The 60,948-nt window shown below is 47.9% G+C and overlaps 1 protein-coding gene across 1 annotated transcript; it reads left to right on the top strand.

Moving 5' to 3' along the window:
* The first annotated feature begins 13,327 nt into the window (after window positions 1–13,327).
* Window positions 13,328–37,806, top strand: LOC146181654 (uncharacterized). The gene is made up of 7 exons (XM_084575824.1): window positions 13,328–13,352; window positions 14,376–14,598; window positions 22,483–22,537; window positions 27,993–28,123; window positions 29,241–29,799; window positions 31,934–32,168; window positions 36,735–37,806. The coding sequence occupies exons 1-7, from the start codon at window positions 13,328–13,330 to the stop codon at window positions 37,445–37,447; spliced, it is 1,941 nt and encodes a 646-aa protein (XP_084431950.1). The 3' UTR covers window positions 37,448–37,806.
* Window positions 37,807–60,948: the final 23,142 nt, after the last annotated feature.

The raw sequence follows: 60,948 nt of genomic DNA, 5'->3' as shown, positions 1-60,948 counted from the left end.
CCAGAGCCTAAGAGAAAAGAATGGGAGAACAACCAGCAGAACAAGTGGCCTACGTAGATGCTGCATGTGGACGGCAAGGAGCAGCCGTATCCGCAGTAGTCGACGGAACAGGAGCACCTGTAATATCGGCTTCAAGCCGCGCGAGAAACGCCAACGCGGCGGAGGAATTGGCAGTAGCGCTCGCTTGTGTCGGTACCAAGGCTAAATTCATACTCTGCGATAGCAAAAATGCGGTCAGAAATTTTGGGAAGGGAAGAATATCAGAAGAAGCTAAACGAGTCCTCGAATCGAGGCCGCTTGAGCGCAACGTGGAAATTATATGGATACCAGCACATGAATCCATCGCAGGGAATGAGGCTGCTCGCGAGTTTGCCCGAGCTCTCTATCACCGGGCGGCTGCCGAGCAGCCCTCTTGCATGGATGTAAAAGATAGCCTAATCTCGTATAAAGAGGTTACAGAGCACTATAAACTAAGCAGAAGGGTCTATCCGCCGCCAGACAGACCGTTCCCTCGGAAACGGGGAGGCAATTGCATGGAGGAGGCTACAAGGGGGCAATCATATTAGTCCCTTTTGGGTATATGCAACAATTTCAAAAGATGAAAAGGATCTACATTGCATAACATGTGGGAGATGGGGCACTCTAGATCATACTATTTGGGAATGTAACAACAGCCCAGGAGCTAAAGAAAATAAATATAGAGACGCCTGGGAGACCCTGCTGCGAAGCGAGGACCCCGCTCAGCAGCAGCAAGCCATCCGCCTGGCGGCTGAGGCCGTGAAGCAACAATGTATATTCACCAGACCTTAGTTCGCGAGGCTCCTGAGTAAGGCTCCATCAGGCCTGCGTGCCGGGGAGTCCGAAACGGAGCTGCTTCTCGGTGGAAATAAAGGTTTTTTTTTTCAGTTTTTCATACAAGTAGGGGCGAAATTTTGCTATTGCCCAGAGAATAGCGAGACACTCTTTCTCGGTGACGGAATAGTTTGCTTCAGCTTTTGTTAGGGTCCGACTTGCGTAAGCGACAACGTACTCATCAAAGCCAGACTTCCGCTGAGCGAGTACTGCGCCGAGGCCGACGCCGCTGGCATCAGTGAGGATTTCCGTGGGAGAACGGTCGAAATGACGCAGGATTGGCGGAGTCGTCAGAAGGTGACGGAGTGTCGCGAAGGCATCATCACAGTGCGGAGACCAGGCTGAAAGATCGTGGCTGGACAGAAGCTTGGTGAGAGGGTTGATGATTGTGGCGAAATTGCGAACGAAGCGGCGGAAGTACGAGCAGAGGCCGACGAAGCTGCGGAGTTCTTTCACATTAGTTGGTTTGGGAAATTCTGCCACGGCGCGTAATTTTGCCGGATCGGGAAGAACGCCATCATTGGAGACGACATGTCCGAGTATGTTTAGCTGCCATGCTCCGAAACGGCACTTCTTTAAATTTAATTGGAGGCCAGCGTCGGTCAGGCATCGCAGAACTGTCTCAAGGCGCTGGAGGTGAGATGGAAAATCTGGGGAAAAGATGACAACGTCGTCAAGGTAACAAAGGCTAGTGTGCCATTTGAGCCCTCTGAGTAGGTTTTCCATCATGCGTTCGAATGTGGCAGGGGCATTGCACAGTCCGAATGGCATGACATTAAACTCATAGAGCCCATCGGGTGTGAGGAAAGCGGTTTTTGGGCGATCGGCCTCTGCCATCGGCGCCTGCCAGTAGCTGGAACGCAGGTCTATTGAAGAACTCAGCTCCCTGCAGGCAGTCAAGGGCGTCGTCGATACGAGGTAGAGGATAAACATCCTTGCGCGTGATCTTGTTCAGTCGGCGGTAATCTATACGGAATCGAATGGAACCGTCTTTTTTCTTGACCAGGACGACCGGAGGCGCTCAAGGGCTGTGCGACGGTTGGATTACGTTGCGCTGGAGCATGTCGGTTACCTGTTCGTCAATAATGCGGCGCTCGGCGGCTGAAACACGGTACGGGCGCTGGCGCAAAGGGGAATGGGTGCCGGTATCAATACGGTGAGTAGCGGTAGTTGTGCGCCCCAACGAATGTTGCTGAGAGTCGAACGAAGCCTCGAAACGTTGTAGGATGGCGACAAGCTGGGCTCGTTGTAAGGGCGTCAGGCCAGCGTCGATGGACCGGTGGAAAACTTCGAGAGATGATGGAGTGGCGACAGGAATAGGTGTTATGGTGCTGATGTGAAGGCTGGCGATGGTATCGCCAAAGGGATAGGTGGGCGTGGAATCGAGCAAAGCAACACTACCCAGTGACTGGTCACGAAGCAAAGTGGTAGAGCAGGGGCACGGGTTACAAACAAAAATAGCACTTGAGTTGCGAAAAATTGTCAGCACAGCATAGGGCAGCAACACGGATTTTTGGTCAGCGCATCGCAACGAAGGTGTGTAGATAACAGTGGCGTCGGAAAGAGCAGCACAATAGAGAGGCACAAGCACTGAGGAGAAAGGCGGAACGTCGGTGTCCTCTGCGACGTGCACGGTAGCTGCAGCAGCAGCGGGTGTGTCGAAAAAAGTGTCACTGAGGGGTGATAACTCAAGTTGAGCACGGGCGCAGTCTATTATGGCGTTATGATTGGAGAGGAAGTCCCAACCAATGATAACGTCGTGTGATGAGCGGGCGAGGACGGGGAATTCTATTGTGTATTGAACGTCGTCGATAACAAGGCGGGCGGTGCAGGCGGCTAATGGTCGAATGTCCTGAGCGCTGGCTGTGCGAAGAGAAATTGCAGGAAGCGGCGTCATCACCTTTTTGAGTTTGCGACAGAGGGCGTAATTAAGAACAGAAACGGCTGCGCCAGTGTCTACAAGTGCTTCAACAGGAACTCCCTCGATGAATATGGTAATAATGTTGGCTGGTACGTGAACAGGTCTTGAGTTGGTCCTTGATGGCGCAGTTCTTGCCTCCGGAACTGCGGCCGTTAGTTTTCCGTGTTAACGGCTGGTTGGCGGCGGAGCATCGGAGAACGGGAACGACGGCCAGGAGAAGGCGAGCGGTGGGAGCGGTGATCGTAAGAGGACTGCGGAAGAGGCTCAGGGAACACAGGCGAAGGGGACGGAGGAAGATTGTACATTGGCTCACGTGTATAGTCGTAGGGACGAGGGCAACGATTGCGGCACAAACGAGCCACATGGCCGGCGACTCCACAGGCGTAGCAGATAGGTCGGTTGTTTTGTGTGCGCCAGGGGTTGGAAGGGCGTGGCTGTGGTTGACGGCGGAGAACTGGACGATAAGGTGGGATTGTAGGTTGCTCATTTTGCTGGCGTTCCTGAGGCTCGTATAGGAGGGGAGGCCGGCTGTACGCAGGGGCGACAGGGGGTGGTGGCCGCACCAAAACATCAGCGTACGTGAGAGGAGCCGCCACCAACGGCTGCTGATGAGGTGAAGGCAGAACCTCAGCGACCTGCTCTTGTATGACACGCTGAAGAGTGGGAGTGAGCGGCGGCGCAGGCGCAGGTGCTGGCGGGCAAGTGAAGGTGGACAAGGAAAGCTGGCGTGCGACTTCCTCGCGAACGAATTGTTGAATGTGCTGAATTAGCGACTGCTGGTCCTGGGCACCGTCCCCGGAGAGAGCCAAGCTGGAAAGAGTGGCCTGCTGAAGGCCAGCACGTCGTGTGGAAAGCCGCCTCTTGCGCAGCTCATCGAAGCTTTGGCAGAAGATTATAACGTCGGAAACAGTTTGGGGTTTTTTGGTGACAAGCATCTGGAAGGCGTCATCGTCAATGCCTTCCATAATGTGTCCGATCTTCTCGGCGTCGCTCATGGTAGGGTTTACGCGCTTACAGAGGTCTACGACATCTTCTATGAAACTGGTGAAGTTTTCGCCGGTTTGTTGTGCCCGACTTCGCGAGCGTTGCTCGGCGCGAAGCTTACGTATAGCGGGACGGCCCAAAAATTCGGTCAGGCTGGTCTTGAGAGCCGTCCAGGTAGAAATGTCACTCTCATGGTTGCCAAACCATAGATTGGCAACGTCGCTCAAATAGAAAATGACGTTTGTGAGCTTCACGGTGTCGTCCCACTTGTTGTACGCACTTACGCGTTCATACGACGCCAACCAGTCTTCTACATCCGTGTCATCGGTGCCGCTGAAGATGACTGGGTCGCGCTGACGCGCTGCACCGGGACAGATGACAGGCGATGGGGTTGGCGGTTGGCTGGCGGTCTCAGGCATCGCGGAAGTGGTAGGCAAAGCTCGGATGCGAAACTCCAGGTTGAGGGGATTGCTGGCACCTCCACCACTTGTTGTAGAAGACCTTGACCTGGGCGATACGTCGTCAACAGTCAATAGAACGTTCTGCGGTCAGTCGTGAAACCTGTCAGCACACGTACGAGCGTCGAAGCGAGCTTCGTTTTTTTTTTCCTTCCTGCCCGTCACGCGCATTGAATATGCTTGTCGTCGTTCTCTTCAGCAATAGGCGCTGAACATATCAGAGCCCAATGCCTGTTTTACAATATATAATATAAAGAAGGCAACAGTCGGCGAGGCCAAGGAAAGCATTGGGGATTATACCTTGGTCTCGCCGACTGCTGGCTTCTTTCCTTCATGTATTATAACGAGCACCATCTTTCCCCCTTCATTTCATCATCATCATCATCATCATCATCATCACCATCATCATCATCATCATCATCATCATCATCATCATCATCATCATCATCATCAGCCTGACTATACCCACTGCAGCGCGAAGGCCTCTCCCATATTTCTCCACTTAATCCGGTTCTGTGCTAGCTGCATTCACTTGACCCCTGCGAACTTCTTAATCTCATCCGCCCAACTAACTTTCTGTCGCCCCCTGCTACGCTTTCCTTCCCTTGGAATCCAGTTTGTTACCCTCAGCGACCATCGGTTATCCTCTCTTCGCACTACATGTCCTGCCCATGTCCATTTCTTCTTCTTAATTTTCACTAGAATGTCGGTAACGAGTTATTTCTCTGACCCACTCTGCACGCTTTCTATCTCTTAATGTTACCCCTACCATTTTTCGTTCCATAGCCCTCTGGGTTGCCCTCAACTTAAGTAGAACTCTCTTGGTTAGCCTCCACGTTTCAGCCCCATAGGTGAGTACAGGCAAGATGCAACTGTTGTATACTTTCCTCTTGAGCGATACCAGTAAGCTGCTAGTCATAATCTGCGAGTGCTTGCCAAATGCGCTCCATCCCAATCTTCTTATTTCCTTTTCATGGTCCGGATCTGCGGTTACTACCTCTCCTAAGTAAATATTCGCCTACTACTTTCAGTATTTCGCTACCCAATGTAAACTGCTGTTCCTTCCCGAGGCTGTTGAACATTACCTTAGTCTTCTGCATATTGATTTTCAATCCTATCTTTCTACTTTTCCTGTCTAAGTCATAAATCATTATTTTTGTTCATCTCCCGAGTTGCTTAGCAAAGCAATGTGATCAGCAAATTGCAGATTACTGAGGTATTATTCTCCATCTACCCTTATCCCTAACTGCTCCCATTCCAAGTCTCTGAATACTTCCTCTAAGCAAGCTGTGAATAGTACTGGGGAGAGTGTGTCTCCTTGCCTAACAGCATTCTCTATGGGAATTTTGTTACTTTCTTTATGCAGACCTATGGTTGCTGTGCAGCCACTGTATATATCTTCCAGCACTTTCACGTTCGGCTCGTCTACCCCCTGACTTCGCAATGCCTGCATCACCGCCGAGGTTTCAACTGAGTCAAATGCTTTTTCGTAATCAATGAATGCTATGTATAAGGGCTGGTTATATTCCGAGCATTTTTCTATCACCGGATCTTGGTATGGATATGATCGATAGTAGAGTACCGTTTCCGAAACCCTTCTTGACCTCTCATGATAAGCTCCACAAAACCCCTTCATTTATCTGCCTCTATATATATATATATATATATATATATATATATATATATATATATATATATATATATATATATATATATATATATATTACACGAGTGGATGCTGCATGCACGGGTGATGAAGCCACTGCAGCTGTGGTGGATTTCTCCTCAACCCCTCTATCACATTACCTCTCCGCCCAAACACCTCTCCAGAAGCTGCAGAGGACGCTGCCCTTGCATTCGCCATAACCTGTACAGAAGCCCACGCCCAGTACATTCTAAAAGATTCAAAAACAGCTATTGTAAATTTTGTACAAGGCCGAGTCCATGTCCCTGCCTTTAGTATACTGGACTCGCCCGATGCACACTCGCCCCGCCATGTGGAGCTGATATGGGTACCTACGCACTCCTGAAAACCCTGAAACGAGGCCGCCAACCTTTTAGTTCGAGGTTCTTTAATAAACCAAGCTCAGGTGGCCTCTAATCCGGGATTTAAGAAGTGCATGCACTCGTTCAGCGAGCTTACGCAGGCCTACAGAGCCGCGTGTCAGCTCTACCCACCACCCCTCCCCTCCTTAGACAATACACACACAACACTATGGCGCAGATTACAAACATACACTCTTTCTTCACCCCTTACCCTTTCCCACTACCATCCCTCCTTCCACACTTCTGCTTGTACCCTTTGCCTCTTCCCTCCACATCCTCTCCCTCTGCCTGGCGGACCCTCCCCCGCGGAGCCTAGAACACTTGAAGACCTGGGAGGACTGGGAGACCCTGCTGTATTCGGAGGATACGGCCATGCGGACCACCGCCACCGGCCGGGCTGCCTGTGTTATGATCCTGAGGGACACAAACACTTGAATTTCAGTGGGGTCGTAAGGTAACCCAGGAGCCAGCTCGCCCTGAATTCCTACGTGCAATGATTTTTTGTCTCTCTGTACGCCCAAGCGAAAGCCGCGAAATAGAGTAACTTGCGAAAAAAACAAGTATTGGTCAACTTTAGTACACCTGATTGAGTGAAGTGCTGATTCAGCTAACGTGAAATTTGCTTTGCATTCACATTTTTGAAAAGGAACGTAACACATTTCTTGCATATTTAGAATCCTGCGCGGGCAAACAGTTTCGGAAATATTTATCCTAATTTTGTCCTGCGTAGGCAACACAGCATGAGTAGAGCGAAAAATCACCCTATTGGAAGCACACGAAGACAAAATAAAGGATCTGCAAAATTTTCATAAGGTTTCCTGCAATATATTGCAGGCGAAATAAAAAGCAACGCAACTACTGCGGCAGCATTGCACATATAAAAAGAATACAAAACTGAATAAAACCAAGAAAAAACTGAGAAAGCACCAAATTAAACGGAACTGTGAAATATTTCAAACGCGTTGGTCGCTGCTAGGTGGCCGTACGTTGTGATCATATTTAACGTTAACAACGTAATCATAATAAAAATAGCGTAAGTTTTCTTAGCAACGTAACGTATTGGAAAATACATAGTTTTTATTATTCCTCTTCTAGTCTGCCAAATATAATATTGTCACGCCACTGATGTTGAAGGATTGTGCTGGTGTGGCAGGAGAAGCGGAAGAAGCGTTGGTGTCTAGTGGCTAGTAGGCTTATATATATATATATATATATATATATATATATATATATATATATATATATATATATATATATATATATATATATATATATATATATGAATGAGAGAAGCCAACAGTCGGCGAGGCCAAGGAAAGCATTGGGGATTGTACTTTGTCTTATTTATTTATTTTTTTTTTTCATTTTTACTTCGATAATCACATAAATTAGTAATGTAATCTGTTCAGGGGAAATATAATTAAACACAAAGTAGAAGAAAAAACAACGTGCCGATGGTGGGATCCGAACCCACGACCTCCGAATATCGCGTCCGGTGCTCTTCCAACTGAGCTACATCGGCCGCTGTCCCCCCTGCTACTTTCTTGGGTATTTATGTTGTCTGTATACGAACCTTGAGAGTGTTCACCAGCGCCACCCTCAGCCATAGCGGCGGACGTGGGACGTCCTTTGTTACCGCCAACGTCACGTAGAACGTGATCAAGAGCGAGGGCGAAAGCTGTGCTAGAACCCTCTTACGCTACCTATGGCTTCAAGACTGCCAGAACCGAGACCCCCGTAAGCTACAAGCAGATCAATCAAGGGGAAATGAGGGTGCTCGTTATAATACAAGAAGGAAAGAAGCCAACAGTCGGCGATGCCAAGGAAAGCGTTGGGGATGGTACTTTTTTTTTTTAATGTTTACTTGGATAATCACAGAAATTAGTAATGTAATCTTTTTTTAGTGGAAAGATAATTAGACACAAAGTAGAAGAAAAAACAACGTGCCGATGGTGGGATCCGAACCCACGACCTCCGAATATCGCGTCCGGTGCTGTTGGAAGAGCACCGGACGCGATATTCGGAGGTCGTGGGTTCGGATCCCACCATCGGCACGTTGTTTTTTTTTTTCTTCTACTTTGTGTTTAATTATATTTCCCCTGAACAGATTACATTACTAATTTATGTGATTATCGAAGTAAAAATTAAAAAAAAAATAAGACAAAGTACAATCCCCAATGCTTTCCTTGGCCTCGCCGACTGTTGGCTTCTCTCATTCATGTATTATAACGAGCACCCTCATTTCCCCTTCATTTATCTACTTATATATATATATATATATATATATATATATATATATATATATATATATATATATTGATACTGTGACATGATATCGTGGTCTCGGCGGAAAAGAAGACGGCAGTCTCAGCACGCCTGCTAAGCATGCGCAGTTGATTCTTCGTGGCAGCAGGCCTGGATGCCTGTGGTCCGCTGTCCCGTTCTCACCTGGCTCAGCGAGTCCTGTCAAATATATTTGGGGAGACCCGACAACGAGTGCGTCTGTGGCTTATCTCTAGAACTTTGGTGGCCCGCTGTGCCAAGCGGGAACAGGACAGCGAACCGACGGGTCCTGCTGCTTATATATATATATATATATATATATATATATATATATATATATATATACAGTTTAACGCCTTTATAACGAAGAGCTTGGGACCTGTAAAGTCCTTGTTTGTACACGTCACTTCGTTGTAAATGTCGCAGATCATATCGCATGCAATAGAGCAATTTATGCATGGTCAGAACAGCCAAAGCTTTATTTAACATAATTAAATTGTTACCGTCCGAAGATTGTCATTTCCTAGGCTCACAAATTGGAACGGGGCAAAGCCCGCCCCTGCAGCCATTGGCTTCTTCGCCATGTTGGTGCTTGTTGCTCACTGAGGTCGTCACTATTGCCTTCCACGTGTACAGCAACCGCAGTTTACTACGGCTGACTGCAGCTTGCTACTTCGCGCAACATCCGGAAGAGAGCGCGAGGACCATGGTGCTTTTTGATGGCAGGCTAGTCTTGCGCCGTTCGTCAAACATTTCCATACCTCTGCCCTCTGCGCACTACTTAGCGTTGGTCTGCGATACCATGGCTACTGCAGAGTTCAGAATTTCTGAAGTGGTCTTTACAGTGGTGTTCCCTATGAGCTCCGTAACTCAATGGCGGCTACGGAGGCCAATGACCGCGCCGCTACATATGCTCGTTGTAAAGAAACGAATCAGCCATGGTGGACGCTGAAATTGCTTCGTTGTATAGTCAAATTTGTTGTACTGTATGGTTTTCATTGTAGAGTATGAAAGATAGGAATGCGGCCGGTACCTACAAAATCCTTTGTTACAAAGGTCATTTCATTGTACAGGCATTCGACTGTAAACACACACACACGCACACGCACGCACACACACACACACACACACACGCACACACACACACGCACACGCACGCACACACACACACACGCACGCACACGCACACACACACACACACACACGCACGCACGCACGCACACACACACACACACACACACACACACACACACACACACACACACACACACACACACACACACACACACACACACACACACACACACACACACACACACACACACACACACACACACACACACACACACACACACACACACACACACACACACACACACACACACACACACACACACACACACACACACACACACACACACACACACACACACACACACACACACACACACACACACACACACACACACACACACACACACACACACACACACACACACACACACACACACACACACACACACACACACACACACACACACACACACACACACACACACACACACACACACACACACACACACACACACACACACACACACACACACACACACACACACACACACACACACACACACACACACACACACACACACACACACACACACACACACACACACACACACACACACACACACACACACACACACACACACACACACACACACACACACACACACACACACACACACACACACACACACTGTTATTTAAAGCCTTCTTAGATTATTTTGTACTCTTGCTTTTGCACATCGTGTGTTGCCTTAATCCTGGTGTTACTTATTATTAAAGCAAGCTTAAAGTTTCGGAACTTTATGTTACTCTCTCACCAGCAAAAATAGTATACATATTGGAAGTACATAATGGAAGTACATTACAGTATACATAATGGAAGTACATGACATTATTGACTGCGTAATGCACGCATAGTATTCAGTTTTAAAAATTAACCGGTCTGCCATTAGTAGCGTGATATAAATTAGTTGAGGCCGAAGTCAAATTTTAGAAGAGCATTCCTTGTTCGGACGCACATGAACTGAATATTCACGGTGACATGAGGAGAAAGCTTAACGTAAGGTGCCCATGTTCAGTGCGATATTTGTGAAGGCTGAAGGCAGGTGACGGGAATTACCAGAGCCCCCCCTCTACGGCGCCCCTCCCGTATTCAACGCTTCTGTTATTTTTATTTCTTTTTATGGATGGTGGCCGCAGTGAGTGTTGAAAAATGCCTATTGCTCTTATTTGGTGCATGTGCATTGGTTGAGTTCAGATTACATCTTACTTACAGTGGTACTCTTCCAATCCTGGCCTTAAGTAATGTTTAGTCCTTTTGAGAGAAAGATTCTCTTCGTCTTCTAAACAGGGTAGCATCTTTATAACTTTCTTTCGAGGCGTGACAACTTTTGTTGGTTATGTGGCAATAAAATAATTGTCACTTTTCCGATCCTTCTCTAAATGTCGATAACGGAATATAAACATTATGCGGCGGTGTATAAAACCAGTGGACCTAGTCACACGTGGCGACAAAAGTTATCGGACTACTGTATGATTTTTCAACTTTTAGTATATACTGAACAGGAAAGAAAACTCAGTATTAAAAAGTGAATAAAACAAAAACACCCCAACGACTTTTCTTTCTGAACCCGTTTGAATCTGCTCAGACAGGGCAAACCCGTTCGAACCAGAACAGAATGTGTCTCCGGAGCCGAACCCGAACCCGAGAAACACAACACACCAGCGTTGTGTTGTGTGTCTCGCTCTGTGTCTGCGTCTTTGCGCTGGTTTCAGTCTTACCAATATGTACCAACTGATCCAGCTCTCCACTCTACAGAACCCGAAAGGCTTGAACCTGACCCCGACTCGAACGCGAAAAATATCCGGTTCGACACCCTGCAGGCAGAGCCATCAAGCGGTTCGATCCGAACTCTGCCGCTGTCGCCGCCAGAGGAGTGCGACGATGTCGCCACGCAGTGCGAAGTGAATCTGCCAGAGGTGAGTGTGACGTCAGCCTTATTAGAATAATGATAATAATAAAAATAATAATATTGTTGTTATACGTGCTCAGATGTACTCTACGTGTAGCCTTTCTCTGCATATACAGAACGAGGAGTTTGGTTCGGAGGCCGGCAGGGGGAGTTCTAAAAATGAATTCGACTGAGGATTGCTGCTCTGAAGAGCGTTTTAGTGGCTTGAGGAAGTGTTATTGATAGATGTCTGAAGTGTGCTTTATGGGCTAGGCTGTCAGCTGCCTCGCTGCCTATGATGTGAGGACACCCAATGGAAACGTATAAAAACGCCTCTCGCCTTGAGAGTATGCAGAGAGCTAAAGGACAAGTCATCAAAAGAAAACTCGCGTTCTAACCTTTGAGAGGTGGACTTAGAATACGTCAGCATCACTGCAGGTTGAGGCGCACAAATTAATGCGTTCTTATTGCGAGAATTCGCAGTATATGTTGAATCTGATTGTTTTGTACCAATAACATTCTTAGCATTACGAAATGCCGCGAATTGCCCTAATTGCCTTGATGTGGTAGGTCAGTGCTGAGGGCGCTCGAATACCAAGCCAAGAAACCCGGACTTCTACCCGACTGAGGTAGCTGCGTTTCAGTAGAAGGGGATATGAGACGCGCGTCTTTTCTGCGATGCCAGTGCACATGAAAAGGTCAATTTGAGAAATTGCACTGTACAGTATGAAAGAGACAGACGAGGAACCAAGACAACCCCCCCCCCCCCTTTCACAGCCCTCATAATTGTTTTGCTTCGCCATCAGTAACCTGAGGGGTTAAAATTATCCGCGCTCTTCAACTATGGCGCTCTACTATAGGAAAGTAAACTCTATAGCGTAGACCCTGCCATGCTTCAATGTTATGCTCGCCTTTACTAAATCGCCTGTGAATTGCTATGAAGCATTACAAATATCGGTATTTATTCCTACGAACGCAATTCTTGCTGGCAGCTCCGCCTAATTGCGCACTGACAATACCAAAACATTCGATCGTACTAGGTTTATTTCGTTCAATGAAATCTCGATTGTAAACCCTAGCTCAAACAGCAGCCGAGTTTACAACAAATGAGTCCTCAAAGGCGCAATGATAATGTGCCCACGTAGCATGGCAAAGGTATGAATCTGCAATGTATGCTTATCGGCCTTGCTGGGCTTCTTGGGGCTTGGCGACAAACGCCGGCCGCTCCTATAATTGATGACATGTTATATTCAAAACTACTCGGTCCGTCATCAATGCCCTATTGCTGTGAACTTGCGTCAATCTCGCATCCCCTTGGCGATAAGCTGCTTCACCAGTCTTTCATTTCTCGGCCTTGGCCTATTCAGACAGTAAAATGTTCTCCTGGGTTCAAAAGAAGGAAGCTAGGCATCAGAGCAGGACTTCGCTATTTTTTATGTAGGACACGGAAGAAGTTATGGACGAGCGGGCAACCCAGTATGTAGAGAGCATCGAACCCGACCTCAGCACGGTGGTACGGGGGAATGACCAGGCTCCTCCCCTGCCAAGCTTTGAGCGCCAACACTGTGTCGGGAATGGTGAACCTTCCAAAAGGCGGCGAGGTGAGAGAAAAACTTCTAAGCTTCTCGTAGGCGCGATCGATTAAGACAATCTGCCGACATTGGATAATTTAGTACGTTCTGCGCGATGGAAACAGGAATGAAAGCCACTTGAAGTAAACTCGATCGCCCATGATTATATTGATTTTTCCTAAACCGGAAATGCGCCTCCTGTGTCGCGCGCAACGTTTGCCGCAGTTGTTCAAGCGGATAGACGGTTTATGTACGCGCACATGCAGTATTCTTCTGTGAACATGGGAACTCGAAACACAACCTTGTCATCGCTATTTGGTGTCTTCCACAGTCTTTAGTAAAGTAAACGAAAAAGAACAGCTTACGCTGATAACTGCACTTAACTGCTCCATTTATTTTCTTTACTCCCAACCGTTCTTTATTGCTCACCTACTCGCACAAATATTATTTGTTTGAATAGTTAACGCCCTGCGCATGCTGTTATTATTTTAGTTTCGATGTTTAGGCATTGGTATTGACTGTTTTGCGTTCTCAACTTGGTGTTCGAGCAAATCTCGGTGACCAGAATATCAGCAGCCCGTTTCTCTGCATCCATAAAGAAATAACCGCATTAGGAAAAAAAGGTTTTTGTTGTTAGGGGCAAATTGGCTTATTCTTCTACGTTGATAGCAGTCACTCGTCACAGCGACAAAGTAGTAGAGCTCTGGACCGCAGCGCCGCAGAACTCTGTTTACCAGCTTGTTCGGCGGGTGCTTCGATAAAAAGGATACACAAAACGAACCCACGTACTGCTCGTTATCATCAGGGGCGTATTCAGAAACCTTTGCGGTCTGAAACAAATAAAATACATGCATTAGGCCCCCTCCCCTTTGTACGCAATATGTTGCTCCCGATGGCGTTAAGCGTTCAATGTTTAAAGTGATTACAAATTATAGAGCATAATTCGCATATCAATATCGTCGTTACACATGGTTTGTGCGCTTGCTGTATTCGAACAGGCTAGACTAAGGAGTTCTGTATCTGTTTTCGCACTGTATCTGTGATGCTTGTTAGAGTTTATGTCGTGCCGCCTCATTTGTGTATTGTCACGCAATGGGGCAGATTATGGTATCATGGTGGGATAGCTTGGTTGACAAAAGGCGCGCATCACAAGTAGATTGTGTGCTACTAGCATCTAAAGAACATGCGAGGGCCTTGAAATAAACTCACCACCCCATCTCCTGGCGTGACCGTACAGCTTGTTCAGCACCAGACCGGCGTTGCAGCTCCACCCGGAACATAGCCAGCCCAGATGACACGTGCATCGTCACCGAGCTTCTCCCGGGTCGCCTGGGCAAGCTGCTCCCTCTTGGCACGCGCGTCAGGAGGCCCGCGGGAAAACTTGTGCAGCTGGTCGCGCACGTCATCCACGAAAGCCCGAACAAGGCACTGCGCGTACAGCACGTGTACACGGCGCTCCAGTGAGTCCCTTCGTCGCTTTCCTTGCGGTACAAAACGATATACGTCTTGTAAAAAGCCTGTCCTTTGGCCATAGATTGTGGTAATGGTACTCGTAATCAAGTAACAATCTGCTGTGTACCTACATGGCACAGGACGCCATCATAACGAGCCACCTTGATCACTGATGCATGCCTGTATTTAGCGCGGTGTTCTACCCCTGGGCAGGGTCTTGAAGCAAGATCTTCACTATGTAAATACCGGTCGTCATGTGGGCCTTCGATTGACGACCTTCAAGGACAAGGAGGACGAACAGAATGCTGTAGAACGCTCGCTGAATGTCACGTTTAACTACGCTTAACCTCGGCTAATTTTAATATTCATGGCCATATATAAAAGGAAAAAGAAGTCATTCAGGGCTTGTCAGTGAATTTGGTGCAGAAGAGCGTCGGCCAAGTCCTCGAGGCGTTTAAATGGGCTGCATGTGTTAATTTTGCGTAGTGCACCGGACATTGAGATATGTTGATGGAGGTGTTAGAATAAGTATCGACGCTCTGCAGTGTTAGTTAATGTATATAGGTTTAGTGACACTGTTTCAGGCTTTAGTCTGTCATTCTCCTTCACGCATTTGAGTGGCACACAGCCATGCTGTAAGCAAGAGACCCTCTTGCAGCTCTCATGCACTAGAAGGAAAGCTCAACATATAAATGCGGAAAATAACTCTGGGCGAGCAAGCTGCCGGGGTTGTTGGGGATGCATAATTTAAAAACACCAGCATAAAACATGCCGTAACACAAAAAGAAATGGCCTTTGTGTCCTATTTCTTTTTGTCTCTTGTCGGTATTGTGCGCTGACTTTATGACACAGTAATTTAACTCATTGCTCTTTGGCTGAGACAGTCATACGTCATAGAGGAGGCATGACCATCAAGGACCGGTGGCAGAACATCGATGCTGGTTATATACCATTTAGTTATGAGCTCCCAGGGGTTTCCGGATGTTTTAAAGAGCTCTGGCGCCGTTCGAAGAAATTAAGCTCGGGTAACCTTATATGGTGTGTTTCAGCAGAGGACAGTTGATTAGGAAACAAAATGACTTTTCACATAGTCGAGTCGAACTTTTTAAACAAGTTGGTTGTGAATCGGACATGTTAGCTCGAAGACATCAAGTATCATTTGTCTCACTAGTCAAGAGGAAAACAGACAATGAAATGGAATTCCCATGCAAACAATTCGCCGCACAGTGTTACTGTCTCAGACCGATGTGATCCTGTCGGTCTAGGAGAACAGAAATAACTAGCAGTAAATCAAAAAGTAGACTACGATGCCACAACTGTGCAAACATAAAATCAACACAACAACAATGGCTCTATCCGCAACACACTCTAAACATTTGAAAAATTTGGTTGGCCCGTAAACACTCTCAGGTATTTCACAGTTGACATTGAAAAGAGTGAAAAAGGAATAATACGTGATTCTATTTATCATGAGCAGTTCCTTTTGGCCCTGGTAAGTTTTGTTCTGCGTAATGTTGCTTTACAGAAGGGTTGCAGCGACCATACTTAAGTGTCTTTCTTCTGCCACTATTGGAAAAACTTTATTCAGATAATTGATATACATGCTTGGCAGACAATGATGCCGTAGCTGTGCCTTTATGAATTCATTATATTGTTACGTACTCAGTACGTGAGGGGGGCGCTTATTGGTAGTCTAAAGCGATGCGAGTCACGCAAGGAACACCAGCACACACCACTGTGTCTTCCGTTTCTTCTTCTTCTCTCCAGCCTCTTCTTTCTTTCTTGATGCCCCGAAGCACGTGACACTTCCCCCCTCGCAGACGAAGCCCCAGGACAAGCAGTTCAAGGAAGGTGCCGGGGATGGAACCTTTTTAGCCGAGCCACATGCACCACCTGGGTCCGGCGTGAGCATCGGCCACTTTCGGTGCGGCGTGAAATTACATATTTCACATCACTCAGGCGCTCCAAAACGACAAAAGGGCCGCTATAACGAAACAGCAGCTTCTGGGCTAGCTTGCGCAGCGGCGTCAACAGCAACACTAAATCACCGGGCACATAAGAGACATGTGGACGTCGGTTGTCATAACGCTCCTTCGAACGTTTCTGTGAGTCTAGGATGCGGAGGCGGGCAACGCGGCGAGCTTCTTCGGCTCGACATAAAGTAGTGGCGATAGAAGGCTCGTTGTGGAGGGAGATAGGAAGGATGGTATCAAGACAACTGCGGGGAACTCGAGCATACAGGAGGTAAAACGGACTGTAGCCAGTCGTCTCATGCTGTGCAGTGTTATATGCGAATGTAATAAAAGGGAGGATTTCATCCCAGTTCTTGTGATCAGAGTCCACGTACATCGCCAACATAGTGGTCAGAGTGCGGTTGGTCCGTTCAACAAGTCCATTCGATTGCGGGTGATACGGCGTTGTATGACGGTAATCGCAGGTGCATAGACGAAGGAGTTCTTCGATAACTTCAGCAGTAAATTGGCGCCCACGGTCACTGATCAGAACTCGAGGAGGGCCATGGCGCAGGACGAGAAATCGCAGAAGAAATAGGGATACTTCGTAAGCAGTGGCTGAGGGTATTGCGGCTGTTTGTGAATATCAAGTGAGATGGTCAACACATACCACTATCCACCGGTTACCGTTGGAAGATCGCGGAAAAGGACCCAAGAGGTCGATGCCCAACTGCTCGAAGGGTGTGGTCGGAGGCGCAATGAGGTGCAGCGGTCCAGGTGGACGGGAAGTAGGGAGCTTGTACTGCTGGCACTTGACGCAACTGGCTACATAGCGCTGAATGACTTGACGCATTTTCGGCCAGTAAAAGCGTTCCTGTGTTCAATGAAATGTCCGGGCGACACCCAAGTGGCCCGACATGGTATCCTCGTGCATCATTTCAAGAACGGGAATGCGGTGGTTTTCCGGCACGACGAGGAGAAAGCGTGCACCTCCGGGGTTGAAATTCTTCTTGTAAAGTAGGCCGGCACGAACGCAGAAACGCGCATCTCTTGAATCATGAGCGGCAGAGAAGAGCGGGGCCAAAGTCCGATCGTTGCGTTGTTCTGCCTGGAACAGTTGAGGGTCAGGAAACGTTGCCGAGATAGGCGCCAGGTAGTCATCAAAGTTGTCATCATCACTACCAGTTGATGAAAGCGGCAAGCGTGACAGACAGTCAGCGTCAGCATGTTGGCGGCCGCTTTTGTATGCCACAGTGAAGTTAAACTCTTGCAACCGCAATGCCCATTGAGCGAGCCGGCCGCAAGGGTCACGAAGATTTACGAGCCAACAGAGCGAATGGTGGTCAGTGACGATGGTAAAAACATTGCGATATAGGTAGGAACGGAATCGCTGCACCACAAAAACCACTGCGAGGCACTCTTGTTCAGTAACGGTGTAGTTGCGCTCCGTCTTGCTCAACGAACGACTAGCATAAGCTATCACGCGGTGATCGGTGCCATGACGCTGAATGAGCACAGCACCTACGCCCACGCCACTAGCGTCGGTGTGAACTTCGATGGGGGCAGAAGGACAGAAGTGACGTAGGATAGGTCCTGATGTCAGAAGGAATTTGAGGTGGCGGAAGGCAGAGTCGCAGTCAGTAGTCCAATTGAACGGTGCATCTTTGTGCAAAATGCACGTGAGCGGGTATGCGATGTCAGCGAATCTGGGCACAAAACGACGAAAATAGGAACACAGTCCTAAAAAGCTCTGAAGCTGCTTCACTGATTTCGGTGCTGTAAAGCTGGTTACAGCCGCAACCTTTTGAGGATCCGGCCGAACACCATCCTTATCGACCAAGTAACCAAGAACAATTGATTGGCGTTCGCAAAAGTGGCACTTCTTAGAGTTGAGGACGAGGCCTGCTCTCTCAATGCAATCAAGAACGATGGCTAGGCGGCTATTGTGTTCCTGAAAGGTCTTGCCGAAGATCACAACGTCGTCCGAATAGCACAAACAAATTTTCCACTTGAGGCCGCGCAGAACGGTGTCCATGAATCGTTCGAACGTGGCAGGCGCATTGCACAATCCAAAGGGCATTACGTTGAACTCATAGAGACCATCGGGGGTCACAAATGCCGTCTTTTCTTTGTCGCTTGGGTTCATCGGTATCTGCCAGTACCCCGATCTCAAGTCTACCTAGGGGAAGTATGACGCCGAATGAAGACAGTCGATTGCATCGTCAATACGTGGAAGTGGATATACATCTTTTTTGGTGACGGCATTAAGGCGACGATAGTCTACACAGAAACGCGATGTGTTGTCTTTCTTTTTAACGAGAATAACTGGAGCCGCCCAAGGACAGGAAGATTCCTGGATAACGCCATGTTGGAGCATGTCATGAACTTGTTCGTCAATAAGCTGACGTTCGGCCGGAGACACACGATAGGGCTTCTGTCTGCTCGGGGGAGAAATTCCAGTATCAATCGAATGATGGATGCGAGAATTTGGAATCGGTGGCTGATGATCTCTGGCGAAGTCGAAAACCGAAACATGCTTGGAGAGCAGGTCTGCCAAAATTCGGCGCTCCTGTGCTCCCAACGCTGTGTTTATCATTGCCTGGATTCGAGACTGTGCAAAATGAGATGTTTTCTCTTCGGGAGCATGGTTACTTAGTGCCGCCACGTAATTCGACACACCTTCCTCGTAATGAGCGAGCCTCATGCCACGAGGCAACACGGCTGGCTCGTCTGAATAGTTTACAGTCCACACAAGGTGTGGCCTCTGGTGACTGAAACTATGCAACGAGGCACTAAGATACTCTTCTTTGCACAGGCCAGCGTTGTAGGTTCCACTACGGCGTCGGAATCCTCGCACAAATTCGTAGATGAAATAACTTGAATGAATTTTTCGGACATCGCAGGCACAACTGTATCTTAAGACACAGAAAACGCTCCTAAATCGAGCGACGAGGTTTCTACAAGGGCCGACATCAACGCAGCATTAAGCGAGATCTGTCTACTACGGCAGTCTAAGGTTGCACCACACTGTTGCCAAAAAGTCTGTACCTAGAATCACTTCATGCGTGGAACGAGGCAACACTGTGAATTCGGTTCGAAACACTTGGCCCCCAATCACAACTTTCGCATAGCACACACCCAAAGGCACCAATGATTCACCGCCAACACCACGAAATACCACAGCTTGATTCACGCTAAACATCACTTTATGTCCTAATCGATTCTTGAATGCTAAACTCCTAACAGAGACTGTTGCGCCAGTGTCAATTAGTACCATGGTGGGAATGCCGTCAATGGATACTTCGAGTTTGTTCTTTGACATAAACACAGGCAGAGGTATTGGGAACGTTGATTTGCCGGCGACCTCACCCCCATCGGCCGCGTCTTCTAGTTTTCCGAAGGGGAAGAACGACGCCGAGGAGACGGTGATTGTCGCTGTCTTGCATTTAAAGCCGCAGTCCAGGAAGTTGATGGGGTCGCGGGTTCTGCTTGCAGCGCGCAACCGTCATATTGGTGTTCGTCCCGGCACGCAGAGTCCTTGTCACGCAACAATTCTTCCCGCACAATCCGGCGTATCAGATCAGCCATGGACTCCGGAGCACTGACATCAACGCTCGCAACAGATGTGACGTTGGCCAGTCGCCCAAATTTAGGAGTGATACGGCGCAACTTCAAGGTTTCGAAAGTGCGGCAGTGCCTGATGAAGTCAGCTGTAGAGTTCAAATTGTCTTTGCTGATAACAAAATTATAGACATCTACAGCGATGCCTTTAAGCAAGTGCCCCACTTTATCTTCCTCGGACATCCGAGGGTTTACCATTTTGCACAATTTCACAATATCCTCGATATATGCGGTGCATGTCTCGCCAGGTACCTGGGCCCGCTGCATCAACGTTTGTTCTGCGCGTTTCTTCTTCGAGGATCCGTCGCCAGAGCAATCCTTTATTTCTTCTGTGAAACAATCCCAGCTGGTAAGTGAGTCTTCATGATTATCAAACCAAACTAGGGCAGTGGCTTCCAAGAACACTACGTTCGCTAGTTTCACGGTCGCGTCCCAACGATTGTACCGGCTCACCCCCTCGTAGTTGGTTAGCCACTCGTCGACGTTCTCGTCAGATATTCCACCAAATGTGTGCGGCTCCCGGTAGTGCTGCCAGTTGCTCACCGCAGGTGTTGTTCGGTCAGCGTCGCCGTCTTGAGCCATGCCAGATGGTAGGGGTGGCAAGCGAGCGAGCCGGCGGCTTCGTCGAAGACAACGGGGATCCGTGTTGATCTACACCTCAAACTCCACCATAACTGTTACGTGCTCAGTACGTAAGGGGGGTGTTTATTGGTAGTCTAAAGCGCTGCGGGTCACGCAAGGAACACCAGCACACACCACTGTGTCTTCCGTTTCTTCTTCTTCTCTCCAGCCTCTTCTACCTTTCCTAATGCCCCGAAGCACATGCCAATATTATAGCCACCGTCAAATGTAACATAACACAGGACTTTCTATAGAAGTGTCTACTTTCTCGGTCCGCCTTTTGACAAAGTTACAGTATTGTGTATTTTTCTCGATGGTTTTGACTAATTCATCGTCTCGACCCTTGGCTCGATTGCAGTGCAACTGAGCATTCAGAATGGGCACTACAGTAACCTTTTCCGTGCAGTAGGTTTCATAGTGTTTGTTGACGGGCTTGGCTGCCTATGCTGGAGAAATGTCATCGTCTTAGCCGATATAAAATAACCGAAAAATTAGCCTGAAGACGATGGGTGCGCCGCCGGTCGTCTGCACGGGACGTTTAAACAATAGTTTGTCTTCCTCGGTACTTTTCTGGTGCTGGTACGTTTCTTTACGAACAACAGATGACCAAACGCCATTCTTTGCGACAGCATGGCATTGGAGAGTTTTTGGCGTTTGACTTCGGTGGAGACGATAATGTGTTTGCGTCAGGTATGTACCATAGTGCAACTTACGTTCATAGAAAAGATACCTTGATGTGCAAAGCTCTCATGAGCAGTTTCATAGTGAACAATTAGTCGTTGAGTTGGGAAATATTTTGATAGTTAAGTTTCGCAATATTGCAAAAGTAACGTTTCACGGTATTTTTGCGCCATGCAACCTGAGCTTTTCAAGATCAAGTTGCATGCTTCGCTTCCGAGTTGGATCGAAAACTTATACCGCGCTTCGAGCTTGAAATATAGATACGATAAAAATAATATTGAGCTCTCTTTTTTTATTCAATTTTAATATTTAGGGATGCCTTGATGAATCATCATACGAGTGAGAAGCGATCCATGGAACGTGGTTGCTTTTGGTACAACCTTAGCATGCGGATACCAGGGCAGGACTTATATCGTCTCCAAATGGCTGTGGCTTTCGCTCTGATCATACATTCGGGAAGCGCGCGCGTGTCCATATTTTCGAAGTGTCCACTAACAAGTGTCCCCTAGGTATGAATCGATACCTTTGAGCCCCAAATGCAGAGCTGAGGGCTGCGCACTGAAATATTCAACTTTGTTTCTACTAGCTCTTAGCACCTGTAACTGCACTTACCTCTTAATGCCACTGTACTGTAAATGAAAATCTCGTACCTATATTCTAAATAAAAATAGCGAAATACATGTAGTAGAAGGCTAAAAGCATAATTTTTGAGAACTTTTGAATTACTAAGGGAGGCCCTCGGTTGGGTGAAATACATCCAGGCAGCTATGCTGCGCATCTGATTGGTTCTCGAAGAAGCGAAACGTGCCCACTATGGGTGCGCACTCGGTTGCAGTCCTCCTACAATGTCCACGTGCTGTATACAAGGAAGGGTGGATTGATGCAGTTACGTTATGGAGTTTCTCAGTAGGGAGGGGCTGTCTTGATTCCTGTCCCTGTGTTTAGACTGACGTTCCTAGCGATTTACCTCGCTTGTAATTTTGCTTTCTTGCCTTTTGTGTCTCCTTCACTTTGCAGGAACCGGTACCCGTACTTCAGGTTCATGAGCAAGAAGGAAGTGACGACATGGAAGGCAAGAGAAACTTCATTACGAATTTTCGCACATATGTTTCCTAATCTGGCGCTTTTGGTGCACTTAGTAATAGTTCAGAATGGAAGTCATCGAGACATAAAGAACGAAGAAGTGATCCTGCAGTGTCGCCTCCGCATTGGACATACACATCTCACACGCAGCTCCATACTCCTCGGACAAGAAAAACGTACATGTGAGACATGCAATATACAAGTGACAGTAAACCACATTTTAATATCATGCACGAAATATAAAGAAATCAGGAGAAAACATTTTATGTGTTTCTATAATAGACACACTCCATTTCATCCAATTCTTTGGCTAGGAGAGAATGCCACTCCCGACATTTCTTCTAGTTTTCATTTTTTAAAAGAAGTGAAGCTAATAAACAAAGTCTGAGTTATTATTAACAAGATCTGCTTTACCCTGAGTTTGGTGCATGATAGCCTTAGTTGCCTATGTGCCGTAAAGCTCAACACAACAACCACAACAAGCTTTTATATGACGTGTTCGACGTACGGTGGTGCTGCTATCGGTCTATCTCGGAGGCAAGGTTTCCCAATAAAAGTGGGAAAAGAAAGGACAGAGACGATATGGTACAAACGTAACGCCTCAGCTCTCTTTCGAAGTGTTCATTCAAAGAAATAGAGATTCTATTTTGAACGCAAAATCAAATTGTGGGATTAATTCCATTACATTTGTTTATCTCGAAGAGGACAAGTTGTCGAGCTAGTTGGTTTTCCATAGGTTTTTAGCGCGTAGCCGGACAAGGACAAAGACGGAGGAACATGTAAGACGCACAGGCGCTTTAATTTGGTAATCAGCCAACCATGTCATATATATCAGAGCGAAACGCCAAGAGGGACAAAATCTACACACGTGGCGAAAAACTGGTGCAACAAAATCAACCACGAGTATAAAAATATCGATAAATCCAAATATCTAACACACGATTAACATGAGAAAGCGACATATGATAATAATGGCCGTGGCGAAAGTGCGCGAAAAATCAGCAAAACTTCCCAGTCCTTAACAGGCAACAATAGCTAAAAAAGTGGATGCGCAGAAAAGGATTTTTTTATAAGAACTTGTCTAAAAACCGTAGTTAAACATATGAGATGGAAAAAAAATGAGTGAAACATGAAACAAAATAGAGATGAAAATGTTAAAAAAAAATGGAGACAACAATTAACGCTGCGAAACAAAAAACCAACAATGAATTAAACAATGTGACTGACATGAGTATGTAGAATGAAAGAAATTAAATTAACAAGCAATGAAAGTGAAAGGGTAAAGTTTAAAAGAGCGAAAAAACCAGACTGAAATTCAAAATGTATAAAACGAAGACATGAAAGGAGTGCAAATAAAATCAAAAATAAAATCAAGCACAATCAGAGGGAAAAGCAATTTCTTTGTTCGAAAGGAAAACTGCGGATGTGCTGACGCATTCATCCTTGTGCTTCGCAATCAAAGCGGCTTCCACTATTTCGCGTGCAAGGCTGTTATTGGGGGGGGGGGGGGATCTGTTTAGAATGGTCGTTTTCTAAAAGACAGGGGAGCATTTTCTATTGCGGTCGCATGTGCGACAATGCACTGGCAGGTTTTTGGATTACCCTGAAAAATCATTGCTTTGCTCCATTACACGTTTATTAATACATCGGCCGGTTTGGCCGATGTATGCCTTGCCAAAAGATAGGGGGACAGAGTACACCACCCCTTCTGCGCACGTTACGGAGGGATTTGTGCCTTGTGGTGCAGTCATTATCTCTCTTTAACGTTTTGTTGGCCATGCAACAAAGTCTTGATAAGAGGTTCGGGGCTGAAAACACCACGTGAACACCTGCCTTCTTACCAATCAATCTTCTTTAGATTATGAGAAATCATGTGAATATAAGGTATTATTGCAACCTTATTTCGCTGTTGGACTTCAGCTGAAGGGCCTGTCATCTTTCCTTTGGAGTTCTTTAACATTTTTCTAGCGACAGAAGAAAGAAGTTCCTGCGGGTATCTCGACTGCGTCGGTCTGCACACTTGAGCTGAAAAGATATCCTAAAATTTGGGCTTACATGAATTCGTCAAGGCGTTACTAAAACTAGATTGTACGATATTCCTTTTGCAATATTTCAATATTATGGCTCTGCTCATTCAATGTTGGTCAAAAGGAATATTGTAAAATCTAGATTTAGTAACGCCTTGACGAAGCCATGTAAGCACAGATTTCAGGATAGCTTTTCAGCTAAAGTGTGCAGGCTGACGCAGTCGGGATACCCGCACGAACTTCTGTCGCTAGAAAATTGTTAAATAACTCCAAAGGAAAGATGACAGGCCCTTCAGTTGAAGTCCAACAGCGAAATAATGTAGCAATAATACCTTATATTCACAACATTTCTCATAATCTCAAGAAGATTGGTAAGAAGGCAGGTGTTCACGTGGTGTTTTCAGCCCCGCACCGCCTATCAAGACTTTGTCGCATGGTCAACAAAGCGACAAAGAGAGATAATGGCTGCACCACAAGGCACCAGAATCCCGCCGTGACATGCGCAGAAGGGGTGGTATACTCTATTACCCTATCTTGTGGCAAGGCATGTATTAATAAACGTTTAATAAAGCATAGCAATCATTTTTCAGGGTCATCGTCCAAAAACCTGCCAGTGCATTGTCGTCGCACATGCGACCGCAATAGAAAACTCCCCTGTCTTTGAGAAAACAACCATTCTAAACAGATCCCCCCAATAACAACCTTACACGCGAAATAGTGGAAGCCGCTTTGATTGAGAAGCACAAGGGTGAATGCGTCAGCACATCCTCAGTTTTCCTTTCAAAGAAAGAAATTGCTTTTCTCTCTGATTGTGCTTGATTTTATGTTTGATTTTATTTGCACTTCTTACATTCCTTCGTTTTATACATTTTGAATAGCAGTCCGGTTTTCTCGCTCTTTTAGATTTTAACCTTTTGCTTTCATTGCTTATGAATTCATTTTCTTTCATTCTACATACCAATGTCAGTCGCATTGTTTAATTCATTATTGGTTTTTTGTTTTGTAGCGTTAATTGCTGGCTTTCAATTTTGTTTGAACATTTTCATCTCTTTCAATTTTTTTTCTCGTTTCACTCATTTTTTGTCCATCTCATATGTTTATCTGCGGTTTTTAAACAAGTTCTTATAAAAAACGTTTTTTAAGCATCCACTTTTTTAGCTATTGTTGCTTGTTAAGGACTGGGAATTTTTGTTGATTTTTCACGCACTTTCGCCACGGCCACTATTATCATTTTATGCCACTTTCTCATGTTAATCGTCTGTTAGGCATTTAGATTTATCGATATTTTTATACTCGTGGTTGATTTGTTGAACCGGTTTTCCGCTACACGTCTAGATTTTGTCTCTCTTGTGGGCGTTTCGCTCTGGTATATATGACATGGCTGACTGATTACCAAAATAAAGTTGCAGTTCAGCGCCTGTGCGTCTCACATGCCTCCTCCGTCTTTGTCCTTGTCCGGCTATGCGTTGCAAAAACTATTGTTTATCTCGCAGAGAACGGTTTCTAGAGGGCCAATAAAAGTTTTGATGCATAGCAGCCGTAGGGGCACACATCATAGGGAGGCTATTCATGTTCACTCAATGAAAAAAACCTCCAAGAGTACTTACTAGAATTCAGCTTGAAAATGATGCCGACAGAAAAAATGGAACAATTATCCCAGCTTAGGCTTTTGTTAATGTGTGACCATCTGCCACCTTCACGCCTGCAGCTATAAACTTTAGACTGTGGCATCTTCTTGTGTCACAGAGAATAAAAAATTCCACAGCGCTGACAAACAAAAACTCACAAATAGACACACACACACAGACAGGACAGGCACTTTGTTAGCGCTGTGAAATTTTTCCGTTTCTGTGAAATGCACCAAGTAGCTCAGCAATCGGTTTTACTTTTCTGCATTTGTCACTTGATGATGATGACGATGATGACGAAAACACAAAAAGCGCAACTGCTTGAGAAATGTTGATTTAGAACATAACTCTAATTTTATACCATTGAAGGACCATTCTGCAGAAATTCCGACTTCGGTGTTGTGGCTGTCGTGATCGCAAATGACAGGCATGCCTTTGCCAGTTCGTTTTTGGAGGAGGTACTGTCGCGAGTATTGTGATGTAACGAGATCACATAACATGGCGATGATGAGGAGCTGCCAGTGCAGGCAGCTCCATTTGGATGGGGGCAAGAAAATTTAGTCTTTAGATCCCAGTCCGACGCGACGCGTCTGGGCCCTCATGCAAGTTCATGCGACTTGATCAAGGCCAGCCTTTGCATTTAAGCCATGTTCCCTTTCTCGTAATGTTATAGCAATCGCCTTTATTCTACTCAGCATGTTGCAGATAATTAAGGGACATTTTAGGCGTTTACGGATTAGCGATCTCCAGAGGAGAAGTGCGTGAACGCTATCTGCAATTGAGCCATGAATGACGTTCCATATCATACATTTAAGGCGGTGTTCAACTTGCTCCCCCATATCTATTTGCGTCACCAGATTGAAACTCGCAATGGCGATAACGAGAACTCCTTTGTCGCTACCTGAAATTCAATAGCGTGGCAGAAAATCCTGCGAGCAAACCAAACTTGCTGAAGAAGGCCTCGAAGGGGGAAAAAAACATGTTGACTTCAGCCGTACTAAATCCCTCCGTCTAAGCGATTTGGAGGTGCCGTTTCATGAAAAGGAGGGAAGGGGGGTACTTGCCTTTTGTCAAAGCTGTGATTAATCCTTACCTTTTGTAGTGAGGAACCTCTAATTTGAGGTGTTGCAGATTATCGCCTACCAGGTGGTGTCCTGAGTGGAGAGGTGCGTGTTGTTCCGGTTACGGTGTTCAGTCCTTATCGGTGCAAAACTAGGAACGATGTGACCGCGATAGACATCCCCGTTCAATTTTTGAGGTGGTCGAAGTGTCAGAATACGCGACTGCAAAATAGGAAAGGAAGGCACCAAGCAGTAGTTAGTTAGTTGGGGGTGTTACGTGCACCTCCCTCCGCAGCCGGTTCTGCTCCGAGAGCAGTGCGGTGCACAGTGGACCTTTAACGCACCAACCTATCCCCCTTGCAGGAAGTCCGGTGATATGAGAATAGGAGCATAAAACTTCACTGCGAAGCGCAAGTATTCAACGCAGCGTGTAACCTGCGCATAATTTTGTGCGAAGCTGGTGCACCAATGAACGCCGCTTTAGGCCTAGAGGATAATGCTCAGAGGAAAGTAAACAACACCTGTACTCACCTATGGGACTGAAAGGTGGAGGCTGAAAAACACGTTATACTTACGCTGAGGACTCTCAAAGATCATTTTTCGTATTCCCTTTATTTTATAAACATACGCACAATAAGGCGAGCTACAAATTATGATGCTCGATCAAGTGAACAGACCAGTGTATTTGATGAGTGTGTCCGCACCTTCTTCTGTCACCTCTGCCGCAGAGCTCAATACGCCACGCTCTCTACCAAAAGTGGTTCAAGAAGGTTATCATCAAAAACATGGACCCTGCGTCAGACACCAAGGCCGCCTCGAATGCCAAGAGCAACTTTTGGAAAATCGACTACGTAAACAGGTAAACATCGCTGCTCTGCTGGTGCACAGTCGCAGAGGCGACGCGCCTGGTGGAAGTCACCACACTAGGTAAGCAAGCTGCACCGCCATCTTAGCAATTCAGTCGCACTCGTTATGGGCCATTCCATAACTAGCGTCAACCACAGACAGGGAGAGGGCAAATTTTCACTCCTTCGCTTTCAAGCTGCGCAGATTCGAATAGGGGTTCTTGTAAACCAAGATAGTTGTTTCGATGATTTTTATTACATAAGTTGCCGAACTCTGCATTGTATCTTTTTCATAGGACTGGGACAGTGCAACAGGGTCACTGCTTTGGAAATTTTTTGGTACGTTTGTACCATGGGAGTATTAACATGCCGCAAAGATTCACATGCGCAGGTTTGGAAGGAGGGCAGGACGTATGCCAGTGTCGTTACCCTCTTACCTTGGGCCCGCGCTTTTTAACAGTCGTTTTTGTCCCTCACTTGAGGGCGCAGTGAGAGGAAGCAGAAAAACCGCTCCACACTTGCACGCGTTTCTTAACACCTTATCGGCTGTTCAATAAACCACATCCTTACCTGCCCTCAGTGAAAATGTTGTCTCCTACAAACGCCGGTATTATGACGGGAATGTGGATCACTAAAACATAATTCGCTCACCCTTCGGCATTTGCGTCAAATTACGCATCGGTACCACAAAAAACTCACAACTTCGTTACAAACCGATCGGTTAGTATCCTTCTTGGCCGATTCTGACTGTGGACCTGCCGAGCAGTAGCTATGGGGGCTGATACAGGTTTGTGAATTTTGTCATTTTGGTTGATGTGTAATCAGCCCCTCGACTACTCTATGAAACGCGACAACTTTCGCCAGATGGGTGAATGACAATTTTCTTTTTGGCTTTAACTACCATCGTGAAGAAGTACAATTAAACTATGAAGGAGTAAATATACCGAAACAAAGCAAATTACTAAAATCGCCAGAAAAACACTGCGAGAAGCGCAGAGAAACTGTGCGGGCCTAACATGAGAAGGACGTACCGAGGAGTCATTAATGGTGCGTCAAAATGTTCATTTTCATCCTCTGCACTCTTTTCTGTATCGCTTTATTGTACTTTTTGCCTGCCCATTCCACTCGCAGACCACGAGAATGGGACATGCCGGACGCACCACAGGGCAAACAGTGTGAGGACGGGAACCTCAACGAGGTACTGGTTCCAGTCAAGGGTACCTGCAAGCCTCCGAAGCCCGCGCTGTCGACACGCCAAGGGCCATCGGCGGATCTTAGGGTGCCCAAGCCTGCAATGCCGTTCGTGCGGTCGAAGGAGTTGGAAGGGCGGATGTCACCTATTAGTTCGCCTTCGCTGCAACAGCATCCAGAGTACAAAGTGTTGTTGTGCCCAGAGGCAGCGATGCAGCGGCTGAAGTATGACAACCATAACCAGCAGCAGCATCGACACCACCACCCTCAAAACCAGCACCTCCAGCAGCAGGAGCAGCACCAGCATTGCCAAGGACCGCACCAGTCGCCTGCCTGGGCTACGACCACAATCTCGACCCCACCAACGTCGCCCAGTCCGCCGTCACGAGGAGGTGACTATGAGAATTCTCCCACCTGGAGAATGCTCTCACCACCACCATATTGCAAAAACTTTGGAGACATTGCCGCTGGAATCCGGTGTGGGCCTTTTGGAACACAAGTACGTGCTCGGTTGTCCGCGACCCGGTTGACAGAGCCAGTGAAAATTACGTTTTCAAAGACAAGATAGGTGGCGCAGACATAGTGGTCATAGTATATGAGGTTTATCGTCCTAAAAGAGACTGAGGTTTTGAGGGACACCCTAGGAAGGCTTCTAAGCTTTCGTCCAAGTGGGGTTCTTTAAAGTGCATATATATCACTAAGAACACATGTGCCTTGCTTTCGGCCTCCATGAAAAGCATTCACCATGGCCGGGATTCGATCCCGCGTCCTTAGGATTAGCAGTAGAGCATCTTACCCACTGACTATTAGGCAGGTGGCAGGCGGTGCCATGGGCAGCAACTTGGAACAAATGGTGGAATGCCGCGTATCTGCAGTTAACATAGCTTTGCTGACGATTACTGCTTCGCCAAGACGGTTGTGTGTGTTGTGTGCTCCACTGGCTATCCCGAGAACGCAAGTTGGATACTGGTTGTGCGACCGTCTTAGGTAATGGTGAAATGCAGGGCGCCGTCAGTCGACGGCATCGAACTCTCGGCAATCGAAACTGCCGAAGCCTTCTTTCGAGCATCCTTCGTAGCCGAATTTGCTTAAGGTCGTTAAGCCCTTTGCACCTCACGAGTATCGATATAAGAACGGGGCATTTATGGCACATTTATGAGAAGAGGGCATTAATGAAATAAAAATATCTACACTACCTTGTGTGGCCTTGAAGATGCAATGCGTCCTGTCAGCGCGAAAGGCTTCCTCCTTAATCTATACCGTGCAAATGTAGATCGATAACGAATGTGCGCTACTAGACTAAGACTCTAGTGGCGTATTCCTGTTCGGAACCGCTATTCAATAGATTTTATCTATTAGATTCTCATACAATAGCCTGCACGTGAGGTCCCCGGTTGAGCCTGAACGACGTCAACCAGAGTTATGAACTATTTATCGAGAAAGATTTTTTACGTTTAAACAGCGTCCGGCTCCTGTAAAGCCTGCACGGCGTTCCGTATATTTGTATAAAAAGGTAAAAGTGCCCAAGAACTTGTAAAATATTTGTATTTATGCATAAAACACTTGGTAGTAGAGAATACGTGCCATTTTTTACTCGGGTTGGCTATAAAGGTAAATAAGGTTTGAATGTTTCGTGCTTATCTGTTCTTAATTACTATATTGTGGAGCTCAAAGTTTACAGTCGTATTCAATACACATTGGGATCTGCGTTGCTTATATCTCCTTCTGCACTCTGCTTAAGGTGTATGCTTTACACACGTGCTGTTAATTTCACATGTATGATCGGAAGTACGTACTCTAAGACGTTTTTTACGAAAACCGTATCTGGAGCCCAGATCTATATGACAGCCCTACCACAAAGCAAAGATATTGCCCCTGCTCTTGAAGTCCCGGAATACATGGAGAGTCGCGTATTGACTAACTGTCGACATACTTTTGAGGTCCGTGAGCGTTTTCTCTGTACACTCGAGAGGTCCTAGCTTACTTTGAGCTGGGATTTGAGTATACGAGAGGTAAACAATTCAGTATGCCTTGAATTGGGAGCTGCACCGCGCCTCTTACTTTGAAGAGGCGCGGTGCATTATTATATTATATTTCATGCTCTCAGTTATTGATCAAGGCACGCAGTGGATTGTGTCGTTACGGAAGTTAAAGCCAGGTCTTCAGGTTCGTCGGTGCAAGCACTTGACATCTCCGGCAGCACAAGCATGGGAAATCATATTGTACATTAATAAAGGCACTCCGTAAACAGTATACATATTTTAAACGGGCAAGCTAACCCATACGTACCGCCAAAGAAACTCATCTCAGTGAGCATATCGCTACATCCGCCGCCAATAATAAGTTATCGAACAGCCCTTTGGAATAGAATCCGGGAGTCTACGCAAGATACTCTTATTATGCAGACAACAAACACGGGTGTAAGGAGAGGATGAAAGAAACGTTTGCAGGTCTTTGTAGAGTCATGAATGTTGTCGGCGCACCTTGGTTTTAACATTGGGATTGCATCAGCACTCGATTTGCACGTGGAGCCGTACAGCAACTTCGTTCGAAATCCGCGTGGAGGTTTGCAATGTAGCGGACACTTTTCGCCTCTTCGCCACAAGCGGTAACTGAGATCTCCTTCGGTGCAGGCACCGGAGTCTAGGCCCAGCAGTAGGCACCCGTCGTCCAGCCAACCTGCATCGCCGCACTCTGCGATGCCCTTATTCGTTGGGAGTCGGGTAAGACAGCCAAGTGACGTGGAGCAACAGCTTCATAAGCCTCTACGAGACCACGACGCGAAGACGGAACCACATGCCGGGCCGTCGTGCCCCTCCCCGTACATTAGGAGAAAGCAGAATTCGCAACCATGTACGGAAAATGCACGTGAGTGTCCTCGATCTGCAATGCACGCATGCTCGCCAAAACAGCTAATCAGAGTAGCTGAGTGTAGCTTTGCTGTTCAGCCAGAAATCCCCAATTCACTGGTGTTCGGTACTGCGCCCGCATTGCGATGGTGGGAATGTGCAAAGCGCAAACAAGCAAAAAGCAGCCTTCTGCGTGATTTTTCAATACCTTAACGTTAATTTTGCCGACAGCGTTGAAGTTGCCGATATTATCTAGAGGCACGGGCATCGGTGCTGTTATGAGCGAAACACGGGTCATAGCTCTCGAGTTTGCAGGTAACATGACCATGTCTGAGACTGGTAGACTAGTGGTGTAGTGATAGACTAGTGGTAGACCGCGTGACACGGCCGTGCTAACAGGCGATCGTCATTCTGGCTTAGCCTTTAAGATAGGTGGGTGAGACCGCAGCCCAGCCTTCCAGCATAGTGTGGTTGGCTCACCAAATCTTGCGCCCGCACCCGCCCCTCATATTTGAGCTTGCATCATCCTAGGAACGGCGTTTGTATGGAGGCTCCTTAACTCGAAAGCGGGTGTTGATGATGGTATATATGCCCAGATTAGGAATCCCGAGGTGATCGAAATTATTCCGAAGCAGTCTACCTCCCCCCCCCCCCCCCCCCCATGGTAGCTCTTAACTGGTTTACTGGAAAGAAACTGTGCCCTATCTTTCATACTTTTTGCGTAAACACCTGAACCCCAGCCTATAAAAACGAAGAAAGGTGAGAGTGAAAGCGAAAAGAAAGAGGAGCCGAAATTAAGGGCTGCGGAGTGTCTTCGACCACATGATGATCTTTAACGTGTCCTTACAGTGCAAAGCACACGGACGCCTGTCTTTCAATCATTCCTTCCTCCCTTCACTCAAGGCGCGGTTGAGGTGCCCACCAAGTAGTGTGCCCTTGCCCTTGCACTACCTTTAGAGCAGCGTGCCTATGGAGGCTACTTAGACCACCTCTCCACTCCTCTCTATGGCAGCTGATGCGCAGCGTACGTTCTTATCCTCTCCAATGGTCCTCAATGCACCAGGCATGCGGCGCGGTGTACGTGCCTGGCGACGCCAGTTGACCCTGCATTCAAGGTCAAATTGTCCCATTTGATGACCTTGGTGAAATCGGCCGTAATAGAATTCTAGCTCTTAAAATCCTTTGCGCGCGACCTCTTCGAAAGTTTAGGTCCCAACAACTAGCGACATTCCTGGCCGCGCTTTCAAGACCTACTATTGGTCTTTACGCTCTTCGAAAAGGTGTCCAAACCAGCAGGCATAGGTTTAGAAATTAAGGGGGACACTAAAGGTCCACCTTTAAGAGTATCACGTGATAGCATGGGCTACCACCCCGCATATTAGTCTCTGCTTTAACCAAGCCGCATGTACGCTACTGCATTCTCTAGAGGTAACTTGTCTGGCACATAATTCAATGGTCGTAGCATTCTGATTCCGGTGTCACCCTCCCATGCTAAGTAAAAGCCGAGTTGGCAGCTCCTGCAAAACATAACTGCAGGTACCCCAACGTTCAGTCATCGCGCGACAATATCATTTTAGAACCTGGCAAAGAATTGCTCTTTTTTGGCTAACAAAGCCGTCGCCGGATTTTCTGGCGGCCAATATTAGTCGTATGATGCCACAGCAATAAGTACTAGGCTCCCTTCTAGGATCACAAGTCATGTAGGAGCTTTTTCACGCATCCCTTATTTTAAATCTTTATTTTATCGGACACAACAATTCAATGCACTCGTCGGCAAAATTTCATGCAGACCACCCGACAAGAGTATATACACCCGCTCTAACCAAGCTATAAGAACATTCCAGTGTGGTCGTATCCAGAAAATGTTGGGTCTTCTCTGAAACAGTCTTGAAATGTAAATTTATTCCCGATGACAATTAATGTGTACAAAGATATCCCTTAGGCGTGTTCTCAGATTTTAACTGCAAGGTTTTAAAGTGTTGCCTCCATTTTATTCCGATGACTGTAAGAACGGGAAAAATATCGAACGTAAGATTTTAGAACGCGCTGAAACCTTATGCCCATACAGTCAGCATTCTTATTTCATTATATTAGTCTGTTCCGCTGTTAGTTCACATGATATAAAAGTACAACCATCTGTTTTCTGAAGTACATCAGAATCACCCGCTGCAAGCGTGAGAAAAACCTCAGAAGCGGGACTTGGCTACGCACTACAGAATTTTTCAATTTATAGTAATAAAATAATAAAATTGTCTTATGCAAATTTGAGGATGTCTCAATTTATTTTAAAAATTATCTATTCATATTTTGAAGTAGAAATTAACTGGGAGATTGCGAAACCATTCGAGCTACTTTAACGATTTTGTAATTTTGACTTTTATACTTTGCTCGCTGCGAGAGCAGGAAAGACACGAAATCATTTTCATTACCTTATAGTAATATTAGTTTATAATAACCCACAGTTGCCTAAGTATTTCAATGTCTCCCAGAAACCTGGCCATCTTAAATGCAGTCTCTCTTATTCAGAGTCTTTGGATGTCGGATAGTTCCATTCTCTTCTCGAAGGAGAAGCCGGCGTTGGCAGCCCCTGCCCTCGCAAACTGCCATACAGTTTTACACAGCCCGCCGACCTGTTCTAGTCAGGGCCAGTTCTAGTTGCCCCGCCTACTATCGTAAGCATGATATTGATTTTTCGGCAACGACGCCGACCACACCATTTTTATGAAGATGACTTTGAACGTTATCTCTTCTTCAATACGTATTGTAGTGGGATGCAAGCTGCGGCATCATCAGCCCGAAGGGGGGTGTTAGGGACCTGACACAATATTTCTTGACTCGTTGAGCTGGCATAAGAGGCTTTGTCATCGGGTCTTACCGAAACATGATTGTCCGTGTGATGTCTGTCCAGAGGCGGTCGTTTGTCTTAATGCTACAACTCAAACATCGGCACTAGCGCCAATGTAGTCTCCATAGATGGATGTTATTAAAGCTTTACTGCTTTACGAGTTGTACTTTAGAAACAAGTAACTGAATATGACTGATTAATTGGAATGAACAATAGTTAATTCGTAGAAGCTATACGATTTGGCACCATGTATCGAAAATTGATAGAACTGCAACAGAATGGAATTATTTGCGATCATTGTTTGTGTAATATGCTTGCAAAGCATAAAGTGCACCTCTGTTAATAATAAACGGGGAATATGGAGAGAAGAAAATAAAATTTGAGAGGAGGGAGTAAAAGGAAGCCCATGATGAGAGATCCCAATCGACAGCAAGTTTTGGTTGAAAGTCATGGGTAACTGCTGTCCCCCCCCCCCCCCCACACACACACACACTCTGTCTTAATTTTAACAAAAACCGTTAAAGCCCCCGTTTTTTAAAACTTTGGCGGTGTTGTAATAATCGTTCTGACTAAAATCTGATACCCCTGGCTCTGGCAGATGGTTACTTGAAGATGACAAGTGACACAACGAGACCACACGATATCAAAAAGTTGGGTGAAGCTCTTAAATCGGGTTGTTCATTTAAGGCGGGAACGTGGGAAAGGAATCATTCTTACAAGTTCCGTATTCCGATTTGCGTCATTATCGCGAAAGTGTTGCTAATTCCATCATCTTCACCAACCGGTCTATACCTACTGCAGGGCAAATGTCTCTCCAGTTTTCCTTCAGTTAACCTGGTCCTGTGCTAGCTGCATTCACTTGACCCCTGTAAACTTCTTAGCCTATATATAGCGGTCGGCACAGTTGCCGTCGGCCTGGCTTCTCAGGAAGCTTGGTGTAAAAGTTTACCAAAAATGAAACGAAGACCATACATACGATATTAGACCATTTCTAGCTTAATACTAGTCATGCCAAAACCAACAAAGTATTTTTGTCACTCTATTGGGCAGTCACCAACCATTTGCGCTGACCAAGGTTCCCAAACAGACGAGTTAGTACGTGGCTGTCCTTCGTGCAGCTCATAGTAGTTGAGTATTGGGGAGTTCTTCACTACCGCAGCCTACTGCAGCCACGCATAGACCAGTTGATCCGGAGTGCGGCGCTCCAGCGCGATGAAGGATACGGTCCAGCTTCGCCTCCCCGCACCATGATGGACGAAGCGACGGGCGGATAAGCCTACGAATGACGCCAGTAGTCAGAGATGTTGCTCCGGTGAATGTTAAGTGTAATGAAAAAGTTAGTCATTCAGTTAACGGATTGAAACCGCAATAATTAGAACTACTTGGTTGCTTTGGGAAGCGGTTTTTCGTGCTATCCATAGACTATCGTATTATATAAAAATCCCATCAATCTAGCCTTGCAATGAATTCTAAATTTAAAATGAATGCCTTTTTTAAATAACAACGCCATGGCTCTTTTGTTTTAGCGATATGTTTTGTAGAAAAGGCTGCATGCACCTCCAGCCGGCAGATTCGTTCTCAGAGGCAATTATGACACCAACGAGTTGCAGTGCACAAAATCTTGGGCGATGGTTGCAAATGCGTCCGCGTGGAGTAAAATTGTTACCTGCAATCACAATTATTTTCACTGATACAGAGCGTGTTTAGCTTCCTCAAATTCTCTTTTATGTTGCTCCACAGAGTCCGCTGGCTCCGACTTCAACCATAGGAGCCACTGGAATGATGAAGAGCACAGCACGGGGTCAAATTCTGAGCTCTGGACTGGGCATGTTCGGACCAAAAAATACCCTGAATCAGACGCTGGTATTGTCTTGCGGCGACCACTACCGCCGCCTCCTTCTCAAAACTCGCCGCAGTTGACGCAGGACCCTGCGGCGCCACCCGTTAGACGGCGCTCTGCACGTCCTTGGCCACAGCAGGCGCCGCAGTTGTCTAGTGAACACGAACTGCGCTCGAGACACAAGTCATCTCTTTCGATGGAGCGATTGGCGCAAGAACAAGAAACCATAAGGCCCTCGCTCCCGTTTCCTTCTAGACCGTCGTCCCGTCGTTCGCGAGGCGATAAGCTGCAAAAAGGGGAGCCGCCCGCGGCGTCATCGGAACCTCTCTCAGCGAAGGAACATCTGAGCCTACAAGGGCGGGATTCGCCTGCTCGACCAGATTTTATACTGAAAGGACGGTGGGTCCCGGGCCCGCCATCGCGGCCCTGGTATACGCGGTACGACCCGTGTAAATTGCCGGTAGTGCCATCAGTATATCAGCCTGTTTACTCGGCAATCGCCGAGCCGGTGGACGTAGTACGCATGCAAGACGGTACGGTGTATATCTTGTCGTGGCCGACTGTTCTCAATGTTCATTCATGTGCCGAACACGCAAGGTGCGAGTGGGAGTGATGGTATACCCTTGGAATCACCAAAGTTAAATCAGACAAACCAAGTAAGCTTGTTTGCGCATAGAAGTCATCTCTACCATCCAAGCGTAGTGCTTTGTTTTCTCTTTTAAATTCAGTAGCCTTAAAAACTTCTCTATCAGGCCGTCTTTCTTGTCCGAGTTCGTGGCTGTTAAAATATATATACGCAACACTTTAAAACCTAAGATTTATTTATTAAAGGTACACTGACCATGCCGTGAGGTTATTTTGTTTTTATTTCCTGCACATGTTGTCCATCGCATTTTCTGCGTGCTGTGCATTATTCGTATGTTAGCCGCTATGCGAAGCGGTTGTGGCTCATTGTATAATAAAATATAAGCACAATGCTACATGTTGTTTTCGTTCTCTCAGTGAGTGATTATGTGGGGACGCACCAAAAACCCGGCAAGTGCGTCAATCAGAACGGCAACCTGTGCCTTGCACCATTTTAAAAGCAAATTATCATACTAAATGTCTATGAAATCTCCTCCTTTCTGCTGCATGCAGTGACCTCTTTGTCTTTATATGAATTCTGCAGCAGAAATCGCATATTTGTATCACTTTTGCACAAACATCTACAGTCGGTGTAATGAATACCCATGACGTCTCACGTTATGAGTAATTGAGATTTGGTCTGGGCATCATTGATGCCATAGTACTGAAATACCTGTAAATACGACAGGGCAGGCGAGATAAGGATCTTGATAATTTGATGTAACGCTCCGCCGAACAGTGCGCTCGTTTTAGCAGGCTGGTGGCTGCTCTGAGGTAGGTGCGGACAAAGTTTCACTGGCCGACAAAGTTGCACCGTATATGTGAACGCACTTTTCCAATAGCTACTTTTCCTTGGCTGCAGGGCATAGTTTCGCTTTAGGCCTTAAAACCTCGACCGAGTAAGGGATTTAGAGTGAGAATTGTGGAGAGGCATAGTCTTTGTGGCTCAGCTGTGCGCGTTGGTCTGTTTTTGAGCGCCGTGAAATAGTTTTTTTTTCAGAGTTTTTTTCCCAACATTCCCAAGCTAGTCTGAAATGAGGTTCGAACACCTTTCTTCGCTGCTCCTGAGTGGTGTTTATCACGTAATAGGCGGCATCCACTAAATTGTCCATGTTGCATTTATACACGCGCTGAATTGTTCTGTAAACCCCCATATGTTCACGGGACCCGTATATGTGACCGTCGGTCGGGCGAGGAAGGACGCTTACGTGCACGTTGCCTCGGAACAGTATAGCTTTCCCTGTGTTAGCTTAAACTCTCTCCATGCTCGAGAAGAAGAGTACGTTCCCCACTAAAAGTCACCCCTACTACGTCCAAAGTATAGAGCTTCCTTTGTATATCCATATATTCTTTTTCCCTGACAATGTGACCCCCAGAATAACCGAAGTTGGGGCGTACGTGACTTGTTTTAGTTGTGCGTTATTGTTTTCAAACCTAAGATGGCGGCCATGCAGTGCCAAAGTGTGGTGTGTCTACGTGATATGTGACTGAACTGCTTTATGGATAAACACGACCTGTGGCCGCACGAGATGGTCGGCTTTCGACCGGGGTTGAGCACGCAGGACGTGATGCTCCGACTCAAATACGACATAATCTACTCGCGTTTTAGAGACGCCAAAGTGATTCTCGGCCTCGACTTGACAAAGGCTGTTGACAAAGTTAAACACGTAGCGATCCTCCACGGTCACCAAGAAATCGGAGTAGGTGAACGGACATATGAGTACATCAAGGACTTCTTGTCAAACAGAACTGCCTGCATAAAGTTTCAAGACATTCAGTCCCCCACAGTGAAGTTAGGGAGCAGGGGGACGCCGCAGGGCTCGGTTCTCTCCCCGTTCCTTTTCAACGTGGCGATGAGTGGCCTCCCAGAAGCTCCGAGGAGCATAAAGGGGCTAAATTTCAGTATTTATGCGGATGACATCAATCTCTGGGTTAACCAGGGTAGTGATGCGAGCATTGAGGAGCGCCTGCAAGCGGCGGCGGACACTGTCATAGACTACGCTGCCAGTAGGGGTCTATCATGCTCGCCGCAAAAATCAGATTTGTTCGTCTATAACCCAAAGTCACTCCGATGCAAGCGCAGCTAGGAATTTGATATTAAAGTAGAAGGAAAACCAGTTCCAAAGGTAGATCAAATCAGAATCTTAGGACTATTCATTCAGGAAAATGGATATAATGATGGAACAATCAGAAAGCTAGAGGGATTCGCCACACAAGCCATTGGAATATTTAGAAGAATCGCGTTGATTTGGATTGGATTGGAAAACATTTATTTCGTCGCTCAAGCAGGTCTAAGAAGAGACGTACTAGATGGCCGCTAGTCCATGGCTGGCGACGGCCTTATTAGACCGCTCGATGGCCCGTAGTTGAATCTGCGGGTCCGAGCTGACCAGCACGGCTTCCCACTGCTCGGGAGAAGGGAGATGTATTAATTCCACCGCAGGTGGATCATTTGCGCAGTTCCAGAGAATGATCGTATGTCGCTCTTTCGCCGCATTTACTGCAGGTGGGGTTGTACTGGCCTGGGTACATCAGGGCAAGCACCGCCGGATTTAGGAGTGAGCGTGTTTGTAGTCGGCGCCAGGTAACTTCCTGCGCCTTTGTTAAAGATTTGTGGGGGGGGACGGATATGTGCGCCTTTCCAGCCTGAAGTGATGGGTAATGTCATGAAAAGAAATTAACCCGTCCTTCGTGAAATTCGGATTGGAGGGCGCGCTCATTGCCCGGTCGACAAAACCTCGGGCTTGCGCATGAGCCGCCTCGTTCCCCGGATTAGACGAGTGGGCTGGGACCCAGATTAGTTCAATTTTCCTAACCGGAGTAGGGGTGCTTTGGAGGATGCGGAGGGAGGTAGACGTGACGCGACCCCTCGCGAAATTGCGAATGGCTGTTTTAAAATCACTGAATATAATATCGGTGGACGTGTTTACAATAGCTAAGGCTATGGCCGCTTCCTCCACCGTCTCGGAGGAGGTGGTTGCGATTGATGCAGCCGCCAACGGGGAACCGTTCCCATTCACAGCGGCCAGTGCGAACGCTTGTCTCTGGGTATGCCGATATTCCGCCGCGTCCACGTATGCTGCATTGACGTGTCGGCCGTACTTGGCATGTAGGGCGCGAGCCCTCGCCATGCGTCGGCCTTCGTGGTGCGCGGGGTGCATATTCTTGGGCAAGGGTTTAATGAATAGGGCTGTCCTAATGTGTGTAGGTAAGTGTGTTTTCGCGTCCTTTTCTGGAAGATGTTCGCACATGCGTAATCTGTACAGGATGGACCTTCCCGTGTTCGTACGAGTGAGTCGTCCGAGCTGGGAGACAAGGTGTGCCTTGCACAGCTCCGAAAGTGTGTTGTGAATCCCAAGGGCTTTCCGTAGACGTGCTGTGCGGGAGCCCAAGGGCAGCCTTGTAGGCCTGTCGGATGAGGCTCTCGACCTTCATTCTTTCCGCGAACTGCAGTTGCAGGTACGGAAGAGAGTAGACAGTTTTGCTCAGTACGAAAGCCTGGACTAATCGACAGAGATCATTTTCTTTCATTCCTTTTCTTTTGTTGGCGATTCGTCTGATAAGTCGTACAGTCTGATTCACCGTGGCAGTGAGTCTGTTGATTGTTTCGGTGTTTTTGCGATTGTTTTGTATGTACATGCCCAGTATGCGCATGGTTTGAACCTCCCTGACCGGTTGGCCTCTCACACATACGTTCAGGGCGATCGGGGGGGGGGGGGGGGGCTGGTTTGCATTTCTTCCTTGCGGCTTGACCCTGAAAAGCAGCAGTTCTGACTTCGCGTGCGAGCATTCAAGGCCCGCTACCGACGCGTAGGTTTCGATTATGTCGACTGCCTGCTGCAGCGCATCCTCTATTTGGCCGTCATTCCCCGTGGTTACCCACAGGGTGATGTCGTCCGCGTAGGTGTGCTGCAGCCCCGGCAGGGCAGCGAGCTTGGGGGGGAAGTGTAATGAGTGCAAGATTAAATAGGAAAGGCGAGAGCACCGAGCCTTGTGGTGTGCCCCGGCTTCCCAGAGGAATGGGATCTGATTTAAGGCTACCTAGAGTGAGCTCTGCTGTCCGGTCTGATAGGAATGATCGGACATAATTAAATATTCGTTCACCAGGGCCCAATTGAGAGAAATTCGTGAGGATTGTCTCATGCGAGACGTTGTCGAAGGCTTTGCTCAGGTCTAGCCCGAGTACCGCCTTCGTCCCAGTTCCACATGGAGGGTCCAGCACATCCTTCTTAAGCTGTAGCATCACGTCCTGCGTGGACAAGTTTGCCCTAAAGGTAATCATTGTTGGAGGAAGTAAGTCGCGGTCTTCCGCGTAATTTTGCAGTCGATTAAGGATGACATGTTCCATTAGCTTTCCGATGCAAGACGTGAGGGAGATGGGCCGCAAATTTTCGATCGAGAGTTTCTTGCCTGGTTTTGGGATGAAGGTGACCCGCGCGTGCCTCCATTCCTGAGGGATCTCGCCTTCCCTCCAGTAGGTGTTCATTAGTTCCGTCAGGGCCGCGACAGACGTGTGGTCCAGGTTTCGGAGCGTTTTGTTTGACACTCCGTCAGGTCCCGCCGCGGTGGTGGTACGGAGCTGGCTGAGAGCAAACCAGACCTCGGCATCTGCTATGTCGGCGTCCAGGGTGTCGTTGGGGAGACCCTCATACGCGGGTAGAGGGTCTGTGTGGGATGTGCTCAGGTAGTGTGTTCGCAGTTCGGCAAGTAGCTCAGCGTCCGTACCCTGGTATTGGTGAATTAATTTCGTGAGTCGGTCTCGCTGTGTGCATTTTGTCTGTGTGGGGTCGAGCAAGTGTCGGAGGAAGAACCATGTCTTTTTCTTTCCAAGCTGCCCGTTCATATTATCACAGATTTGGCCCCATTGTTTTTGCTGCAGCTCTATAGTGTACGTTTCGATATGGCACTCGAGTTGCGCTATACGCTTGCGTAGATTTCTATTGTGTCTCTGTCTCTTCCAACGTTTTAGTAGGCTGGCATGCGCTTCCCACATGTGGAGGAGTTTGGAGTCAGTCGTCTGGTGCGGCTCCTCAGTAGGCGTCTTGACCGTGGTGGTCTTGACGTCCTCTTTAAGTGCAGCAATCGTTGAAAGGACGAGGCCTGAAGGAAAGCAGCTTGCTTAAACGCATCCAAGCCTACGTAATAAGTCGCGTGAGCTATGCCACGCGGTTCTTAAATATCAGGTCGGAGGAGAAGAAGAGGTTAGACTCTCTCATTCCACGGTGCATAAAGAGGGCCCTTGGCTTACCAATTATCCCATCCACAGAGAAGCTCCTTTCTATGGGAGTGCACAATAGCTGGGACGAAATAGCGGAGGCTGTCAGAGTTTCGCAGCTGGAAAGATTAAGTCGAACGACAACGGGCAGAACTATACTCGAAATGGTAGGCCTGCAGACAGATAGGGGACTACGAGAAAAGTTAAGTATCCCACATGACTGCCGAGAAAATCTAATCATTCCCCCCCTCCCTCGTAACATGCATCCCATATTCAACACAGAGAGGAGGGAGAAGAGAGCAGAAGCACTAATCAGACGCTTCGATACGATGGACAGCAAGTCGGTTGCGTAAGTGGATGCGGCAAGTGGCAAAACGGGGGCGGCGGTCGCCTCGGTGGTCGACGGCCGAGGTGCCCCGGTATCAGCCGCCACCATTAGAAGCCGCAACGCCGAAACGGCTGAAGAAGGTGCAATAGCGCTCGCTTGCGTCGGAACACAAGCCAATTTCATAATCAGCGATAGCAAAACGGCTATTTGGAATTTTGGAAAAGGTAGGGTCTCGCCGGAAGCGGCAAGGATTCTGGCCAGTAGACGACTAAACAGGAAAATTCGCCTAATTTAGACCCCTGCACACACGTCCGTTCCTGGCAACGAAGCGGCCCACGAGTTAGACCGCGCTCTCTACTTCCGGGTAACTGTGGAGCCGCCCGATTGCCGGAACATGGACGAGCGTCTGCAAAATTATACGGATATTCTTCAATATTACAGGTTAAGCAGGAGACTGGTGCCACCACCGGATAAAAGTCTAAACAATAGGGAGGCAGTCGCATGGCGGCGCCTGCAAGCTGGGAACTTTGTAAAGTCGGTCTGGGCATATTATGTCCAAATGGAAGACAGGAGAAACGATAAATGCAAGCAGTGTGAGGAGAGAGGGACCCTCGACCATATAATCTGGGAAAGTACTAGCTCCCCAGGGGCTAAAACAAATATAAATTGTAGAGAAGCCTGGGAAGCCCTGCTGCGGAGCGAGGTCCCTGCTCCACAGCTACAAGCCATCCGCCTGGCGGAAGAAGCCGCGAAGAGTCAAGACCTCTTTGCCTGCTTTTGATCGCAGAGGTCTCTGCTCCCGTCCCGTAGGCCTGCGTGCCGGGGGCGGGAATTGGGGGCCTCCTAATCTGGTGGAAAATAAAGTTGTTATCATCATCATCAACAACTTTGTGAGTTCTAAGTGTGTTTTTGTTTCAGACTCCTAACCTGGGCACAGGGCATCATCGACAAGGGTTTAAAAAGGAGCCACCGAGGCCCCAAAGTCAGTCCGCCCAGTTCGCTTCCGGAGAAGGAAACCCGAGCTGCCGCGTACTCCCGGGGGGTACCCGAGCGCCGCCGCCGGCACCGTATCCACAGATCGCAAGCTGCATCGAAACGATCGTCGCCTTCGAGTGCCGCGCGTTTGCGCCGTCCCAGTGATGGACTGCTGCCGCGTTCCCCGGTCAATTTTGTGCTCGAAACTGCTCTGAGGTTTCTTTCCCTTGCTGTTACTTGAATTGTAACTTCCATCCCGGAAAAGCATGACCCTGTACACGTAATCCGGAGTATTTAATTCGATTGTTTCTTCACTCGTGGCATTGCCTTTTAGAATGTTAATTTCTGCCCTCTAAATTTTTTGTGGATTCCTCGTTCTGAGCCTATAAACGTCTTCTTATTGTTGTTTCAAGTCAACGGGTCTTCGTCTCATTCTCCATGTTTACTTACCGGCTACGCCAGGCATCGAACGACCACCCCCCTTTTTTGTCATGTTTCGGTGATAACCTTCGGTGATTACAGAGCGCTTGACAGACTTGAAAGGGCCCTTCAAAAGCAGCACTTCACGGCGTGGCACCAAGGCCTGTGGGCTGCATAAGTTTTTTCTTGCACTTGGTGTGCAGCAGTGATCAATAGCTTCTACTCTGAAAATTTTATTTCTTGCCCGGCAGTGTGATCCTTGTAGTGAGCGCATACATTCTCAGTTTCCTATAGGTAGAAGGCTGATGCCACTCAATCGTGTTTTGCACACTTGTTTTTAAAGCATAGCAGCTGAAACAACAAGCAAACCTTAAATTTAATGTTTGAAATATAAGCCTTTCACGTGATAGTTTACCTGAGAAATGATAGGGTCATATTTTTGACGAACACTAGTTGCACTAGTGCAACAAAAACCGTTTGGAGGTATTGGAGATTCACTGCACGCGTGTAGCTGGTGTAGGTTAGAAAATGACCCCAATTTTTCGCATGTTTTTATTCAATCATTTACTTAATAATCAACAAACAATTATGACAGTATTTAACTGTCGGTTAATACTTTTGTAATTTTTTGCGAAGGTCCAATAGCTATGGAAACGAAAATGAGTGTGCTTGCGCATGGGCATCGTTTTGTGCGCTTAAACACTCCAAGGTGGTATAAGTGAATCGAGAAAACTCTACAGGTGGATGCTGCGCCAGCCCCTACCCTAAATTGAAGGCAGGCTGTCGCCTGGCACCGCCTTTACACTGGGACATTCCTACACCAGCTCTTGGTGAGCCATATGCACCCAGGAGAAAGACCAGAAATCTTTCAAACTGCGACTCGAGAGGGAAACATAATCTGGGGCTGCCGTTTTTTTCCCGAAAGGGGCCTAAATGTGACGCCGCACCTCTGGGACACCGGGCTGCGCTACTCGAACCCTGGACTTCAGGTAGCCACCATCCAACTGGCCTGAGACGATGATGGCCAATAGAGTGCCAGCCTGCGTCTGAGGCGGGGCCCCTCGTCATCCATCCAAAAGCGACAGAGTGCCGGAGCTCCTTTACGGATGGTGTAAATAAAAAGCTACTTTCTGTCTTCTCTCTCTCTCTCTAGTGTAATGTTTGGCATAATCTGAGGATTCTTGCTCGCTCACTCGAACTATAAGGGCGTGCCTCAGATGGGCTCCTGCGACGAGATTTTTCTATTCGCGAGTTTGGTTCTACCCAACTGAAGAGCACTGGTGACCACGGAGAGTGACTGTCAGTTGATATGAACCGTCATGTCGCCCATTTTTGGGCATTTTTGTGATTATCAGCTCCACGGGCGAGCTAGGCTGCCGCGTTTCGACTGCGTTTCACGTCAAGTTCTAGACCGCCGCAATCCGACACCATGGTGCACACAGAAGAGGGGGACGAGATCGACGTGGAGCAATATAACAATCCTGAATCCTGGGCTTTAGCCATCAAAGCCCACGACAGGGCCCATCCGAAACCGCAGGAACACACCGCCGATTCCGGCCGCGGACGCCAATGCAGCTCCTACGCATACCACGGCCAATGAGAAGCTACCTAAATTGAAGCCGCTACCTCGACTACTAATAGAACATTATAAAGTGGTGTTTAGGCCTCAAGGTGGTTTTACCCTCCGTGCAACCATTATAGAGACGCTAATGCGCACCTGTGTAAAGCAGCCGAGCAAAACTTCGAGGGCGCCCAGTACCTCGATCAGACGAGAATCAATCCCACCAATAACTCTTTCACTGTAAGCTCGCCTTGCACTAAAGGACCGAAACGTACGTAGCCTTGCAATACGTGTAAATCGAAGACCAGACGCTACGCGTTAATGTGCCCATCGCGGCACTAGACAACTTCATTATAAGCGTCCGATGTGGAGCGCTCGATGGACAGACGCACCAGCAGATTGTTGAGAATAACTAAAAATTGAACCCGCAATACGAGATCGCGACGGCAGACCTAGGAAAGCCAAGGTCTGTTGTGGTGACCTTCACAGGCACCACTCAAGTACCCGCAGGGATGCAGTCCTCTTCGGGACTTTACCGGTGCGAGCTCTAAGAACAAGGTGGAAGCGTGGTTCAATTGCTGGAAGCCCGGACACAGCGCCGACGTCTGCATAAAGGAGAGGAAAAGCCTCTCCCCAGAAGACCAACCCCACTGCACGCCAAGGTGCACCGTATGCAGAGGCCAATACCTCACGGGCTCTAGGAAGTGTGAGCTACACTACCAGAGACAGCCTGGAAATGGCATGACTATGAAACCTGGACACCGAGCCGGAAACCAGACACCACGACCTCGGCCGGGCCGACCAGCCTAGAGCCAGCAGCATAGAGCAAGGAATGAATGGACCAAGCGTTCCCTCTGCTTCTAAGCCAAGGCGCCTAGGCACAGGTGAGCAGTACAGCTATTATGGCGCCTTACACTCTTCTAGAAATGCAGCTTGAGGCAGAAAAATAAACGTCTGAGAGAGCAGATAGCTTATATGATGGAAAGAATCGAAACCCTTGATAGAAGCACGAGAGTCAGTTCCTGCATGAAAGCAAACGGCAAGTTCAAAACCTACCTACCGGCGTTCTTAGCGCGTGTGTCGTAAATGCGACTATGCCACAAGATATGGAAGTTGAACCATCCGATAGGCAACCTCAGACAGTCAGCCGGAAGTCTTAATTAAAAAACCTGCGGAAACCTCCCCTGAGGGAACTCCTCAAGAGCCTACCACGGACCAGCAGGAAGTCAAAACCAAAAAACCTTCGGAGAGCTTCTCTGATGGGACCTCTCAAAAACCAATCAAGGACGAGGACATCATGAAACTCAAAGCCAAACTTAATGCCAACAAAACGGACCATCTTGGCAGACAATACCTTAAAGAAGTCTCACTGATAGGGATGCAATTAGCAACGCCCGTATGGACACACAGGACAAAATATTAGGCGACCTACAAACTGGAGTGGCTGCCATAGAAACCAAAGTAGCAGCCATAAAAACAACAATTGCCAGTAAATCCACCAGACTAAATGTAATTATCAACAGGCTGTCGGCCACTCCGGCAACGTTGCCAAATCTTCAGCCCAAAGATGGCCCCTCACCAAGAAATTGAGGTACGGCAGTGGCACTGTAAAGCGAGGCAACCTGCTGCTCCACATTCAAAACTCAGCTAGCACCAGATGTAATAGTGCTCCAAAAAATAGGCGACCAGTCAATTTAGCAGGCTACAAAGCCTGCGTACAAACAGGCGTGTCGAACAAGCAGGGCCAGTACACCGCAACTTTCATTCAGCGAAACATCACCGCCATACAGCACACATTCGATGACACCGACGTCAGTTACATTTTGCTAGAAATTGCCCAGTCGGAATAAACTACAGAAAATTTTCTGATGTTACGACAGAACTTCTGTGCGGTTTTGACGGGAAACCTGTTGTGACAACAGAACATTCTGTAGTAATATCAAAAATGTCTGTAGTTACAACAGAAAAGTGCTACAGAACTACAGAAAACAGAAATATACTACAGAACTACAGACAACAGAAATATACTACAGAACTACAGACAACAGAAATATACCACAGAAAAACTACAGAACTACAGAAAAATCTGATGGTTACGATAGAACTGCAGGATATTTTGTCGTATTTTTGACACAGTTCTGTAGTTGTTTTCGACTGGGTGTCGCCAGGAAAAAAGGAGATACAAAGCTCTTCATCCTAAACTTGTACAGCTCACCCAAAGATGCAGGCTCGGGAATACCACGTCTGCTAGAAAAAGTACAAAAGCTCGCAGCCAGGGCGCAGTTACTGGTGTTAGGCGATAAAACGCACGTCGCACGACATGGGGTTGCAACAAAACCACGCATAAAGGAAGCAGAATCTGGTAAACAGCCCAAGATTTTGGCTTATCCATTCCTTACGATCTACAGGAAGTTACCAGAATAGGCAACAGCGTACGTACAGACACCTCTCCTGATCTAACACTAAGTAAAAACCTTCGAAACGCTCGCTGGAACAACACGTAACATTCGATAGGCAGCCAGCACTGCATCATCCCCGTCGAGTTCAACATAACGCCACATAAACGCCTAACCGCAAAAGTCACAATTGCGGAGTAGGGCAAATTTAGACAACCAAGGGATCAAACTGCCCCCTTCAAGATAACGGGCCTGAAAGACTGCATCATGCACTTATTAATGACGTTCCCAGCACTACAGCCAAAACACAATCCGCGGATCAGGACAACACAACGACGGACGCGAGGCTACTGCACACGTGGGAGGCTCACGCTAGTTTGTTTCGCCGTTGGAAAAAGCAGCGCTTCAGCCGAAAGCTGCGAAGGCACATTACGCAAATAGAAAGGCAGATCGAGGCGCATGCCGGCGACCTGGAGAAACACCACTGCGGCAAATCTGCGACGGTATGAACGGACAGCTCGGCAGTAAGAAAACCTGGCTCTTGCTCTGACACTCGCTCGACCCAACGCAGAAAATACCTGCTGCGTGGGGCCACTTCGCACAAATTATACAAAAGTATGAGGTTACGGACTCGGAGCTACTAAATGCACTATGCTAAATCTACCAGAACACACCTATCACTAGCTCCCTCATTATTTCTGGAGGACTCCCCAACGAACTTAGGACGACCTCGGCGGCGGGACAGGACAGCTTCTCAAACAAAATCCTCGGGAACCAAGACACCGGCTCAGTGTCGGCCCTAACTGACCTCATGAACACCTACTGGAGATAGGGAGAGGTACCGTAGGATTGGAAACGTGCCAAAGAGACATTCATACCAAAACCAAGAAAGAAGCTTAACATATATAGCCTAAGACTCATTTCGTTAACGTCGTGTCGCGGCAAAATAATGAAACATGTCGTTCTCAACAGGCTGCAGGCTTATGTAGAGGACATGGACCTCCTCTCCTCAATCATGACAGGATTCAGACCCAGCCTTTCGATGCAAAATGTCATATTCCAGCTGTCGAGGTATGTTCTGCATCGCAGGCACTGTCATAGAACGAGGGCAATACTGGGGCTTGATCTCTGTAAAGCATTTGATAACGTCTCAACAAGCACCCCCTAACCCTTCAGGATATACCATATACACTGATTCAATACAAGCTATACGCGCCATTCACACGGGTCGCATTCCTGAAGAACTACACGATGATCTACACAGAGCTCTTACCAAACTACGTCCCCACACTGTAACACTGAGATGGACTCCTGGTCACGCTGGAATCCCAGGCAATGAGGTAGTGCATCGCCTCGCCCGCGAACTTCAACACCGGGCGCCTGGGATTCCCTGGCCTTATCAACCAACGTGGGACACTACTCTTCACTACAAAAAAGAAATCAACGTTCACTACGACAACATTAGAGAAACACTCCGTACACTTCCTCTTCCTGATAAATCTCTCACTACCACGCAAATCCGCATTCTTAGACGCATACAACTAAATACACTGCTTACTCCTGCCCGATCTTTTCTGTACAGAATCATACATTCCCCTGCATGCCCAAATTGCCCAGAACACTATGCACACTTGGAGCATTGCATCTTTTCATGCCCTGTCGCCCTCCAATCTCCTCACTTTCCACACCCTCCTCCCCCAACGTGGCGGGCTTGGTTAGCCTCTGACCAGCTGCAAGATCAGTTGGCCTTGGTGACCCTGGCCCAGGACATTCTTAACGCCTAATGCAATGCGTTTAATAAAGTTGTTTCCTCCTCCTCCTCATGCAGACATATTAGAAAACCTCTCGCTTTTGAATCATGAAGAGTGTATCCGCGGGTACGTCTGGTCCTTCCTTTCGAACCGGACTGCCGAGCTCACTCTCGGCTCTCGGCGTGATCAAATCAGACACCATGTCTCATAAAACCATAGGGCTCTGTGATGTCGCCTTTCCTCTTCAACATTGCACTGATAATACTGCCCCCCCCCCCCCCCGCGGGGCTACAGCGTACGTTTTACGCGGACGATATTACCCTGTGGGTGAACAGGGGAAGTGACGCCCAAATCGAAAGTGTGCTGCAGGAAGGAGTCGACACCATCGAAAATTACGCTAGAAGGGTAGGTCTTGAATGTTCACACTCAAAGTCCGAACTCCTTCTAGTTCGAGAAGGTCCCAATCGAAAGAACAGACCTGCGCATCCAGCAATCAGGGTAGAGCTCAAAGGACTACCAATCAAAGAAGTAGACATCATCTGAGTCCTAGGCACGTTCATTCAGAGTAACCACAGAAATTTAGCAACATTAGATAAACTGACCACAGCAGTCACCCAAACAGCCAGACTAATCAAGCGAATAGCCAACAAGAGGAGGGGCATAAAAGAACGCGACACCTGTCGATTCATTCAGGCTTTCGTCATCAGGCTAGTCTACACCCTGCCCTATATGCACCTTTACAAAGAAAAAAGCAGAAGGTTAAGTGTCTTATCCGGCAAGCTTACAAGACAGCACTAGGACTATCGAGAAACACCTCAACCGACAGGCGCCTAGCTCTTAGAATGCACAACACACTTGATGAACTCAAGGAAGCGCATTTAATATCGCAATACTCCAGACTCCAATACTCCAAGACAAGCCGGAAGGCTTGTCTTGTTAAGGCTAGGCATCAATGCCGAACCAATGGCGGACGATCGCAGGCAAATACCCACAGTAATCAGGAAGGAGCTTTTCATCAAGCCCCTCCCTAAGAATATTCACCCTATTCTCGACAAAGGTAGGCAACTAGCACGCGCACGTGCACTACACACCAAATACAAAGGAAACCAGTTGGTTGCTTACGTAGATGCGGCCGAATACGAAGAGGCGGACCGATGTTTCGCGATTTATGCGGTGACTGGGGCCCGTGAGTACACGCTTTCCAAAATCTTAACTTCAGCTACTGTACGCACCAGAACCTCTGAGGCTACAGAGGAAGCAGCCGTCGCTCTGGCCGTCGCTTCTACTGAAGCAGATGTTATAGTCAGTTACTCCAAAACAGCCATACGGAAGTTCTAGAGGTACCGTCTGTCGGCTGCCGCCAGGAATATTCAAAAAAGCTACCGTCTAGTCCCTGGTAGGACGATAGAACTGGTATGGGTTCTGGCTCACTCGGGTAATCCCGGGAACGAGAAGGCTCACGAATATGCCCGAAGTTTCATCGGCCGGGCGGTGCGTACCTTGTTTCCCGCGGGCGCTAGGGAGGGCTTGCTCTCGTTCCGTGATATAACTCGACATTTTAGCCTCTCAAGGCATCTCTTTCCTCCCCCGCATAGATCAATAAAGGGAAGGCGCACCGGTTTTAGATTTCGATGAGTTTCGAGCGGTTGAATGACTATAGCTTGTACTTAAAGCATGCATAATATCTTGGCGTTAGCACTTGAAACATTGGCGCAATTAGCGATTAAAATCGCCACGTCTATCAGGCTTCACCGCACTGCACAGCGACGCATGATGACGTCATTGACGGTACCGGTACGTTTTCTGCGTAGACACACTTAGTTTGAAGAAATGAAAATAAGGCTGCCGTAAACAAAGCCCTAGAAATGTTGATTATCACCGTCAGAAAATGTGCAGCAGGACGTGGGCGAAGGCAACGAACATCAGAAATAGTACCGTCCGTGACGTCATCAGTGAACTTCTCCGCAGAACTTTAGTGCTGTGAGGAGAAGCGAGAGGTTTAATCGTCGATTACGTCATCAGTTTGAATGCTAGCGCAAAAACACTGCATTCATACCTACAGCTCATGTAGATTTGAATCCCTGAATATCGTGAAATTCTTAAAAAGTGATGCAGCTGCTCTTTAAGCAAGGCCCAGGAGATACTCTGGCGCCAGCTACAAACCCGCTCCTTCCGCGGCCCCAAAGCATATTCGTATATATTCAAAGAGCAGGTTGACCCTAAATGCAAAATGTGTGACGTCGACGCCACTTTGGACCACATTACATGGGGGCGCGCGGCCTATCCACCACCCGCCGATTTGCTGCCAGCTTCATTTCTGGAAAGGTGGGAGGCCGTGCTGCGCTGCTCGGATCCGGCTATCCAGGCTCGGGTCACCGAGTGGGCAATCTATGCCAAACCATTACCACGGGACATGCACGCAGGAAGGCGCGCGCGGCAGCGCTTCACAAATGGTACGGCATTGAGCCCGATGCAGTATCGGTGGATGCCGCATGCGATGAGAACGGAGCCACTGCGGTTGTCCACAACCCCGACATTTCCCCCCTAACTTTCGAGGCTCCATCAGGCACCATCCCTGAGGAAGCCGAGGAGACCACTATAGCTATTGCTCTGGCATACACAGATGCCAGTTATGTATTTAGCTATTCTAAAACTGCCATTATAAACTATGCCAGGTGCCGGGATCATCCTCTGGCGCTCCGCCGCTGCCCATGCCCACCCTCTACCTCCCCCGACGGGATGAGCTCATTTGGGTGCCTGCGCACCCGGGAAATCCTGACAACGAGGCCGCCGACTCCTTAGCTCGAGAATCTAGAAACCGGGCACAGGCGGACCGCGTTGGTGGTGGTGGTGGTGTCAAACGTTGAATAATTTAAAGGGGGTGGAGGTATGCATGCGCCGGATCTTTGAAGATACAGCCCTTACAGATACTAGGTGCGGTCCCTAGTACGGCAGCCCAGTGGCGTCGACCAAGGCCTTTTGGGCTTGAAGGTCATAGCAGCCGAGCAGGGTCGCCTCCCAGTCCTCCCGAGTAGGGTTGGGGTGAGGAGGAAAAGCTCGGATATTTCGAAAAAGCGTATGCACTGGTTTGCGGAGTTAACTGCAAACTCTCTGCGCTGAGCGCCGCGCCCATCCGCCACCCCACCTATCCCTCACTACCAGAGAACAGTCAATCTGCCGTCGCCTGCAGACACGAACGCTGCCAACACCAGCTCCACTGTCAAAATTTAAGCCGGTATCCCGCATATGCACCTTCTGCACCCACCCCAGGCCACCCTTACCCACATTCGTTATCCTGCCCGGCGTCTCCTCCGCACGCCGGGCCGGTGCATCTCCGAACCTGGGAGGACTGGGAGACCTCACTGCGGTCAACGGACCCAGCTAGACAGAAGATCGTCGTCCGTCGGGCCCCATCCGTCAATGGCCAACATAAAATGAACGTTTAGCTGTGCGATGTTAGTGCACGTTAAAGAACCCCAGTTGGTCGAAATTTCCGGAGTCCTCCACTATGGCGTCTCTCTTAGCCTGAGTTGCTTTGGGACGTTAAACCCAACAAACCAAACCAAACCAGATCACAAGTGGGGTCGCGCGGAGACCTAGGAGGCCTTTGCGCCTCAAATTCTTAGTAAAATAATGTTTTTTCTTTCTCCTCCAAAGAGATTGCCGACAGGACTCAACTGGCAGCTATCTGGCACGGCCAGTAATCAAACTGAACCCTCAGCTCTTAAAGTCGATGAAAATAAATGTTTCCCATACCATTGGCATTATATCGGCCTCTTGGAATTTGAACTTGATAAATAAATACCGATTTTCAAGTGGCTGTAAAATGTAAGTACAAGTTTATCTTGGAATACTTTTGATGAGAAATATCAGAGGGTCTCTCAGTTGTCTATTAATATGAGAATGTCGAAAGCCTATCCTTACTCGCCTATTATTTGGCTCTCATCATTTGTTTCTATAGGAAAGGAAAAGCGCAGTATCTGTCATGATGCAGTCTTCAGCAAGTGTGTTTGCATGGCACACCATCGCTCGTCACGTGGCGCTCCTTGCGCGCGTTCAAGTTTGTGATGCAGATTGCAGGAACGCTAGAGAAGAACACATCTGGAAGAATTTTGTCGAATGTGACAGATCTCGCACACTGATCTCACGTACGGGATTTTTTTTTTTTTTGGCTTTCGTCCGTGGTGGTGCAGTGGTAAGACACCCGACTACTGTACCGGAGTTCCAATTCCGGGCAGTGGAACGGGCCAACGAGGTCGCGGTTAGCCACGGGCTGACAGCCTTCTAGCGCGACCAAGAACTCACCTTGAACCACTTTCTGCCGCTGAATAAATATTTTCCAATCCAATCCCGGGTTCGATCTCTACCGCGGCGGCTGCGTTTCGATGGAGCCGAAACGAAGTGGTGTCTGTGTGCTGTGTAATGTGAGCGCATGTTAAAGATCCCCAGGTGGTCGAAATTACCCCGTAGCCCTACACTACGGCTGCTTTTCTCTCTTTCCGCTTTCATTCTAACCTTTCTCCCTTCCCTTATGGCGTAGTTCAGGTGTCCACAGAGCAAGTGTGACAGATACTACGCCTTTGCCTTCATGTCAACCGATTAATAATAATAATAATAATAATAATAATAATAATAATAATAATAATAATAATAATAATAATAATAATAATAATAATAATAATAATAATAATAATAATAATAATAATAATATTATTATTATTAATATTATTATTATTATTATTATTATTATTATTATTATCATTATTATTATTATTATTATTATTATTATTATTATTATTATTATTATTATTATTATTATTATTATTATTATTATTATTATTATTTAACAAGTATACTAAATCGTTGCTGGCTACAGCACTGATAACAACTCAACATTGAATGCACGAACTGCGTCACAATTTTGAGGAAGTTCTATTTTATGCAACATACTAGAATACCGTACAATATAGTCCTTACTGGTCATGTTTCTACAATTCTTGTATCTCCATCTCACAGAGTTGATGCAACCAATGTGGTGGCGGCAACTACTGTTATGTAAATCCTCTCCTCTACTTTGCTAACCATGTTCGCAGCCGTATCTATATTTCATGCATGGTATCCGCCACTTTCCGCGCCACTGTCGGAACAAATGTAGCCCCAATTGCGGCGTATCAACCTGGCAATGGTGGCAAAACGGGGACTCATGGAGGCCGTGTGTGTCGCAGAAAGCATTTACGGGCATTGGGGTGTGGTGCTTGGAACGGTGCTGTGGCGAAACAGAATAATGTCACGTGGTGGTGACAAGACCGCTGGTTGAATGTGGCCTGCAGTTCGTTGACAAGTTTAAACTACTGTTTGAAATTGAAGGTTGGTCGACGTAGTGGCGAGACCTGAAGGACGAGAAAAGAAAATTGGCAGGTATATAAAGACGGTAAAGAAACGCCGCTGGCGATGTATTGTAGCGCACATGGACGTTCGCATCTGGAGTTCTCAGCCGGCGAAAGAAGGTAATAAAGTTGAATGGCGCGTGCTCAGTGCGCACGCACGGCACGGGCTGTTCTGTTGGAGAAGCCTGCCACGCTGGTCGTTTTGTTTTTTGCGTTCCGCTGCGACCCCATTTTTTCCGTACAGTGTTGACTGTGGCCTATTAGATGACCGACCATGGCACCCTACTGCCATAAGGCGCAGCTATCAAGCTCCGCCTGCCGACATTCTGGCCCACGCTTCCGCAGATCAGGTTCGCTCAGGTGGAAGCCGTCTTCTATCTGCACCAGGTCCCCTCGGAGGCATGTCGGTTTGTTCCCTTGCCAATCTTCCAACTGAAGTGGCTAAAGAGGTGGCGATGACATCCTTAGATCCTTGGCCGATACTCCGTACAAGCGACTTAAGCAGTGTATTTTGAACCGCACCACGGCGTCTAAGACTGCGCGCTTCCAGCAGCTGCTCACTTGCGAAGAGCTGGGAAACCGCGGTCCGTCCTAGCTACTACTAGCACGAGGCAGCGTCTGGGCGAAAGCAACGCCGACTCGAATGTCGCCCTAGTGAAAGAACTGTTCCCGCAGCGCTTGCCCCAGTCCACCCGCTTCGTCTTGGCTGTTGCGGAGGACTTGACCCCTGACCGCCTGGCCCAGCTAGCTGATCGAGTCCATAACACGAGTTTTCCTTTTGTCGGTGCCCTTTCCTCTCCACCAGAATCCATCGTCATTTCACGATGAGACACGGATCGGTCACCTCGCCGCTTCTATCGATGCCCTCCGGATGTCCTTTCATGCCCTGCACAGGTCTCCCTAAGTCCTCGCCGCCGTTAGTCTTCTCCGAGAGGTTCGCACTCTTCCAGTCCTCGCAGTCAGAGTATTTGCTGGTACCATCGCACTTTTGGATACCACGCCCGCCAATGTGCCCCACTATAAAACTGATCGGGAAACACGCTGAAAGATCACTGGCGGTGGCATATGGCCTCACCCTTCCAACTGGCCAAAATTTTATAGTCATGGGCCGCATTTCCAGCCTGCGCTTCTTCGTCGACACTGCTGCCAACGTCAGCGTTCTGCCATCCACCAAGGCTGAGCGCAGGTGACTTCCAAGTCACCTGGTCGTACTCTTTGTGCGACCAACTCAACCTCCATCGCCACGTATGGTTCCCGGTCCCTCACTCGGGACCTTGGCATGCGGCGCACGTTTCGATGGGTCTTCATTGCCACCGACGTTCATCAATCCATCCTCGGATCCAACTAACCGACGCATTTTGATGTGGACATCAGCATGCGTCGCTCTCGTTTCATCGATAGCACGATGCGCCTTTTAATCACCGGCTGTTGCTTCTACTGGCATCCGCACGCCGATCCCGTCATGGCCGTGCGTCCAAGTCCTCGGAGCCGGTTTCCTGAGGTCACGAGGCCTTGTACTCTTTACCAGCTACCCAAGCATGGTGTATCACACAACATAGTCACGCGTAGTGCACCCGTCGCAGCTCATTCGCGCCGCCGCTTCGGTGAGCGTCTGGCGATTGCTAAATGGAAATTCGACCACAAGTTCAAACTTCGTCGCTGGATTGTGTCGTGGAGATTTGACGTCATTGGTGCTCGTCTAATGCCGGTTTACATGGAAGTGTCTTGTGAGCCACTCTTTGTCTTCATCATTGGATGAGTGCTAAGTAGTAAGCTTCAAGGGAAAAATAAAGAGTGTCGGTTGCCCGTTAAAAGACGCCGAAGCACGAGCAAAATACCGAAAGTCGCGAGTTATTCGGCTGAGTCTGAATATGTTTTGGCTAAACAAAACATCCTAGCTGGCGTTTCACTGTTGAAAGGTGACAACCATCTCGCTAAACGTGAACAAAATAGGTGATGAAAAAAATTCTTTTTTAGGTTAGGAGAGACACAGATCTCAACAGGTATCAAAAGGGTATCTGACTGGTTGCCGCTTAGATTTAAACAAAAATGTCGTTTTTGAGTAAATATTTCGCATGTGCGTAAAAGAGCGTCTGGAATACGTAAACGATAGATTAGGGCTTTAAATTATACAAAAATAAAAATTCGTTTTTTTCCCTAGAATTTTGTCTATCCGGCTCTGTTTGTGAGCGACTCACTATGGTGAGTCACTCACCAGTGCGCTGGCGCCACCTACCGCTTACAGCTCCACCGAGGCCAAGCGGCCAAGCCTAGTGTGGTGTGTGTGTGAGTGGCAGTGAACGCGTTCTTCGGCGCGGAGACGTGAAGCTGAGTAGCGGGGCACCATGCCTCGCTAATAAAGTTTGTATTAACACCGTTTCTTGACTAGTTGGTTCACACTTGCACTGTAAAAAACTGCGCCGAACTAGTTCGGCGCAGTTTTTCACAGTACAAATAAAGTTTGTTTCCATTACCTGAGCCCTGTTCAATGCCGGACGCCTCGCCCAACTTCCGCCCCGCCCTTTCTCAGCCTTAAGCCGTTGCCCATGCCCTCACAACTGTCGCCCCCCGGTCGACCTCGAGCCATATGCCGGAAACGTTCCCACTCGCCCGCCTTCCTCTTTGTCCCGATCGCTTCTCCCGCCCGCCATATTGCCGCCTCCCCGCCCTATGAAGCCTTTCGCTCTCTTCGCCTGAGATGTCTCGCCTCTTCACTACTTGTGCTGCCCGGCCGATAGAGTGAGTAGCTCGCTCGCTCTGCGAGAACTTTTCGCGCTGCTCGTCGTTCGCCGCTTCCCTTGGTGTGCTGCACAGTGAATCGCCCCTCGTGAACTGGAACGAGGCTGCACTGGAGGACCTCGCGGGTTTTACTGCAGATTACCTGCTTGAAGAGCTCGCTCGCCGAAATCTTGACGCGGCCGGATCGAAGGAAGACATCAAAAATCGCCTTCTCGCAGACATCGCCGACATCGCCAACCACCGCACAACGAAACGCCATCCCGTTTACTTACCCCGGACTCTGCCGCAGCCACCCGGCGCTCCGACCGCGCGCCGCTTTCGACGAGTATCGATGCAGTCCAAACAACAGAGTTGCTCATGGATTTACTCCAGAAACTCCTCCATGTGTCACAGCGCCCTGCAGCCCCAGTTCAAGTCACTACTCTGCCAGATCTGTCCGCTTCACTTTCAATATACAGTGGTGATGGCAGCACATCAACGTCTCACCGGAATGAAGAGTTGGAGCGTACGCGAAACCTGGCTTCATGAGAACCGTCAAGCTTCTCGTCGTCGCCCTGGGAAAACTGCGTGGAGCCGTATTTGATTGGAAATCCATCATTGGCCGCCAATGCGCAACATTGGAAAGTTTTAGGCAGGCCTTTCTAGAGCAGTTCAGTGACAAGCTCAGGTTGCTGCAGTGGCAACAAGCAGTTACTTGTTGCATGCAAGCGCATGGAGAGAGCCTTGTTAAGTACTCTCTGGCGACGTTCAAGGTAATATCTGGTTGCCCAGTCGCCCTCACCGACCCTCAGCGGATCGAGTATGCCCTTCAAGGCATTGCCGACGCAAATCTGGCTACCACCATTGCTGCGCAACGTCCAGCCACAGTCGCAGCATATATGGAAATAGCTACTCAACTTGACCAGACATTAAGCCAATCATCTCTTCGATCCACGCGCACAGAGAGTTCAGGTGCCAAGGTACCAATGCCCAGGCCACAAGCGCCACAGCACAGCACAGAGCGCATAAACTCCCATTCTTTATCAGACAGAACCGACCAGCCACAGCTCATTTGAGCTCTCCCGCCAGACCAACGAGATGCTCTCTACCACAATATCTCCACTAAGCATGGTGCCCCTGCCTACCGTCCTGGCCAGAACCTGGCAGACGCTGTGTGTTTTCAGTGCCGTCAAAAAGGACATCTCGCATCCAAGTGCCCATCAAAATCCACTGTTTCAAAGTCTACGGTGTATCCTTCCCCCGCTCTCCACAGCGCAGCCCTTCTGAGACCCTTGATGGATCACTGGTTCAGTGTGCACTTGTTAGTGCTATTATTGCCGGGATTGGTCAAGTCGACGCATTTACTTACAGTGGATCTAAAGTAACACTAATTTCATGCCACCTAGTCAGCTCTTTTCCCCTGCTGCCCTGGACAAGAGCTCCCTTAGTCGTCGACGGAAGAACATCAGTAACTTCTGCTGGTGCCGTCTGCTTGAAGATTTCTGTTGGGCCCATCACTGGTTTGGTTGAGGGAGCTGCCCTTGACAATAATCCTGGGTCACTTATTTTGGGTGAAGACTGGTTTTCTTCAAGCCACACACAGTTAGTATTTCAACCACCCATGCCCACTAAAATCCGCCATTCCCCAACAAACACAAGCGTGCTGTGCCATGAACGACCGTTGCTTAGGATGTCATATGCTGTTGTTCTCCAAGGGTCAGCTTTTGACCACTGTGTGCTGAGCCACCACAGCTCAGCAGGCCTACAACAATTGCTTTTTTCCGGACCAGACCAGCCCTTGTGGGCAGCATTGTCTTCCCAAGATGTTTCAAACAATCGCAACTACCCCTCCGAATCCAAGCAAGCTGCTTCCCCAACAGTTGAGGTTTGCATTGATCCATCCTTGCCCACCTCATAGATTGGTAGCCATTTCCAAGTTCCTCAGCAACAAGAAATTACAAGCCTCCTGTCGAACCATGCTGAAGTATTCGCTCGTGGAGAGGATGAATTGGGTCTGTACGAATGTGTGGAACATGCCATTGACTTTCTTCCTGATGCTGTGCCATACATTCAATCCCCTTACGACTATTCTGCTGCAGACCGTCGTTTACTAGAGATCAAACAAGCACATTTCTTCGCCAAGGCATCATTCTCCCAGCCTCAGGACCTTGGGCATTAACTGTAGTGGTTTTTAGCAGAGGTACTAAGAAGCGCTCCTGTGTTACCTATTGTACTCTAAACAAGATGACAGTGACTATTGTTCAGCCCCTTCCACATGCGGATGACATCATGGATGATAGTGCTGGCTCGTTGTACCTTGCCTGCCTTGACCTCAAGTTAGCTTACTGGCAGGTTCGTATTCGTGAAGAAGACAGAGCAAAAAATGTTTTTATTACCCGCCATGGCACTTTCATGTGGACCCGCATGCCATTTGGACAACATCGGCCACCCGAGCGCTTAAAAGAATACTCCCTCTCCCAGTGAGCGCCTCACGGCACATTTCGTTGCTTGACCAGAGGGACTTGCTCTGACTGAGAGGGGCCGGATGTGAGCGACTCACCACTGGCGCCACCTACCGCTTACAGCTCCACCGAGGCCAAGCGGCCAAGCCTAGTATAGTGTGTGTGTGCGAGTGGCAGTTGAACGCGTTCTTCGGCGCGGAGACGTGAAGCTGAGTAGTGGGGCACCATGCCTCATTAATAAAGTTTGTGTCCATTACCTGAGCCCTGTTTAATGCCG

Source organism: Amblyomma maculatum, chromosome 8 (genome assembly GCF_055883805.1).
Source record: "Amblyomma maculatum isolate TAMU_Amacu chromosome 8, ASM5588380v1, whole genome shotgun sequence".
In the NCBI taxonomy this organism is placed as follows: Eukaryota; Metazoa; Arthropoda; class Arachnida; order Ixodida; family Ixodidae; genus Amblyomma; species Amblyomma maculatum.
The sequence above is the reverse complement of the archived record's forward strand: the minus strand, read 5'-3'. Positions and strand labels throughout refer to the sequence as shown.

What these genes read in the sequence shown, in the direction of transcription:
- LOC146181654 (XM_084575824.1), top strand. Translation starts at nt 13,328, where the DNA reads ATGCGCCTCCTGTGTCGCGCGCAAC. An exon ending in CCTCCTGTGTCGCGCGCAAC is followed by an intron (nt 13,353 to 14,375) that starts GTTTGCCGCAGT and finishes GTGACCGTACAG; the next exon opens with CTTGTTCAGCACCAGACCGG. An exon ending in ACCATGTACGGAAAATGCAC is followed by an intron (nt 32,169 to 36,734) that starts GTGAGTGTCCTC and finishes GTTGCTCCACAG; the next exon opens with AGTCCGCTGGCTCCGACTTC.